Source organism: Pectinophora gossypiella, chromosome Z (genome assembly GCF_024362695.1).
Source record: "Pectinophora gossypiella chromosome Z, ilPecGoss1.1, whole genome shotgun sequence".
Taxonomy (NCBI): Eukaryota; Metazoa; Arthropoda; class Insecta; order Lepidoptera; family Gelechiidae; genus Pectinophora; species Pectinophora gossypiella.
In genome coordinates, this window is record NC_065433.1 from 13652054 (window position 1) to 13724142 (window position 72089).

General features: G+C 34.9%; 3 protein-coding genes across 4 annotated transcripts in view; 1 reads left to right on the top strand and 2 right to left on the bottom strand.

Annotated features, from left to right (window-relative positions):
* LOC126380692 (tryptophan 5-hydroxylase 1) overlaps positions 1 to 10362 on the bottom strand; it is a 10892-nt gene extending 530 nt beyond the window's left edge. The window contains exons 1-9 of the mRNA XM_050030269.1: positions 9958 to 10362; positions 9479 to 9632; positions 9034 to 9199; positions 8833 to 8883; positions 6580 to 6697; positions 5267 to 5430; positions 5035 to 5161; positions 3792 to 4024; positions 3323 to 3539 (exon numbers count right to left, since the gene is read on the bottom strand). Coding sequence (XP_049886226.1) covers positions 3323 to 3539; positions 3792 to 4024; positions 5035 to 5161; positions 5267 to 5430; positions 6580 to 6697; positions 8833 to 8883; positions 9034 to 9199; positions 9479 to 9632; positions 9958 to 10236 — 1509 coding nt within the window. The 5' untranslated portion in view covers positions 10237 to 10362. The remainder of the gene's footprint in view (positions 1 to 3322; positions 3540 to 3791; positions 4025 to 5034; positions 5162 to 5266; positions 5431 to 6579; positions 6698 to 8832; positions 8884 to 9033; positions 9200 to 9478; positions 9633 to 9957) is intronic.
* A 5302-nt stretch (positions 10363 to 15664) lies between these two features.
* Positions 15665 to 22373, top strand: LOC126380700 (JNK-interacting protein 1). The gene is made up of 8 exons (XM_050030293.1): positions 15665 to 15747; positions 15916 to 16154; positions 17209 to 17463; positions 17619 to 17819; positions 17899 to 18016; positions 19696 to 19858; positions 20129 to 20310; positions 20524 to 22373. The coding sequence occupies exons 1-8, from the start codon at positions 15665 to 15667 to the stop codon at positions 20594 to 20596; spliced, it is 1314 nt and encodes a 437-aa protein (XP_049886250.1). The 3' UTR covers positions 20597 to 22373.
* An 11128-nt stretch (positions 22374 to 33501) lies between these two features.
* LOC126380695 (gamma-aminobutyric acid receptor subunit beta-like) lies at positions 33502 to 57668 on the bottom strand. 2 transcript variants are annotated; one of them, XM_050030277.1, is made up of 10 exons: positions 57531 to 57668; positions 43698 to 43798; positions 39852 to 39919; positions 37436 to 37662; positions 37263 to 37345; positions 36757 to 36894; positions 36258 to 36542; positions 35326 to 35507; positions 34931 to 35080; positions 33502 to 34735 (listed from the first exon to the last, which is right to left on the bottom strand). In XM_050030277.1, the coding sequence occupies exons 1-10, from the start codon at positions 57617 to 57619 to the stop codon at positions 34571 to 34573; spliced, it is 1488 nt and encodes a 495-aa protein (XP_049886234.1). In that variant the 5' UTR covers positions 57620 to 57668; the 3' UTR covers positions 33502 to 34570. The 2 variants fall into 2 exon arrangements, with proteins under 2 accessions (XP_049886234.1, XP_049886235.1); XM_050030278.1 differs by lacking the exons at positions 39852 to 39919; positions 57531 to 57668 and having other exon boundaries at positions 43698 to 43767.
* Between the last annotated feature and the right edge of the window lie 14421 nt (positions 57669 to 72089).

Sequence of the window (72089 nt, forward strand, 5' to 3'; positions counted from 1 at the left end):
TACGATGCTACATACACCCCGTTCAAGTATACTGGTAGCCATACAAATAGGTATGGGTGTTAGTGACACCGTAACGAATACTGAGGGGGATAATTTAGACCATATTAATTTCTGAGATGATATCAAGTGGAATTTCCTGTGAAAATACATGAAAATTCTTGTGTTTTTTTAAATAATTTTCAGATCCATACTTTTGTACTGCGACGGAAAATTCCACTTGATATCAACTTAGAATCATGTTCTGAATCATCCCTCAAAGTATTCGTTACGATTTTACTAACACCCTGTATATTTCTTCAGATTTATCGTTTTCTCGAACATCCATGTATAATGTATATAATCTGTTCTAATATTATAAATGTGAAAGTAACCTTGTCTGATACTCCTTCGCGTTAAAACCGCTGGGCCGGTTTGGATGAAAATTAGTACATAGGTCAAAACTCAGAAACGTATGACATATCGCGATAGCCGCATTCCACGTGGGCATGCTCCCGGGACTGCACGAAGGTAAGCACATTATATCGATTACTTAAATAATTTAAGAGTCAACATTTTATTAAGAGACAACGTGTTGTAAGCTAACACACACAAGGTATTATTGCGTAAGTAGTTTAGCGGAAATTAATACATTCCGCAATGCGGTGGTGCGTTCGGAATAGGTTCCTACCTATTAGATTAGGTACTACCTACAATACAGTTTTGAAGCCTCTGCTTTTTAATTAAATTCGTTTGCATTGTATTATTGTAATGTAATGTAACCGAGTTAAGTTGCCAAGTTATGCAGTTAATATAGCGTGCCGTAGTGTTAGTTAGATCATTTGGTAGTTTTACTTGGAAAGTTTGCCGAGAGTTTTCAAAATTGGTGATTTTGTAGATTTCGGCATGCATTTACGAAATTTCAACTCTGTCACATTGTATCTTTGCCGCTAATTCGTATGGAGTATCCGGGATGTAACCACGTGCTCGGCGCGCCCACTCTTCGGTCGGTGGCGGCGACACCTCTGAGTGGGCAACATTATTCATTATAATGAAACTACTGGTACCCACCCATGCAGTGCACATCGATTCTGGGTTGGTATTTTGTCCAAATATGCAGTGTGTTAGTCACATCGTAACGAAAACTTTGAGGGATGTTTAAGACCATAATTCTGAGTAGTGGAATTTTCCGTCGCAAAAGTATGGAACTGAAAATATTTAAAAAAAAACTAAAATTTTCATGACTTTTCCGACACAAATTCCGTGAACGTCAGGACCGCCTATGTAGTATCACATAATATACCATATATGTTAATACAATATTCCATTAAGTGCCATTAATCCAATAAGTACTTCGGAAAGAGCATGTCAAGATCTCTAAATAACTCCCGAAAAACTTCTGCACAAACAGCTTACAATTGGAATTTTTTAACATGCTAAATTAGTTCACGTATTCGCAATTATTTACAACGTAAATGTGGCTAGATTACTAGAAGAATAACTTTCGTGATCGAATATTAAATACACGGCACATTGTCTGTGTCGTTGCGAATTAATTTATGATTGTTGGTGGCGGCGTCTACGTACAATTGTAATAAGTATCCACTTGTGGACGATGAAAGGAGTAGTTACTACTTACCAATAGGTCCTTGCTTGAAAGTTGACCGTTTGTATAAAAAGTCAGTAGGGCTACTTCTGCAATTACTGTCATTACCCAAGTACCTAATTATAAACACCAATTCCCAAAGATGGCTATTACCCCGCACAAATTCCACTATATCTACGTGCTAATCACGTACCGATTGACAGCTTGTTTGGGCTCTATTCTCATAAATTATGCATTGAATTCAGGCCAATTAATGGGAACAAATAGCTTTGATTAGACAAGGAAGCGGTGCATAGTAGGGAATGCAATCCCGATTCGAGATCGCAAATTCGAGACAACGTGGGATTGGAAATATCAATCCCGCGAGATCACCAAATTTCCGGAATCTAAATTTTGGATGGCTGAAGACGATGAAACAGACAGAACACTAAAATATAGTTGTTTGTGATAGTGAGGTTAATAAAAACAAAATATTTTTTTAAAGAAAACAAAAACCTTTACTCTTCAATATTACTAACTAAATAATTAAGTTTTCTTTGGAAATCAAAATGAAAAATATAACTCAAGGAGATTCGCCCAATCCCGCCAATCTCGAAAGGGATCTCGTCATATTATGGTTCGGGATTGATCCCGAAAAAATTGACGAGATATCGCGAGATGAAAAATCCCAAGTGATCGGGATTGCATTCCCTAGTGCATAGATAGTGTTCCAGTGTACACTTATTATTTACATCCTATTAGTGAACGATATTTATTACATTTATGTGCTTAGTTGCTTACCTACGTACCTACTAAAAACTATGCATTTTATAATATCGACTAAGATTTTATGTTTCTATGTTTTCAAAGTCGACTTGAAGTAATTTTACTGAAATCTCGAGTGTTGTATTTCATCATTACAGGATAGTACGCTATTACACGGCATATTTGAGTAGACATTATTGATCTTGCTCGGAATATTCCACTAAGCATAATCCTGAAAACCGTCTTTTAATATTACTGCTGGAAAGTTAATATAGCTATAGGTACATTAAAGCAGTGTCAGTATTTAACTAAAATGAAAATGGACTTTACACGATTTGCCATAGTTATTTTTTATTTATACGGTATGTGTAAGCAGCTCGATTCTTTTAAGTTTTGGGGTTTTCTTATACCTTTGTAGATTCTAAAAGAGTCTTTAGATAATGTTTGTACACTTTAGTGACGTAACTCTACTCGACGTGTCGTTTAATTGGTAGGACGCTTTCGCAATAGACATTTTTCTATGTCCAAGGAGCGATATCGCAGTGAGCACATGGCGGGTCAAGATAGGTATAGCTCCGCCCAATAATGTGGAAGCGCTTATAATTAGAGTTGCCTTGAATAGTAGTTAAGCCGAATAATCAAGTACCACGTTCTTTAAAACTATAGAGCAACTTGTGTATGAAGCATGGTCGACAAATCTTTTTTATTGACTACCAGATCCCTTTTAACAACAAAATATCGATCAAAAATGCATTTTTCAAGGCCGTCGTTTCAGCTACGCACATAGATTTAGTCTAGCGCGCAGGCCGACTAGTTTTTAGAACTATCTGGCTTGGAGACATAGAAGTTCTTAGAGGGGATAGGTATTTTCGACGAGATAATTCTGGTAAGTAAACATTTAGAATATTATATTTTAGTTTTCTGTCTGTCTGTTATGCAGTTACTTTAAGTTTCCATTACATAGGTACCTAGTAAAACAAATAAAAAAAAAAATACCTGCAATCCTGTATGCAACATGTTGGCAATGGATTCGACGTCAAGTGTGTTATCTTGGGCCGAAATCTTCTTGATAGCTGAAGATACAATGCAAATATCTCCTCTCAACTCCCTCACTAAAGCAGTGATTTTCTGGGCATTGCTCAAAACCTCCACGCTTTGTGTATATGGGTTATATCGAACGCCGAACGGACGCTGTATGCTATCTGCAAACGCTCTGTAACAAAATAGTTATCAGCGATTATGTAGATGTAACAAAATACCAAAATTTTGAAAATAGTATAAATCAGAATGGTATATTTATATTATTCTCGTAAGTGTGTATAGTACCTATTGAAAACTTAGATTAGTAGCATCAAGTAGACTGTTTTCTACCTTGGTCATAAACTATGTTTTACGCGGACGTTGTCCCGGCATCAGTTTGTGAGTCATGTTAAAAAATGTTTATTAATATGCTTGGGATGCTGACCTCATTTTCTCCTTAGCTTCTTCAAATGAATCCGTGTAGTAGTAAGCATTCTGGTACGATGTTATAATGCATTCCTCGTTCACAGTGACCTCAGGATCGAAACGTTTGATCTTCTCAGGTGTTGTGAGAGCGTGTTGAAGCTCAGCCACCGAAGACAGGAGACCAGCTCCGTATACGCGGAAGGAGCCATCAGGACGGCGGCACAACCCAAACTCGACGGTGAAGAAGTATAGCTAAGACATTGTTACTTTATTAAGCAATTTCTTCCAGTATTTACAAAGTTGTTTAGTTTTAAAATAAGCTGTTTAGTCCACGCAACCACTCATGACGTCACATAACACGAATCTTCAGCACGGTCTATATCCGCCGCGTAACTGTATCTACTGAATAGGTCGTGATGAAACTTTGATATGACCTATACATCAGAATAATGCACAGGCTATAATTTATAAATATATTGTGAAATAATACTTATAAGTATGTATGAGTTATAACGATAAATGTCAGGGAAGGGAACAAAATTTGCAATATGCGAGCTATTTTGGTGTGCGCTGCAGATACGAGAAGAATAAGATGGTGTACGGTGTAAATATTTATTTTAAATAGTTGTACAAGAAAGTCTGCGGGTAGCGCATGTTTATCTTTTATAATATGTAAGCCATTACTGTCAAAACAGTGAATGATAAATAGAAAAATAGCGATACTAAATCTCAAAGCGCACTTTGAAATTACATTGTTATAATTCTTATCAACATAAATGATTTTACTTTACGTAATTTGGACAAATATTTCAAAAGTTTCAAGAGCTCCCGGCGAATTTCAATTGATTGTAACTCGATAGTTACAAGTCGTATATCGAAAATAATTACACAGATGTTCACGGATTTAAACATCAAAAATCTCGTTGGTCTTCATTGTAGGAACCATGTTAAAAAAACTGAAATAAATGTGCGACAATATTGTACGCTAGCTAAGTTGACAAGTATGGACATTGGTGCGTGAAATCACCTGATTATCCAAAAATAAAATAATAAGTACCGTGCTTCGGCGGGCACGTTGATTAGTCCACCCCGGTTACTATTTACTTAAGAATATGGTTTACATGAGCCTTGTTTGGGGCCTTTGGGAGGTCAATAATAAGAGAAGAAGACTTATGTAGGTAAGACTATTTTACGTTTATAATAAATCATTATCCTGGTGAACAACCTAGAGAACCATAAAATTTTATGGATATTGCACTAACCGTTGCTAATTTGTCAATATCTTCATCAGACGCTCCGAGAGAAGCTAGTCCCAGCTCCTGGGAGAACTGTGCAAAACTTGGATTTGCGAGAAGTGGCATGTGTCCCAACAGCTCGTGACAGCAATCGCTGAAGGAAAACTGGATATTAATAAATCATTTTATAATATCGTGATAATAAATGAGCAGTGTATTTAAGAAAATTTGAAGTAAGTAAATACAAATAAAAACTTACGGTTCTGGAGTGTAGAAGGGATCGGAAGAATGACGAATGTACTGAGTGCAGTGAAACAATCGAAAAGCCAGTCCAGAGAGAAAGTCCCTTGGTGACAAATATCCAGCCACTGGACGCAGTTGAAATCCAGTCTTGCGTTTAAGAAACGCGCTAACGTCTTCCAGCTAGAATTATTTATTTAAACAACACATTTAACAGATACATAGATAGGTACTTACTTACAATTATTGTACAATGCAGTACATGCATCTAGTTCGCTTAAGATAAATTCGATTCTTGATTTATTTTATCTAGCCAGAATTCAACTAAAGAAAAACTGGTTCATTTCATTATCCAGTTTAGTTTCAGTTTAAGTACATCGATTGAAGCTATCTACACTCTTACCTCGTTTAACATTATTTACGCGGCAAATATAAGTACCTGCTACGTACCAACATAATCATAATAAAAAGTCACAGATTTTGTCAAAGTAATTTGACTTAAACTGTGACTTACAACTTACTGTGACGACAATTAACGTAATTATTGTGTAATAAAAATAAACTAATTTAATTACATGTTAAAAATTATTGTTCTGTTGTGAGTAATGTGTTCTTGCGGCTTATACGCTGGTCTGTTTAAATGTAGGTACCTTACTTATTGTTCCATAAATACTCGCAACACATGGTTCCTTTCATTTCTTTATTTTTCGCGCTTTTCATAATTTGCCTTCATTCTCTATATTGGTTCAAATTTGCAGCTTCACAATAAAAAAATAATAACAATGATTTTAAACATTTGGCAGAGAATGTTCACAACTTTTTCAATAGTATCGATCAGGAGAGTATTGATTACAAGCTAACAGCTTTAACTTTCACAATGACTTAAGGAAATTTTTATAAAAAAGGTCTTTAATAAAGTCTTTAAATAAACAAACGAGTATCATCTTTCAACAACAGCGATTATCGACGTAGTGGTCCCGTAGAGTTTAAACCTAATGATTGGAAAGCGTGCTACGGCGAACAACTTTAGCGAGCTGCTAAATGATTTCCCTAATTTCTTGCAAGTGCCAGATCTAAACGAGCCTTCAATACTGAAGAAATCTATAATATTATCTACTTAAATATGCTGACTTTAGATGTAAAACTGTTACAAACGTTATGCCTGGGACACTTCAAGTAATTGATTTTTCAATTGGATGTTCAAATCTAAGTCTATAACATAGTTTTAACCCACTGTGACTACTCCAACTAACATATACAGCACAACCGTGTTGAAACATTGACTACAGGCAACCGGAGTACCTGCAATAACAAACTTTGCTCATTTCCCACCTGAGGCAAGTTGTCCTCCCTGTAGCCACAATATTTGACGAGCTGAGGCCAGTTCTCCAAGTACTCTTCACATGCATGCTTCTGATAAAGTTTGTGGAGTTCACGGAAGACTATGCCCCTGGAAATTCAGTTATTAAGTCAATACGGTTGGGAGAGAACGCCTTAATAAGGCAAGAACTGAATGTGTTAAGTAACTTTATACTCTAATGCCTGCATCGCGGGATCGAGCTAAGCAAACGACAGCAGCGGAGAACAAAGACGCAGACTGCATTTATGAGTTTAAACACTAAAAGTTTATAGGTATAATAAATATTGCCTCCTCTTGATTATCTATAAAAAAAAATAAAAATATAAGGTGCAAAAGGTGTATCTGATTGAAATAAATGTCAGAACCACATTACTGCGTAATCTCTAGTCTACTTATAGACCATGCCACGAAGATGTCACGTGCATGTCCCGTCTATTTATATACGCTTGAAAGGGTTCTATTCTATTATAATAATGTTAAAAAGATAAAACACAATTTTACCACTACGGCAAAATGACAGATTGATCAGAATAAATTACGCTACTTTTGGTAATGAAATTTAAATCGTTCGTGACGTCCAAACCCCACTGTTTATTAGTAAAATAAAAAGTTAGTAAGAATATTTTGATGAATACCTATAATATTAGAATCTAAATTCTGGAGCCGGCGCATGTACGTACGCAAGTACGGAATGAATTGATACTCGTAACAACCTTTTTTAGAAAGTTGGTTGGTTGGTTAAATAACCAATAGTGGTAAGGTTGGTTAAGTTGGTTGGTTGGTTGGATAATAAGCAGATCATCGCCTTATAGTGAAAACCACTTAAGCGCCTTCATTTTTTCGTAAAGAACCTCGCGATACACATGCTTCTTTTAATCCAAGTAAAAATATGTAGTCTAAAAAACCTAAACGAACTAAGTAATTTAATAAAATCGAATTTATGTTAAAGAAAATCACATCCAAATGAAAGGCGCTAATTTGGTTTTTGCTATAAGGCGACGAGATACAAAGTTATATCGCCAATAATTATTGGAATGTAAATAATTACTGAACATTGGATAAGTTTCAATATAAAAACGTTGTTTCTTAGACCATTTTACAGTTAGATGCTCTGTTTAAATATCACACAATCAAAAAATCGTATAGGTACGATCTTTTGCTTATTACTCTAACCTCATCGAGACAGTGTTTAAGAACTATCAGGTTAGTAAATAACAAATGTGTGTAAATTAAACACAACAAAAATTTCGTGCAGTAGTGGTGTTAAGGTAGGGCGCGGTTGGGCGATCGACCAGGGCTTCGGATAAAAAAGGGCGCCGCAGCCAGCAAAAGAAATGATGAAAAGAGAGCTGATAGAAAGGCCAGAAAAGCAATTTTTTTTTCTAATCAATGGTTATTTTTTATAATAAACAATTATGTAAGTATTTAACATTTTTCCATTATATGCTTTCTCTTTTTTCGTATGGGTTTGAATTGCAGTTGGAGGGCGCCGTAGAAATCTCTCCCAGGGCGCTGGTAGAGTTAAAACCGGCACTGTATCTATGACTAGCTCAAATTGGGAATGTACTCGTGAGCTAATGTTTGGTTGTATGTTATGTTTAAACACCCTCCTTAAACAGCCTCCGTGGTCTAGTGGTTAGAGCGTTAGGCTCACGATCTGGAGGTCCGGGTTCGATTCCCGATGGGGACATTGTCGAAATCACTTTGTGAGACTTTCCTTTGTTTGGTAAGGACTTTTCAGGCTTGAATCACCTGATTGTCCGAAAAAGTAAGATGATTCCGTGCTTCGGAGGGCACGTTAAGCCGTTGGTCCCGGCTATTACCTAGCCGTAAAAACACCTCCACCAACCCGCATTGGAGCAGCGTGGTGGAGTATGCTCCATACCCCCTCCGGTTGATTGAGGGGAGGCCTGTGCCCAGCAGTGGGACGTATATAGGCTGTTTATGTTATGTTATGTTTATAGAAGAGAAATGCGTTGAATCAGTTGTTATGACTCGACACAGGTGGGACTGAAGCACTTCTATTTTTTCATTTCATAAAATAAATGATTCCCGTAATCTCGACTACTTATTTTTGCGTAATTAATAACTTCGCTACAGCAAGTCATTTCTTCATTCGCTGCCGTTAAAAATTCTAATACACCAAAAATAAATTCACAACAGATCAAAAGCCCGAAATAAAATATTTAGATTTTGTTAAAAAAAAAGTTGGAAAATTTACTCACCAAGTTTTAATTTCGGTCTCCGTATATTGCACTTTCGGTATTGGTTGACCGCTACAAAACAATAATTATGTTATGTTGTGCAATGTACTAATACATTTTAACATCTTGAATTAGTTAGGACAAATAATTATTATTTCAGTGATCATATTTTAATTAGGTACGTACTGCAACGATCCGTTACAAATTTTAAGAACTACTTACTATTTGAAGTTGTTAGCGATTGCGGCAAACTGCTCTCGTCTCTTGCGGTAAACTGGATCCTTGAAACCAGGGTGATCAGCATCTAGCTCAGACCCATACATCAGGACATTCTGAGCTCGATCTAGATCCGAAATCTTGCGAGGAAACCACGGCATTTCACCAAAATCTAAAATCGGAAAATGTAAATACAAGAATTCACGAAATTAATTCAAATGAATTCGAATCAAACAAATTCAAGTTAACATGAAAATAGAATACTTTGATCTCTTTTTTAATTAAGAACTCTTTTTTATTTTAAATTCGCAATGTAGTCATTATGTAGACAGTGAGATCACGAATTAATTAGGTTTTCCATTAGGTAATTGAAACCCTGATTTGTTTACGCACTTATAATCGTCATAATTAAATTATGTATAAATTATAATGTAATATTTAGTTATGTTACCGAAACTAGCCGCAGCTGACAAGGGCGTCGGAGGTGGAAATTCTTCCCCGGATTGAGACGGTACCACTTCAAAGTCCTGCACCTCACGTTTGAGCATCCGCTTGAGTTGTTCCATTCTTTGCGGGTCGCATTCCACATCCACAAGAATATCAGCCTACACATAAGTCCAATAAATACCTAAATAATAACAATTCTCCAGATAAGATAAATTTTACATAGGTAGTACGTGGGTTGTATCTACGTTTGTAAGCCCTAATGGGGTGCGCAGAGTACCTTGATATGAAGTCCTAAGATGGTATGCGAAATCATACGGTGATAGGTGATCCGCACATTCTCCATCTAGTCAGAAAATATACAAACCCTCTGTCGGTTTCTACGACATGCTCGGGAAGGTAAGCAGCTGAACGCGTTCTATATTTTAGTTCGTTTCCGACTAAGAATAAAAAAAAGAATGTAATGATTATATGTCTTCAACTTACAGATGATACTTCCGTTGCTGATTTTCTGGATTCAATGTGAAGGACATTGATACCCAAGTCTTGGAAAACGGAGAGAGCGCGTACCAGACCTCCTACTTGATTCTTCAAGGTAAACATCACTGAAATCCTTTCGCCTTCCAGGTGGTGCTGCTGCTGCTGAGCCGCCATGGTCTGGAGATCTGCTAGTTTTGGATGATGAGGAGCCTCATTTTTCACCTGCCAATCTGAACCATTTCTATATAACCACAACCCTAAAAGACCCTTCCCAGACCCACTCATTCTCTCTGTTTATAAGTTTAAAATTGTATGAAATGTGTGTTATATAAATCGCAAGCTCTTTATAAACAGATTGGAGTTAAATAGGTAAATTAGAGATGTTTTATAGTGCCGAGGATGCGTCGTTGCACGCTGGGACACACTGTGCCTTCCCGTGACTCCGCTCGCTTTATAAAGAGAAGAGGCGCGGGAGACTCGCCGGAGGGTGGGTATATTTGATTGGCTGAATCAAGTGTTCGGAGTTACTTGGAAAATGTTCTCTTTTCACACCATAAAGTCACGAACACACTTCAGAACACTTTATTTATTTTTAATACTTTGTTATTTTTAGACATTCGATTGGAAATTGTCGTTATAAGGAAAGGATTCGCAATTCCAGTTATTTTTGCAATGGTTGATTGAAACTCTCGAAGTTGTTTACATTGGAAATTGTATTTTTCATACTTATTCGTTTATTTGGTAATTGAGAGATAAAATTATTTTATTTCTATCACCATATAAGTAAAGATATGATAAAAAACTACTCAGAACTTCAGTTATATTTAATATAACACATTACTCAAGCTAAAGTTTCAGATAGAACATACTCCCGTAATCTGGCGTGATATACTTAATATTTAACACGAAAAAAATCGCATGTGCACATACCTCGAGGTAGTAGCCACCTTTCTCCTTGAGTCGCTGGGCGGTAAACGGGTCTAGTCACTGTATTTATTACCATTGTTTAGCGAAAAGAGCATTCCGTATCATTCATTATCTACTACTACCCCGCATTTATTTCGCCTTACCGTATAATATACCTCTACTAAGTATCGTATGTTTCGAGCTGAATATGTGTTTATTTACTCATATGATGTGATGTATATTAGACTAAAAACTTTGTTTTATTAATTTCCACATTTATCGGTGTATTTACAAAATAATGCGTCATTCAATAATATATTTTTCTGACAATATTGTAATAATAACGACCTTCGTATCTAAATACATAAATTCGGATATTAGACTGATCTCAACGTAACGACCCGTGAACAGGGAAAGATAGTGACGTCGGTAGAACAATCATGTATAATAGAGAAGCCCACATGAGGGTCGTATCAGCACGCTTTGTGTTCAACTAAAGCTGAAATAATGTATCATCTAATTATACTCGTCATATAAATAGAATATTAATAACGCTTCTAAATCTTATATTTCTAATATCTTTCATTTGTGACAAATATTTTCCATTTTAAATAAATTGTTTAATTACAGAGACAATTTGGACTGTAGTAGAATTAATAAATCTGCAATATTCGTGTTCATTTTGTAAATATAATTATGTTTACCTATAAATAACAAAAAATACAAATTGAATAACATTCGAACATAATCAACAACAAAATTATCTTTGGTTGAATACTGTTCATTATTGAACACCAATATGAAACATAATAAATAAGAATGCTCCATAATATACCTCATGGCACTGAACGAATATACGAGTAACAGATATCTGTTTGTAACAGTCCCGAGGTACTTTTAATTAAATTTCCTCTGAGACGCTTCCAAGTGCTTTTCAGATTTACTGCTTTATTCAACATTTATTATTATTTGCCAACTCTTTGTCCCCGATTTGCTGGTAACAATTTTGTTTGTATTCTTGTTTTCAATTGCATTTTAAGTGGATTATGATGTACTGTAGACAGCAAAATAGAAAATGTGTGGCTGAATCTATGATCAAATTCTACTTGTTATAAGATAAATTCCAACAAGGATTTCAGTTGTAGATACTATATTTACTTACTTTATAATTTGCTGTGAGTATACGGATCGTTAATTAGCGTCAAAGATCCATACTATTGTATGCTATTGCAGATAGTTTTCTCAGGTTGATTGTATGAAATGTAAAGTGCGAAGTATGCGAAGAAAATTAATATTTATTCATTTTAACCACTTTTTTAGATAAGTCAATAGACTTTAAGTAGGTAGTTCAAACGAAAACGGCTCTATTTTTAAATTTCCTTTATATCCACACAACGTTACGATTGTATACTTTTCACTGATCTAAGTTCTTAATGTGACAAGTGGCTTTCAAAGGCTCACCTCAAAGTGATGATAACCACAAAGGCTATTTGACTTGGCTCAACGTGTAACTATGAGGTGGGCATTTAGTCGGAACACAATGATAATTGTAAAGCCGTGGTAGCCCAGTTGGTAGAACGCTTGCCTCTCACTTTGAGTTCGCAGGTTCGAATACAGCACCTGCCTATACCAATAATTGGCGATTTTTTTTTCGAATTCATGTTTGGATCACAAATGATTATCACGTACTCAGCGGTGAAGGAAAACATTATGAGGAAACCCACATTCCCGAGAAAAGCATTTTCGGAGGTATGTTACCTAACCTGTATCGTATGTTTTTCCTTCGCAGGTTGGAAGGTCAGACAGGCAGTCGCTACTGTAAACAACCGGCCCTGTCAAATCTTCTGGTTAGGTAATCGGACCCTGTGAAAAACGGGATAATGCTAGGGAGATGATGACAATGATAATTGTAAAGCCATGGTAGCTCAGTTGAAAGATCGCTTCCTCTTTTTGTGAGGAAGGTTCATATAACAACACGAGCCTAAACCAAGGATTTAGAAATTCATGCTTGGATCACAAATTATTGTCACGTGGTCAACGGTGATGAAAAACACTGGAGGTATGTGACCTAACCTATAGTGGGTTGGTTTTCACTTCGCAGGTACGGAGGTGAGTCGCTTTTATAAAATACCGAACCTGCCATTTTTTCAGGTTAGGTAAGCGGTAAAACGGGAAAATATATTTGATTGGTATTTAGGAGTAGAACATTTTGTCCGTCTATTGCGAACAAAGAATCGACTGGAAATGCTAGCAGAGCGGCTTAGTGTGTTGACTTTGTTCTTGGAACGTGCGGCGACCGACCGCGTCCGGATAAGTAACCGCTTTGCAAACAGGGAATTCAAATTCTACGAAGACCACCATTGAATACAATTTATATAAGTAGCACTGTCCAACATTGAATGAACACAATGAAATATTATTTCAATTACATACTCACTGTACTAATTACATTACCTATTTTGATTTCCATAACCACGCATTGTAGAAAAATAAATAATAATAAAGAAATATTATGTATGTGAAATTTTAATTAAGTAAGTTGTTTACTTACTGAATTTCACATAGATTTCTTTATTATTATTTCTTTTTCTACAATTTTACAAAACAAATAAATTTGAATATAAGTTTTAAAATTACAGTGTTATTTTTATCCGACTGCGGTGAAGCAAAAAGGAGGATTATATATTTGACCTCTATGTAGGTATAAATATATGTATGGACGTCTGTTCCCACCGAACTTCTAAACCCCCTGTCAGAATTTAAAAAACGACGTGTCACAAGGAGAGTCATTATTGTTCGGTGGCTATGATATAACGTCACGATAAATTCAATGTGGCGCCCTCTAGCGGACATAAATTGTGTATTTTTTTTACCAGTGTTAATGTTGAGTATCAAATGAAAGGGCTTAATTACACATTTAAAATTTATACATAACTTAGTCTGCTTGTATTTAGTCAATAATTACGTTTAATTAAATATTACTTCTGCTCAGACAATGTCTTGCAAAATCTTGCATAATACGTACATCAATGAGGAGCTCGGTGGCGCAGCGGTAAACGCGCTCGGTCTGCGACTGTTGAAGTTAAGCAACTTTCGCAAAGGCCGGTCATAGGATGGGTGACCACAAAAAAAAAGTTTTCATTTCGAGTTCCTCCGTGCTTCGGAAGGCACGTTAAGTCATTGGTCCCGGTTGCATTAGAAGTCGTTAATAACCACCAATCCGCACTGGGCCCGCGTGGTGGTTTATGGCCCGATCTCCCTATCCATCCATAGGGAAGGCCCGTGCCCCAGCAGTGGGGACGTTAATGGGCTGGTGATGATGAAAACATATAATGGAAGCACGTTATCTTAACAAATAAGACCTCACAATAAAATTAATAAAAATGACACTATTCGGAAGATTTTATACTTTAAACCCGATTTTTCCGTAATCGGGTTCCGGCCAAGTAGGTAGTTAATGCCATCTGCGGCAAATCTACAATAAGTCATGTCAAAAAAAATCCAGTCGGGTTTCAGTTTTTAAACTTATATTTTTTTCTGTAAGTCGTAGTGTACCTACGTAATATTATAATGAAAAAAAACAGCAACGTAAGTTCTCCATCCTACTACTATATATTAGAAGGATCTAATATTACTCCCTACTAATTTAGGTAAATATAGGCCCCGATTCCTGCAGACGTCCTCTTAATTTTATTATAAGTTACTTATTGACAATAATCTGTCCCTTTCTTTTTCAGCGGATAAGAAAATGTCAGGTATAACATAAAATAAAATTAGATGGCGGCTGCAGGTTTTAGAACCATAGTGTGGGTAACCTGTTGTGTCCTTCTTCTCTTCTTCTATCGTGTGGGTTGTGAGGTGGAGTATCAACCTCATCCACCCTGGTGTCAGGGTTATTATTGAGCCGCCAAAAGCCCCTGACATGGCTCATGTAACGACTACATACTTACATCAGTAAGTAGTAACCGGGACCAACGGCTTAACGTGCCTTCCGAAGCACGGATCATCTTACTTTCGGATAATCTGGTGATCAGCCAGTCAGACCACAAAGTAATTTTTGTGATATGTCCCCACCGGGAATCAAACCCGGAACCTCCGGATCGTGAGGCCAACGCTCAACCACTGGACCACGGAGGTTGTTGTGTCCTGGCCTTGTAAATTTTCTAAAATAATACTTACACGACTTCAGCATGAGAAATTACTCGCGTCTAATTCGCAAAAATCATGTAAAAGTTCTAAAAAGTTAATTAGGGTATCCCTTAGAAAAACAATACCTATAGTGACACAATATGAATGTGTGCTGGCTAAATGAACATTACATATTTATATCAGATTTCATTGTACAGACTTATTTTTTTGTATACTTATATTAGTTGTTAATGTTATAATTTATTTGTTTGTATAACGTGGCCGGAAAGGATGGCGTGAAAGAGAGGAGGCCTCATTATATCTTGACACGTCAGAATATAAATGATACGTAAATAAAACTTATTTTTTATTGTGTAGTTGATATTCGTATTCGATTTTATCTCAATTACAGATGTTATTTATTAATTTACTTAAAAAGGAGATTTTGGTTTTTCCATTCATGCGTCACAGCTATCGTGGGTAACTTGTACTGTGATATATTGATGAGTTGTTTATAAAATGAACTTCGCATTCGTTCGCGCATGCGTAAATGAATAGTTGCGCACGCAAAGGGTAGCTGGCTGACAGCTCATTGGGGTGAATCAGCGGGGTCGATACAAATGCGGGGGCTGCAGCAACGCATGCGCCCTTCTCCACTTAACAATCAGGTGTAAGCGACATGGCTGACAGCGAATTCGAAGAATTTCGCCGAGTATTCGATAGATTACCACAACATATAAAAGCTCCAACGCCTTTTTACTCGTAAGTACATATTTTTATACGATTATTGGCACCGTCACGATTCAAGACCATCCCTTTTTTTTCATAGGCATCATGGTCGTCTCGTGAGCTGAAGTTAAGATGAAGGCGCAGTACTAATTTATTGACCGATTTTTAAGAAAGTATTTATATATTTATTTTTTTCTCCAGATTAGTGCCAAATGTGGGTTTGGAAGATGAATCACCGTCGTCGAAGAGTGAGGGTTCACCTGACGAGGATAGAGTATGCATGGGCGATGCGGAAATTACCCCAGTAGTTGCTGGCGCAGTGTCTCCAGTTCCACAACCGGAGGTACCATGTGAATCTCAACGCAGCCCTCGTCACCAGACCTTCGCAAACGGGGAACGAAGGAGAAGAAAACTACCGGAGATCCCTAAAAACAGAAAATGTAAGTAACTTATTCCTTGTTTTAACATTAATTCCATTCTATGAACGCTGGCGCCTGCATTCGTCTCTTTATTTATAAATACTGCAACTGCGTTTTGGCGACTTCTATTTCAATAACAGCACGGATTCATACTTCTTACCTATATATTTTCAATAACAGCTTTGCGATTTTACATATTTTAAAAGTTACTTACTAAGCTCTTCTAAGGATGATGAGAAGGGGGAGAGCATTTCTGTAGATATTTCCCCGATTGATAAGTAAATTATTGATAAACAAAATTAAAAGTGAGGTTCAGCAATAAATGAAAATTCTTTACTATTAGTTTAGACTTTAATATGTAACGCAAAAACTCAAGATTATTTTTCCAGTAGATTAAAACTAAATTACAAGATTTATGTTAGGTTCTGATTAAATATTGCAGTTTCATACAGATTAAGCAAATAAATGATAGGGACAAATGGGTCAATGTCAGACTACGAAAGCGTCGCCGATTCTGAGAAAGTTATTTTAGAATTCAAGCAGACGAGACATTTTGAGACTTCTAAAAGAAACGTTTCTCATTGGTAAATGTTTCATTTGATGAGTATATAGAAAGTCCGCCGTTATTTAAACCATGAGTATCGAAAAAATATTTAAGGCAGTCGTCATAAAAAATAAGCTAAGGTACCTATTTCTATCAGACTTGGTCAAACAAATAAATGGAGAATATTGAGGGCTCTCACACTGTAAAGAATTTAATAATGATCTAACACGCTTGCTACTTAGTGTATTGATCCGAAGCGTTTGTTGTCACGTGCTAATTGCCAACCTCTATGGCTAGATAAATCGGGATGCCGGAGCGTATGTTAATATGTACAATGTATCATATAGTTATTATGATATCTATACCGACCCCGTGCTCTAGATTTGTATACCGAATATAGACGTAATTATAGTCATGTACTTTGGAAACGAAAATCACTTATCTAGATTCAAATCTACAAATCTAATTCAAATTGTGAGTACTTACCTTTATTTTATAGGTACTTATATTAGCTTTATTTAATGTTTTCAGCTACGGTAATACCATGCGGCCAACCGGCTTCGCTGGCCGACGAATTAGGATCACTGTCTGGAATGGTTGTCAGGCCAGGATGCCAAGGTCGACCGCTGTTAGTGCTCAAATGCGGATATCTGCTAGACGAAGACTCGAGTCCAGATTCCGAACGCCTCCAGAGCCTGGGGGATGTAGACAGTGGTCACAGTACTGCGCATTCTCCGATCGATACGGGCCCTAAGAGTATATCGCCTACGCCGCTTCAACAAAATGGTACTTTTTATACTATATCTTATGTTTCAAACGATAGGTGGCGTTTTTTGTTTGAGGGATGATCTATGACAATATTTTTATATATAACAAGATAATTCATTTGTAATTATTAACAAATAATAAAGGATAAACAATTAAAATGCTCGCTTTCTCAGTGTCTCCATCATCGAGTTGTAGTATCAGTGGCATCAACTTCGTGGGAAATATAACTACAGTTCCTCACAATCAATTGGAAATGCTCGAAGCGACACACAGAGGCCTACACAAGTTTAATCCGAGACATCATGATGAAATCGAGGTCGAAATTGGAGACCCCATTTATGTACAGAAGGAGGCGGATGACTTGTGGTGTGAAGGTAAATTCTAAAACGAATAAATTCTATTAGACGTTTTGTGCCGTAATTAGTATCTAATAATTGTGTTTTAAAATTTAAGGGGTAAATCTACGGTCAGGGCAACAAGGTATCTTCCCCTCAGCCTATGCAGTTGACATGGATTACAATGACTTTGATCCAACAAATGCTAAAGTTAAGCGAGAAAGATATTTACTAGGGTAAGTAACACTTAAAACTATGACCAAATTTTATCGCTGCATCAGTATGTGGCATCGAGTTTGTGCCTGTCGTTACTGAGTTTTACATTTTTCAAGGTATAATTATTTAATAATATATCCTACTATGGTATCTATTTGCATACTGTGATATTTTTTTGGATATTAAAATTGCGTTCGACCATAGTATCCAACTGGCAACTTCGTGTCATAGTTTATAAGTTAATATGAAATAGTAGATAAATCGAAGTTAATGGCTGATTACCAAAGAGTGTGTCGTTTTAATCCGAGTGATACTCGTACATATAGTGCTATATACTACACTCACAAGGAAAATAAGTAACATTTTTGTACACCTAATTGTTTTACCACATAGAAAATTCATAGTAAATAGCAATACGGCGAGTCCCTTGTGATTCTCATTTCTAATAATTATTCTATTTTCTTTTTCTTTTTTTTTGGGTTCTGAACCTCCACTATGTTTTCCTTCCGTCTGTCTATTTGTCTGTCCAGACTCTTTTTTTAGGGAACGTATAAGGAATCATGTTGAAATTATCATCTAAAACTCAAACTTGTAAATTAACGTTGTGCAAAGATGCGTACATTTTATTTGCCTTATTTTCACACATTTCATAAGAGAATAAATACCTATGGGGGTAGAGAATGCAATACCGGGATACCAGAATACCGAAATACCGGGATCCCGCATGATTTTTGCGGGATCAGTCCCGCACGTAAATCAAACGGTATCCCGAGGGATTAGCGGGACTGCGCATCGGCAAACACCACGTGTTGTTCGGCGCGCAGAAGCACTTTACTAACAATTGTAACTACAAGCGTGGAAGCAAAGCAAAGAATTACCCAGAATCTTATATTTTGCGTCTAATACTTTTTCTTCATCTAAGCAATAATAACAACGTTTCATTCTTAAAATCTATCCAATTTCATTTACACTTAATAGTTTAACAATGGGATTCTGATTTTAAAGTAAATAGTCTAATCAATCACAAACAGTCTGCCAGATAAATCAAACAACACTTCTTGAAAATCAACCTCTTGCTCCTTGTACTACTATGTATTTTTTGTACCTTTAGATGACCGTTGATCCTTAAATTTTATCATATTACATAATATACATATACACATAACTCACATTTGCTTCGGTTTTGACATAACTCTGTTGGTTGGTCCACATTCATCAAACGTTTCATGCACACACGCCGGTTCAGAATAGATTGTACTAAACCTTTTCTAAGGACATTCAAAATTTGTTTAATGAATGTCCTTCCAGATCCTCATCTGCCAGCTCTACCGATAAACATCATCTTATATGATACCGCTTTCGTAATCCTATATATTATCCTACATGTATCGCTTTCATATCTTTCTTAACGTTCTACATGCCCAAAACAACTTAACATTCCTTTCTCAATCTTAGTCTATTCATCATCTTTTACAGTACATCTGTCTCTTAACACATTGTTACCTACTTTTTGTATTACTCAACTTATTTTAACTTTCATCCTTCTTTTGCTATACCCAACACTCACTATGGTACTTTAGCGTAGGGATTAGTAATGCATTCTGATCAGCCATCCTCACATTTTGCACAGTAGGTACATTTTTTTTCAAATTGATTACCAAATAATTATATTATTGCAAAACACATTTTTTTTCGTCAGGTATATGGGTTCGGTTGAGACATTAGCCCACAAAGGTACTGGAGTAGTATGCCAAGCGGTGAAGAAGATTGTAGGAGAGTGTAGCGGAGAACCTAGTGCGCAGCCCTGTATCCTAGAAGTTTCAGACCAAGGTCTTCGTATGGTTGACAGATCTAAACCTGATGTAAGTGCTATCATTGCCCCCTAACACCCTGCTAATAATCATTCTCAAGGTGGAATTTAGTACTCGCAGCCACACTTGGTATTGGAGGTCAAAAATAGAAAGTGATGAACCACTTATTACGATAGGCTACAAACGAAGGAAGGAAGGAAACAGCTCTATGCATTTTTATTTCTACTGCCTATTGTGATAGTATGTTGATATTAATACAACTTCTTTTGTTTTGAATTGTTTCAAGAAGTGGATTAATAATTTGTTTTATTTATTACACAGCGAACACGAAGCGGGCCCTGCATTGACTATTTCTATTCGTTGAAGAATGTTTCGTTCTGCGCATTTCACCCTCGTGACCATCGATATCTGGGTTTCATTACAAAACATCCAACTCTTCAACGCTTCGCATGCCACGTGTTCCGTGGGCAGGAGTCGACAAGACCTGTCGCTGAAGCTGTCGGGTAAGTCCCTCATAATTACAAAAAAATACTTCAACCATCGATCTCTAATTTATATGTTTCTTATATTTATCATAACAGATCACCGCATTATATATTTTTGTGTTTGACTTTAGTTTGATCTAGTCTACAAGATCCTACTGAGTAGTGGCCACCCCTGAATTTATGTTTAATATGGTTGTAATTTTAATTAACTCACTTAAGATTTTGTTTCAGACGAGCTTTCCAGAGGTTCTACCAGAAATTTATAGAAACAGCATATCCAATAGAGGATATTTACATAGAGTAAAATGCAACAACAATTATACTAAGTGTCAACTTTGTTATGTCACAGACTTAGTTTCCGTGTGTTATACATAATTATGAAATCATTTAAGAATGATGATTTATGATCTCCCAAGTATACCGGGTTACTTACGTTTTAAATATGAGTAAATGAATCAATATATCAACTGAGTTTTAAGCTTCGTTGTTACAATAAGTATATACCCTAGACTTTTGTTTCCATATACTGTTGATGTATCTAATGTCTGTGATATTTCAAAGCCAGTTTAAATTACGAGTTTAGATGTCGATTGTTGTATCCCTTCTCAAATAAAATTCCCACAAGTTTGTTACAATAAAATTGAACGCATTGAACCAGGTATGTTGTAAAATAAAGTAGTTACCATTCTGACTAAAAATTTAAAATTGTATAACTTGTAAAGTTTTCTAATGCTATATTCATTTGAATAGATAATAAATAAAATGAAGTTTGAGCAAAAGTGGGAAAGTCAAAATAATCGTGAAAACCATTAGTACATTACATATGCCTACTTACATAGTTATCAATAAGTAGCATGCGAGGATGTTAATGTAATGACATAGTATTACATTTTAATATACACAAATGTCTAATAACGGCTCTCACTGATTAGTAGTATACAATAGGTGACAATACATAGCTTAAAGTATTAAACTAAACAATTAAAATAAAATGATGGACCTAAAAAGTGTATTGCCCGATATAAAAAGAAAATACTTACCGCAGGATATCTTGTTGTAGCAGCTTGTAATAATTATACTAGAAACAGGTTAAGACGTCAGTAATGTTAAACGTAAGAGACTTTCTTGATGACCGTACTACTAGTTTCTAAAGAAATTCTATTCTTAAGATTCGAATAGTAAAGTTGCACTGCTTGCTTAATAAACAAATTGTAAAATCAATGCACAAAACTCGCATGTTGGAAACAACGACACCCCGCGCCACCACCGGTGCAGCTGCCATCGCCCTTTGCATGTTCAGTACAAATTTAACAAACAAGGTTTACACGTTGTTGCCTATATCGAATGAAACCAATTCGGGGAATGTTTGTGAGAGCTTTTATTAAACAACTACAACAGCAGGTGTATGGTGCTCTGACTCAAGATGTTTGAATGCTAAATATTACTAAACAATTTTGTATTGATATCTTAACGCTAACCACGGTAAAACAATCATAATAAATATTATCAAGAGAATCTCAAAAACTGTGATATGCAAACAGTTGATTTCAGGTGTGGGTGTAGATTGTTTTATACTAATTATGTAGCTGTAATAAATAAGGAAAACTTTGAAAAGAAAACTATTCTCATGTACCACACGACTATGTAATCTTCGGTATGCTTACTATCTGTAATTTATAATCATTCGTAGCTGTATGTATTCGAGGACTACAAAAATATATCCATTGTGTTGATTATTTTCTATTTCATAGAACTCCAAGGTACCAAACATAATGGGCCATCCACGTATCTGAATGCCGAAGATAGAGCCCACAACCAAAAACAATAAAAATAACAGTAGGCGTTATGAATGCACTGTGTCTTAAAATAATATTAAAAACGTATACTGGTATGTTTGTACATATTCAATCAAAATACACAGAAAATAAGCAAAATTCGGTTCTATATATAAATGTTGTTTAGATTGTATCCTACATCACGATAAAATTGCTGCTAATTGCATAATATGCATAATAATTTGTAAATAGATATTTAAACTGTAACTATAAGAGACGAGTATTCACGTTGTTAATATAGGTTGCATAATTTATAGGTTTCATTTTTCGAATAAAAGGTATGAATATCTTTACTATAATTATGATTTAACATTGTGATACTTAGATATTATTCACTAGTTTTCCGCTTGTGACTTCGTCCGCGTATTTGTTTCAAGTTTCATCGAAAGCGGTTTACGGTTTAACCGTGAAAAGGTAACGAACAGATAGACAAACAGATACAGGTCTTCCCGCGTTCGAGTCGCATATTTGGTTTTCCGATCTCGCACGTTTTAAGCCACTAGACCCAACAACGTATTCAGCAGCCCATTTACTTTCTCCTCATCGCCGTAACATTTGTCCAAATTGCCTAATATAAAACACAAATATCAACTATATAATTATACTACTATTAAAAACAAAAGCGATAAATGTAATTGCCCTTCCTTCCATTGCGTTTCTACAAAATGTGATTGGAATTAGCATCCAATTGTATTATAGGTACATGTGATTCAATATTTTGTTTAAATAATGGCTTCTATTCAAAATATAGATTTCTGTTGTCGCTTACATTTTTACTTTTTTCGACTTCCTAAACACTTATTGTTATACTTTGCTCAATTTGTTATTTATTTCATATATTTTTGGTAAATTATAGCATAAATATTATACTGATGAGTCAAAATCTGTTAAGTAGTTTTTGCGTGAAAGAAATACTCACAAACTTTCGCGTTTATAATATTAGGTAGGTAGGATCATAAACAAATATGTTCAGCGTGAATACTGGTCGAATTTTGTAAATATAGTACTTTAAAATGACAGCGGCTAATATAATCAACAAAGCTATATAGAGCTGTGACTCAAATATAACTGAATATTATTTATTTTTCCAGTACTGTCAAATAGTATATTCAACATAATATAGTGTAAGGCATTTAATAAATAATATAAATATTATGTGGGACTGACATGTGAAAGTTTTATTTTTTCACTTACACAGAGCGTGACTTCTACGTGAAAGTATGCTGAACTTTAAAGCTTGTTGCATACAGAGGTGGCATATTATAAAGTATATTATTTACCATTATGTGCCAGTGCAACACCGACCCTATGGAATAGCCATAAGCACCTACATTACTATGTATCATGTAGTACACACTATGCCACACTCCCGAACCAATCACATTCACATACAAGACGCTCTTCACACATTCAAATTACAATAAACTTAGTCTATTTATAGTGTAAATACAAAAGTTGGAATGAAGATGGGGCACGAAAAAGCACGAAAAAACGTTAAAAGGAAAGATTGATTCTGAGGAAGCCGGCTCTGATAATTCGGCAGACTGTAACTCAGTGAATTCACCTTGCTATAAAACCTTTGAAAGATAAATATGAAATCTACAAGATTCCTGACTATGTTCGGTACTATCCTGAAGATGGCGGCAACTTGCAATATGATGTCTTCAAGGGAAGCTTGATAAGCCTGAGCCCCTGGGAGCTCGAGACATGATGTCCGTCGCGAACTCTCTAAAAATATATATTATATCAAAGGCGTCAAGCAGTTACTTACAGAGCATTACTAAATTTAAAATTAGAGACATATGTGTAGCGGCCGGCCTCGTGAACGCTGCTTTGATAAAGAAGATTTTTTTGAATTCATATAATCATAATCTAAAAGAGAAAGATAATAAATAGGTATTATAAAATGTAGGCGTGTCTCATGAGAGCTTCGATAGGGTAGTATTGCTAGTTACTTATATAAAAAATACCTGTGTTAGTACAAATTAAAAAATTTGGTTGTTGCCACTTAATAATTTGAAATATTTTAATGGTACCAACAGCGACGATGGTCTGTTACGCTTGAATTTCAACATTCAACGAGTTCCAGGGGTCAGCGGCGATTACAGGTCGTCAATCGTTTTGAACGGACGCCATCCTGCAGTCCGTCTTATTATGCGTCACTACCATGAAAAGCCGGCCATGCCAATCAAAAGTTAATTTTGAACGAGATCAAAGAACGTTTCTACATTTTAGAGTGCACACATGCTATAAAGGCCGCAGCGCGGGAATGTTTTTGGTGTAGAAGACGCAAGAATTTGCCATACTTTCCTTGAATGGGTGACTTGTCATGGGAACGTCTTCATCTTGGTACCTCTCATATTGTAAGTAGATTTATATTAACCACTTAGGCGTAGATAAATATATCACTAATTTGCGACTACAATATAATTACATTCATATTAAGACAATATGTGATAAAGTATGGCATTATGCTATGGTCGATTGATATGGTATATTATGATATGGTAGATAAGGTCGATTGCAATTGTTTGCAATACGCACCGAGTAATCGGCTTAGCCTGAGTGCATTGTCTCCATGCTTTACTACTGCATACGGTTGTTACATTATACCATCGTATCTCGATAGATGGCACCATTCGTTCGCAAATTATCAGAAAACAGGCTCCTGAAATTTTTGTAGGTACACTATAACTTCTGTTAACTACTTGTTAGTCAAACTAAATAGGTGCTAACAGATGGCGCTTTTCTGAGAAGAAATATACGGTTCTGTACAAAGATTTCCGAGATGGGATACCAAACGTTAATATAGTTGCCAGATGTGTTTTATCAAGAAGAGCCTGAGGCATTAAAATAAAAAATCCTCTCCCTCCCTTGCCCACCCACTGGGGGGAATCTCATGGTAAACGGACTAAATCAGTTCAAAATACCCCGTTCTCTCGTTTTATGTTCGCGGTTGGCTGTGTTTCAAAAATACAGAATGGTGCACCTAAGATCTCCTACTTTTTAGGGTCATTTATTTGTTTTCACTTTTTCGAAAACGGATAGAAATTCAGAAAAGTGTATAATGACAAACTTGTAGAAAATTTTATGAGCTTTCATTCAATGAAGGACTTTTTTCTCTAGGACGCGTTGTTGGGATTCCCTTCCCCCTCCCCCCACTCCGGCTCGCGTCCTAGACGTGTGGGGACTTTTAGTATGCTAACCCCTTAAACACACTCTACAACCCCTTTATTGACCGGACTATACCTACCTTTTAACCCGGATGATCCAGACTCATGTACAAAAGGTTAGTGTATGGCAATGGAATTAATTTTTGATAGTACCTATAATATGATAGTACATTTTCGCGTATAAAAAATGTCTTATTATATTTTATTTTTATATTACATGTTATGCATGGATATTGAGAGTATTAAAAAATAAGTTACTAGATGCATCAAAAATAAAATTGCCCCCTCGGAACTTACTTTGACGTGACATATTGTAGGTTTGCCTCATTGATTAAATCCGAGTACTTTACTTACCCTTGCCGGACGAATTTGGTCAGTGTCACGACATTAAATAAATCGTAAAATGGAACATGAAACACATAATGCTAAACGGTGCACGACAAAGTTTAATAGATTTGGCTTTAGATGTTTACGAATCAAACAACAGTGTTGGTCTAACAGAATGCTGGGTGAAGCCTGGGTACTTAGTACATCTTGTGAGATCAATGTACTTACCTCTAACCACCCCATTGGGATATATTCGTGAACTTATGTTACGGACTAAAATATTTATTATTTAATTAACTGCGTAAACTAATTTTAAATATGAAAGATGATGAATTTCGTTATGTATATTAAATAAAACTAAAGAATAAAAAAAATAAGTGTTGTACGCTGACATTATTGAGTAGACGTTAGCCATCCGTCTCATAACCCACACAGTAAAAGAAGTGAGAAAAAAACACGATTCGATTGAAGAAGAATACTTTTTTGAATTGTTTGGTGGCCCTGTGGTGGTGGCATAAACCGTCGATTCGCTTGCCTGACTCGCATGTTGTATCGCACATGGCCAGTTTTTCCACATTCTGCCTAATCGATATCTAGGTATAATGTCATATTTATTACAAAATGAAACAACGACACAGATCATATAATTTATTGGATCACAGAACTAAATTTCGTACATTGTAACTACATGTTTTAAAGTTATTCAGTTTGAGCAACATCCTTAATCCACACCAATACCATATAGTTTTGCATCAAGGAAGATCAGGAAACGAGGTATAACTTAATTAATACTTTATAAATATTCCAATAAATTTAACCAAATTACAATACACAACTGACTTACATATTAATACAACATTTTACTTATAGGTACTTGCAATTAAATAGAAACATATCGAAACATTGAGTAACATCAGTCTCAAAACCATATATAACATAGAAGCTTGATTTAGAATTGTTTATTGCTAATGTTCAGTTTGGGAAGAACGTTGTGTACATTACATATCAATCATACTCGAGGAAGCAAAGCACTGCAAACAGCACGATGGTGACAATGGTGATAGAACCTACTATTACAGTCTAAAAAAAGTAATTTAAATTTGAATTGCTTACAATAATAACTATACTATAAAATGTTCATATAAATCCAAGTACCATCGCAACTTTCACAAATTCTGATTTCAGATACGCTCGTTTGAAGTAAGATAGTTTACAAGTTAGGTTACTAAGTTATCACTTTGTGAGTGACATTTATAAACGGACGGTGTAATGTAAAGCTACAATATTACTTCACACAACCACAATAAATATTATTACTATTGATTATGATGTCCCTTTGTATCTTTCTTCAGAATGTAAATAAATTTCGTACTATTTACATTGTCACTACATTAAAAATCATGCGCCGAGCGAAACCTTACAATTAGTCGCAGTAGCAAATATAATCCCAGGCACAGACTGCGACGACGATTGAAGTAAATCGCATTACATTACACTGTCGCTATAAATTGTACAAGTCGAAATCAAAGACACGTACAAGCGCTGAAGAGTGAATAACGAAATAAGAATATCTAATACAGGGTGTTAGTGACATCGTAACGAATACTCAGAGGGATGATTCAGACCATGATTCTGAGTTAATATCAAGTGGAATTTTCCGTCGCAAAATTCATGTTATTTTTTCAGTTTTTTTAAATTATTTTCAATTCTATACTTTTGCGATGGAAAATTCCACTTGATATTAACTCAGAATAATCAGCTGAATCATCCCTCTCAGTATTCGTTACGATGTCACTTACACCCCATACAAGTACATACAGTAGCCATACAAGTAGGTATGGGTGTTAGTGACACTGTAACGAATACTGAGGGGGATGATTCAGACCATGATTCTGAGTCGATATCAAGTGGAATTTCCTGTCGGAGAAGTCATGAAAATTTTAGAGATTATTTAAATTTTTTCCCGTTCCATACTTTTGCGACGGAAAATTCCACTTGATATCAACTCAGAATCATGGCCTGAATCATCCCTCAAAGTTTTCGTTACGATGTCACTAACACCCTGTATAAAAACATTTCGTTACATTGTTTATCAATAAACAAAATCCGGTGAATTGTGATCACTGAAAAACATTTATATTCAAGAAACACATAAGACATATATTCAGAAATCTATTTCATTGATACTGAACGGAATTCTTATACTACGTGCTATAAAAATAGATAAATTTATTTCATAACACTGCGGTTAAAATCATAAATAAAATATATGCCTTATAATGTTAACTGATTAACTTCGCTACTTTTTCCAATATAATATTAATACAAGTTTCCATCACGACTTCCATTGAACTTTTGGTTGTTTTTATAATTATTTACGTTTATTACATTTACACGCGACCCAGCTAGTAATTGATATAAATAACAATAGAAGCAAATATAAAATTTAACAGCCCGTGTTTGGCACTTTTATTATAGTAGTAACCTAGCCTTCGATGAGCAGATGTTGATTTAAGATCTACTCCCACTTGGATAACGGTGGTGTACTCGCGTCTTAGCGTGAAATATAGTCTCGAATAAAAGTGTGGTAACTAGTATAATGTAATATAATAATCTAGAAACTTATACCTCTATCGATACTCTGTATTTGTAAATACACGTAGGTATTTAAATCGTGTGTGCTTTTTGCAGGCCAAAACTTCAATGTGTAGCAAAATAACAATTTGAATTTATTTTTTAGAATACACTAAAGGCATCTGAAAGGTACATAGGTATTGTATCGGCATCTATAAATCGACAGTTCGTAACACCATTTTTTGTTAGTATCAATTTCAATAAAATGTATGGTATACGATTATTTTTTCTTGTTTTCTCTTGATTCTTAACCAAATTCAACTGTATCTCGTCTAATTTCTTTAAATACTTTATTTATTTAGGTAGTACATTTCCATAATATTGAAAATGCGACAAACTATTTCTCTTGATGTCAGCTAATAAACGACCCAATCTAAATTTGAAACGTGATATTGTATTTTCATTGAACTTTATCTGATACCTAATTTTATCTTAGTGTTTCTAAAGTTTACTCCCTCGATATAATTTGTTCAATTATTCTAAATTTTATTTAATGTGATTTAGAATTTGGTTTCGCACGCAAGTTACGCAGGCGAGTCACGCACGACGTGTCTTGTGGATCGCAGGCCACACTCAGTCGCTGCCTCCGATCCTCCGGATATTTTATCCCAGTCCAAGCTACTATTCGCGTTCTACCCTCCAAAATCTGGTAAGAATTACCATTTAAACTCATTTATAAACAAAATAGGCACACAATCGCCGCACGCGTCTCGCCCGCCGCCCCACGAGCTAGTCTACGCTACGTACTTACCATCTAGGTGCAATATAACGCGAATTTACGTCTTAAATAATTATTTTCTTTTCATATTGTACATATTTATCTATATGTAGTTCATTAGAAGTTTTCATAGTAAATTATTATTATTAAAGTTACGCTTATCAATTTGGCTGATTACTACTAATCGTAAGATAACAATAATTATATTTTTACTAAGTACCAAACACAACATGATTATTTGATAGTGAGTTATTTAGTAATCCTTACGTGGTTGAAACAGATTTTTACCAAACAGGATATTTATTATGTTCTAGTTATTACAACATAATTTGTGTCAGTCATAAAAATCGGGACTAGTGCATCGTATTTTTTTTTTCTAATTTTGATATAATCGAGAGAACTATAGATTATTAATAAAAATGTTCATACAACAGTTCAAGGAACTGAAACAACAGTGACTCAGTCTTCATTAAATTGTTAGCGAAAATTAAAATTATAATTCGCTACTTATTGTTATCATAATTATTATGATTCCGCAGTGCATATCGTGTTATGGAATAGAGTAGTCAATATAAGTAATGCCCAAATAAAGGAATAACTTACATTAATAGCTAACCTTAAAGTACAGTCCCAGTATGTATAAAGTAGGAGGCTAATAATTATTTTCAAATATCCTTACCTACTCTATTTATTACAATTTATAGCAGAATTGATGCACACCCCCTTAGCATAATTATTCTTTTAAACGACATTGAGCAAATTCAGAAAAAACTTGATGTTCCCAAAGAGTGGCTTGTAATATCAACGAATTTTTGCATTCGTTTTAAAATTTTCGAACCATCTAGATTACACAGGGACACCAATATTGAGATACAAACCGAATTCTAGACAGAGTGGTTTATTACGTACCAAAATTCTCTCGTCTGTGTTCAGCGATGATTTACGGTGATATACTTTAGATATTGTTACGATTTCGTTCATAATTAATGCATTTTGGTTTGAAACTATAGAAAAATATCCCGGAAATAGGACAAAAAAGTACTAAAGTATGATTCTGTTGAAAATTGATTATGTTCCTGCAATTTTGTCTATGAATAAAAATTATGATGACTACCTACCTACGTAGTTTGGAAGATACGCGGGTATGTCTGGTAAAAAAGGGGTTTGGGCCCCGGAAGTAATTTCAAAAACAGCTCTTATCAAAAACGAAAAACACTTTAGTGAAAGAATAAAAAAAAGAAATAAGTAGAGGAAACAAAATTTAGGGTACAAAATCTCGAAGAAAGAACGTACAAAAATGAGTAAATATCATCTTAAAACGTCATAATCGTTGATGATAGAAGCCCCTGTCTAATTGTTCGTTAGCGACCTCAACTTTTGGGCAACCCTGTAAAATGCGTTTAGTCTTTTCAAGTTCAAATTCAACAATGCAATTTACTAAGTACTTCGTAAGGAAAACTTTTTTCTAAATTCTGAATTCACTTTACAATAATTGCAACAATAAATAAAATTAAAATGTATTTCAAAGACGTAACGATATGTCTTATTGTAATTAATTTATTAATTATTAAAATCTAATTCAACGTATATTGGATATGAAAAAAGTTTGTATGTGCACTCAAATCTTATCAACTTATTGACTTAGAGCTTCAGCGCAGCTCCAGAAATAAAATAGTACCCAAGTAATGAAAAATAAGTAGGTAAGCAATAGGTATAAACTGAAACAAAATACTATTTAAAATTAACTCACTGCGTTTAGGTTAAGTAAACAATTGGAAAATTTTCTTTCTTTCTTTCTTTCTTACGATTATAAAAATAAAACGGACTTAACAAATCGCTCGTTCGTTCGTTGTAAACTACAAGCCACCGAAGACTGTTAGTTAACTATTATACTAACAAAATTTATTCTCAAGAATTTTTAAGTTCAGTTTTACTGAATCCGTACTTACTTAATTATCACGCAAATTCAACAACGTAACTTAACAAATTAATCACAATCATTTCAATTTTTATCATAAATGATTCAACATGCTTCGATAACGGCGTTCATTATCTTATTCCTGGAAACTTAACAATTATTTCATTTTAGTAAATATTATTTCAAACCCTCTTGGTAAGTGTAATTATTGACTTTTGTATGCATATTATCATCCTCTATTAATTTACCATTTTTGTTAAGTAATATCTAATTTAACACATACTGTGTGATGCAAAAGTTCTGTGTTATTTAAACGTTTTCAATCCCAAGGAAAAATACTTATTTAATTTGTTAGTTTTTCTTAGTTGACTGTTTTATATTTTATTTAGACAAGTAAAGATTCATAAATATATCATCGCTTTTATACTACGTAAAAAGGTGTTCTGTGCACTAGAATTAATATTTGAAGTGTAATACCGGTGTATAATGATAAATTGAACCAAAATTATATTAACTAGGGCAATCACACGCCTAAGTTGTAGCCTAATCATATAAATTTATATAACTTTATACATTTTATATAATTCCTATTTTTACTGCGTTTTTTTTAAGTCATCTCATATTTTTGGAGAAACCTGTTTCCTCTTCTATTAATAAATTATAGATAACAGGCATGAACATTTTAGTAGGTACTTCTCTATAATGAAAATTATTTTTAAATTAAATTAAAGCGCATGGAGCAAAAAAATACAAAATGATCGTTAAAAATGTACCAATAGAAACGATAGTTCTAGCCAACTGTTAAAGGAGTAACCACTATTTTCTACGATCAGTCCTGCTTCGTCCATGAGCTTGCCAAGGTACTCAGACGCTTTTGTAAAGACTCTTAATTCGGTAACACTGCAAATGAAGCAATAATTATTCCAACCTTGAGGTAAACATCCTAATAAAATGTATTGAAAAATTAAAAACACATACTACTATAGTTATTATACGTGTGTCCAGGATATCAAAGTTGAACATAGCATTACTTATAACGGTAGACATCGTCAGATATATAAACTATTACAACTTCCAACATCAATTCGTTATCATCCATAGGTACACGCCGTATGCGATTAACAATTATTGTTACTGACAGTTTAAGGGCACAGACGGCTGCACTTATCGTGAGAACAATAGACAATCGCTGGACAATAATTTTTAGCAACATTCAGCAAAGTAAATATTTTCATTAAAGCTGTTATATAATCATAAATTTATGGAGACATTCATGCGCAACGCCATGATGTTAGTTAACGTTACATTCATAAAGTATAATGATTCCTAAAACTTTTATTTTAACCAGTTTCCATCATACTGTTGACCAAAACCATTTCTGTCAGAACTACACCCAGAAACTATCACAAGTATAATTCTAAAATTCCTTCCCAGTGTTAATCGGAATAACCTTACATCCCACTACCTTAAAAAGCAGTCATACTGTCGATAGTCCTATCGATTTTGAAAGTCAATATGGAAAAGAATTAGATAAGTATAAAAAGGTTTTATAGGTACTTATCCAAATTCGCATAAAATACAAGTAGCGATGGTGGTGATGCTTTAATGAGGGACTTTTGAGGCCACGTTCCCCGAAAAAAATATAGATGACGCTGTTTAGATTTTACGTGATAATTACCTATTTTCTCATTGTTCGAGGTACCTACATAAATATTCAAATATATAAAATAATGGCAGAAGCATAAATATAAATAATTGCTGATTGATATTTGGATCAGTTACGTTGCTACTTACTTTCTTCTCTTTATTTTGCTCAGAATAACAAGGGCCATCATTTATACCCAAAAACAAAGATAGAAGATGCATAATATATGTCTGTAATCCATGAAATTAAAAGGTTAAACGAATGCAAATATGTGCAGCGCCATGTGTATTTTTTGGTAACATCGCTTTGAAAGTATCTTTGTATCTTTATTTAACTCTGTAGTAGTTACGTTAAGAGAGGCTATGAAAGATAAAGATCTCCATATAAACCTAAAAAACAAACTTTTTAACACCTGCATACTACCTGTCCTTACGTACGGATGTCAGTCATGGTCCTTAAATCAGGTCATCTTTAACAAACTAGCAACTTGCCAGTATGCAATGGAAAGGAGCATGCTAAATATCAAAAAGTCCGACAGAGTTAAAAATATCGTCATTAGAAACAAAACAAAAACTACCGATGTAATACACAAAATTAAAAGACTCAAATGGCGATGGGCAGGTCACCTGGTTAGAGGACAAGATAAATGGAGCAAAAGGGTGACATGGTGGTACCCAAGGGAAGGTAAAAGAAAAAGAGGCCGACCACAGAAAAGGTAGGACGACGACGTTAGACGAGTGGCGGGAGTCACATGGAACAGAGTGGCTCAAGAAAGAAAGGAATGGAAAAGGTTGGAGGAGGCCTTTGCCGACTGGCAAACAGATCTAGGAAAGATAACCAAGCAACAAATATTAATCTAATTTCATTCATACTTAATAAGTCTAAGTTTTTAATGTTAGTTGTTTAAATAAGTTTAAAAATCCATTGTATCAAGCGATCTGAATAAAAGGCTATATTATTATTATAGTAGTTACACAAAGATACAAATTAACAAATAACGCGCGCGCCTTTGCGAGATTGCCATTTTCTTGTAATCTTTTTTAATATGTACAACTAAAAGGAATTTCTTATATAAAAATTATCCTTGTAGGTTCACTATTAGCACTATAGCTAGGGAATATACGATACCCAACTCAAACAACTCCCTCGTTAGCCACTTCATCGCTTAGTAAAAAAATACTTTTATCATTCACGAAATATCCTAGAGATACAGTGTAATTAATACATAGCTCTTTTTAATAAACAATTATCTTTGGTTTACATAAGTTGTTTTTAGTTTAATTTTTCAGATGCTATGGAAGTTTTTTGTACATTTCGATGAACATTGATACCATTATTCAGTGCCCCTAACCGACCCCTCAACCAGCCGACCGCCATTGCAACTTTATGACCTATGAAATTATCAAAGTATTATCAAAGCTTAGTAAAGATAGGCCTGTCCATAGCATGACTGATTTTCATGGCAACTAATATGGTATTTATCACAATACTATCGATAGACTATTCCTTCTAGGATGACTGAGTTAGTTTAACCTGAACGAACTTTATTGTCTAGATTATAATAAATTATATTATTTAAATTATGTACTTATAAAAAAATCTGGTTTTGATCAGCAACATATCGAATCATTGAAATGCTGATAGATAGGGTAGACTAAAAGATAGGTCTCATAGACAGGCAATAATCTAAAGAATGTTCATAGTACCCATCATAACTATAAGTTTCACATAATTATTATGGTTACATCAGGTCGTGATCTATAAAACAAATCATTGTCAAATTTTGCAAACATTTTGTATAATAAGAACTTTTTTTAGACTCCTATATGAGTATTAGAACATCAGTGCCGTTTATATTAAAATTACATATTTGTGTATATTACTATTTCGATAAGAATAGTGCTAGGTAGGGGATTATTGCAAAAATCTAAATTTAGAAAGCACTTTTCATAAATGAGATGGAGGGTCGATGATGAGCACCCAAAGGTTTTATCCAGTGCCGATATCATAATATTAATATTATGGAATTTAATTCTCTTCGCCAAGTAATACTAAGTCATCGGCTACTACGTCAGATACGTGTAGATATATAATCCAGTACATTAGGTTAAAACAGACGAAGCACACAGGGAACACGATGCGTGAATACTTGTCGATATCGGAAGGAGTGGTGCCCAGAAGTTTGTTGATGCCCTGTAAATATTGTTCGGCTCATTTTAACTGCTTATCTTTATTTCATCGCTTTATTATAATTATCGTTAGTAAAATTATTGTTTTATCGCACAGCAGGTTCTTACAATCGCTTGCTATGGACAACATTCGCCTTTCGCAAATATAGCAGACGCGTGATACATTATAAACGCTACATTTAGTATTTGGTGTACGTACCTTAGAAGCGGGAATAAGGTGAGGAATAGCGGCTTCTTCGTCAGGTGGAGGTCCAGGAGGTGGAGGTGGGCCACGTGCGCCATTTATAGTGTTTTCTAAGGTGCCACCCTTAGAGTACGCTTTAGGATCGTGCACCTTGAATCGTACTTCCTGCGAAAGAAAAGCATCTTGCATATTTATGATAGTAACCAGGAACGATCGCCGGAGAAAAATAAAATAACGTGCTAAGATGCTTCGAATGAGATATGTCTGAAATTTGTTGGTTGATAGTAAGAGTTAAAAAAAAAAACAAAATCTTTAAAGTTATACTGCTTATTTTGAAACCCTTATTTTTTATATGTCTTCTTTGACCAGACGCGACTTCTCTAGATTTCATTGTATTATTAATAAATTACCGAAGATCTGCTAGGTGGCGGAGGGCGGGGTAGTGTACTCGTTCGCGGTGGAGGTAAGGGTTCAGATGTTCCTGGTGGCCCGTCGATTTGCATTTTCTTTTCAGCGGCCATTTTTTGAACAGCAGTAAATCTTTGTTTTCTCATCTGTATTCGTTTTGCCATATATCCAACTGTCGCGTATTCTGAAATAATATATCATCGATATGTAAGTAATTTAATTACTTTTAATATCTTTATTTAAGCAAGAAACACAACCACGGCAAGCGAACTTTTTTCACCAACGTTTTATATTAAGCGAAATAGCGCGAAAATAATTACTTATGCAGACAAATATCTGTGAAATGTAAATTTGGAAAATCCATTATTGCTAGAGCCCCCAATCTATGAACTATACAGGGTGTTAGTAACATCGTCACGAAAACTTTGAGGGATGATTGAAACCATGATTCTGAGTGAAACATTACATATCAAGTGGAATTGTTTGCCGCAAGTATGGAATTGAAAATAATTAAAAAAACAATGTTCATTAATTTTCCGACAGGAATTTCCACTTAATATCAACATAGTATCATGCTGTGTTCGGTATTCGTTACGGTCTCACTAACACCCATACGTACTCGAATGGCTACCTGTACGTACTTGTACGGGGTGTAAGTGACATCGTAACGAATAATGTGAGGGATTAAGCTCATTATTCTGAGTTAATATCAAGTGGAATTGTTCATCGCAAAAGTATAGAAATGAAAATAAATTTAAAAACAAAATTACTTAATATGAATTTTGGGACGGAAAATTCCACTGGATATTAACTCAAATCAGAGATTCATTACGATGTAACAGCCTGTATATACTACAAAACATATAATTACGAAACGTTTAGCCGTTTGATTGCATAAATTAATTTATATTCTTGTTTCATTAAACTAAGTTACCTAATAGACTGGCGAAAACCATCACGAAGCAGGTGCCCAGGTAGACATCAATAGATTTAACATAGGAGATCTTGGGTAGAGCAGCATTAGTCGACGACATCAGAGTGGTCATCGTCAAGACAGTAGTAACACCCAGAGACACGCGAGCTGGTGTCGCATTACGATTTAACCAAAATGATACCCAAGATATAATGACGATTAAACCAGAGGGAATATAAATCTGGATTAAATAGTAGCCCATAGATCGTACGAATTGAATCTCGCATGCTAGCCTTGAGTAATTTCCTGAAAAAAACACTTACGTTAGTCACCTTCATTACTTAGTGAAAATTATACTATTTAAGTATATAATATATCAAGTTCATATTCAGAATGAAAATTTGTCAATGCAAATTCAAGTAACATGCAAATGTAGTATCACTTAGATACATGAAGTAATGAGGGTAAATTGATGTTTGGGGTCAGGCTATGCTAAGCTGTTTGCGCTCGTGCTTGGTACCTGTGGTAAGAGAGATCTCCATGGCCCGCTGGCGATGGCCGAGCACCTTGAACTGCGGCAGCGACACCTCGCTCGACACGCCCACAGAGTTGGGGCCCTCGTTCCACTTGTATCGGATGTCTCGCATGGTGTAGCCAACTGTACCATGCAGAGATATGGAACGATAAAATATGCACCCATCGCACTGGGTTTTTTAGTTTCTTGTAGAGGTGAATAAACTAAAAATCCATGTAACTACCGAAATATCAACAAGTGTCTTGTAACTGCGGCTTTAAAATATAACAATAGTATGCATGTTAAAATAAAAAAGCTTGTCCAAGTTATTGGAAATATTGATGAGTTTTGTCTACAAAGTTAATAAAGCTTAGGTTGGTAACAGGTTTACAAAATGTTTAATTGAAACTTGTATTGTCGTCCAGATAGTCTGTTTTAGATGAGAAATAAATGAAAATGTTATATATAAGTACGTAAATTAAGCTATGTATCTAAAAATCTAATCTACTCACAACTCTCGATTTCTATATTGCATAATTGACGATCCATGGGAAAATATTGCAAATCCATTGGACAAGAAGCAGTGATAGTCAGTCTGGAACAAAAATAATATTTTAAAAGATGCTGTCAAGTATTTAATTTGTCAGTGCCTTAATTTGATATCCTTGGTAATCAATTGAGATACCTTATACTTCGAGTGATAGATCCAGAATGGTGAATGCGGATGAATTCGTTGCTCGTGGTTGCAATGTGGAAATAAGACTGTTTCTCATTTACAAAGAAAGTGTCTGGTACCCATATGTTTCTAATAAATTCGGAACCGACAGAAAGTGTCTCTACGCCCGGCCTCTTTTTATATGCAAGTCGTGGGTCTGTCCAGAACTGCCTGAAGTAGAAGTCCAGCGTAAAGTCCTGAAACATTATCATTGTAACATGAGACAATGACTCTTGATTGAGCTATAACCGTATTCAATGGATGTCGTTCGGAGTGTCGTACACTGCTTACCCAAAATATAAACTGCTGTTGGATTTTTAATACATCGCGAAGTCTAATAACATTCTGCATTATATTTTTTAACAGGTATATATTTCTACGAACAATGAGTTGGTATAGTCGACAATAATAATGATTTCTTGTTAGTTTAAAAGGAACTTAATAATTATTTTCAAATCATGAAATTGATTATCTAAGATGTTTTAAGGCAAATTCTTGGAAATTTAAGGTTTGGAGAATTTGATCAGGCTTGATTTGTTTGTAAAGTGTTAGTTTTAAAATATACTTATTTTTAAAATTACTCGAATCGTTGCTATACAAGATCTTCAATGGAATATTATTTATAGTAGTATTGGTGCAAAATTATTATTTATCTACATAAAGGGGATCTTGTATTGTATTTCGACAACATCCGAATAATGTGCTGAGCATTTTTTTTTTAATTAGGTCAAACAACAAAGTAACTCTTTGTTGTTTCACTGGTTTATCTAAAAAGCACACGTAAAAGTAATCGAAACAAATGTACTTCTTACTATATATCCTTCAAAACATTGGTGTTTTTATTTTTTAAGTATAAAATATAGCCAATTAAGTCAATCAAGCTATAAAAGCAAACGTAAGTACTGTAGGTTTTAAGTGGGTAACAACTTAGTAAGTACTAGTGCGAATAGTGAACATCAATTAATTTGCTAAGTATCTCCATATTTATTAAGCGGCTCAGACTCTATTGGTAGGTAGTAAAGGTGTAAAAATAAATTTCATAGTAAGCATTTATGAGTAGGTCAGTAGATAGGATTTCTGATAAATGTTTAATATTTAAGCATAGGAATCGAAACAGAAATATTGATTCATGTATACAGGGATATTTCTATAACAATATTAACATATTCCGATGCTATTGAATACTTTTACGTATGCTTTATTCGGCAAGTTTAGCTAGGTTCTATAACAAAATATCCGGTTAATGGTCACGTCCTGAAGTGACTTTAACAGTCCCCTTGATTTGGTTTCCACTAGGGGTCACACACCCTGATCTTTATGTTGGCTTGGTTCGATGAAACCGTTATCAAGGGCCTCAATTTATAAAAAAATAAGTCACGTGTTAACATCATTTGACGGTCCTTCGCATATTGGTTGAGCGTTTTTCTGAAATAGCGTCGCCTTATCATAAAACACTCTGTATGTATATATTAGCAGCAAGATAAAAATATTTTATTGCTGCTAGTATGCAAATTATTATTTTTTATAATCAAAATTTCCTTTAGTAATCGGAACTAAAATGATTAAAGAAACCCAAATATTATCGAAATTTCCACGTCCAACCGGAACTCACTGGACAACGGAACAAACATGAAATACATTCATAGCATGACTACATAAAGGAAGACATTTTAAGGCATGTGGCAATTCTAGAGTGTTGAACGCCAATTAGAGAGACAAAAGTAAGAAATCACAGTCACAACAAATACCTACTCAAGAACATAAAAAGCTGAAATTAAAAAAAATAATAAACGAAAATGGAGTAAAGTTACGACAGTGTTTGCTTGGAGGGATGCTTTGTAACAAAGTACATTTTAGTATGTCTTTGATTTGATAGAGACACACCCGGATGAGCACACCACTGCCATCCATAGAGCTGATTTTAAACAGCAATGTAGGAAAACTTAGGATGTATAATTAGCTAGTGGTGCACCGCGGTCCGGGCGATCGGCTCCATAGCGCCGGCATGCTCGCAGCCTCGTGTCTGGGGCTGCTCGGTCCCGCGACCAACGACGGTTAGACCGAGTCAAGCGTGATCTGACAGGGGCGAGTACCATGAGCACTTCGGAGACGGAGCTGATAGAGAGCACATACATGGTGACGCCCACCTCCACTGGCGGACCTGCAATCAAGCCCAATCGTGAGTCGCGCGCGCGCCTCGCGCCGTGAAAACCAAACCAGAGGACGGTGACGTGACGCCCGGAGCCCCTCGACCGAACGTTCACTGCCCTTCGTCTTGAAATGTTACGAAACCACAGTCAGCCGCTCGACCGAGGGTTGTTAACCTAGCCGCTTTGCCCACTTTAAAGTGACCATCTACATAAAAGTAGGTTACAGTATTAAATACCATTTTCACTTCAGATAAGGAGCTGATGGAGAGCACGTACATGGTGACTCCCACATCCACTGGCGGTCCTGAAATGTTACATTCATTACATTACCTGCTTCCGTTTACAAATTTTAACATGTTTTACCTTTTTAAAATATACCTTTTTGGTACTAGGTATTTAGTAAGTTTAATATTGGCTTAAAATAATCCTGTGAAAATATAATTTTTGTTTTTAGGTTTATTATTCCTCTTTATGTCTTTTTTCCCATCACATTTGATATATGCGTGTGGTATGAGGACTACTTTGTTAAAACTCTTTAAAAATGTGCTTAGGATCTAGTGAACATTCCCAGAGAATTGTGAGGCCGTGCGCTAACCCATACAACTAGCCAGATCTAATCCGCGCGGCCAAAGTTGCGCGAACCTGCGGCATAGAATAAGGAATTAATACTACATATAAAACGTCAATTCTCCTTTCCCCACCAGCGTCTGAGCTAGGTTTACCTCACCCCCCTCGGTCATACTTTAGTCTTGAGTCATGAAGGCTGCGCGCGGACCGTTGTTTTTACTTTTTTTCAGTTTACTTTATACGTTCAAAGTAAGCGCCTATAAATATTATTTTTTCATGGTGATTGTTCATCATGACACGCAAATAATATGTAATAAAATTGAACCTAGGCTAAGTGCTTAATGTAAGACGTTTAAGGTAAATGTAGTATGTGTGTAAAACAGGATTGTTTGTATGAAGTGTGCGGGTGTGCCAGCGGAGAGAGCCGTTCGGTGCAGAGCCGCCAACAGCTGCGCGTGTGAATACCTGCTACAAGCACCCGCGTTTGTAGCGCTGCTCATAATTATTTTTCGAAACAGACACGCAGGCACAGATTAGTTAATAGGTTACTCTTTATTCTATGGGGAAGTCCGTGTTGCTCTATGATCGTACTAGATAGTTACGACGAGCGTGCACCGCGCTAGGTTAAGCGCTCAACCTGAATTTGTTAATCAGATTTTGAGAAAACAGAAATATAAACTTGTTGAAGGTCAATTTAACATTTTTGATTATACGTAATTTCGCAAGGTGTTATGGCTGAGGAAAAGAAATGACAAGAAACTGCAACAGCTATACATATTTTAAATCAATGTAGGTAGGTACTTATACATTACAAATTATTAAATAACTACAGGTACACATTTAATACCAGCATTTTTATTATTTAGGTAATCATTCATCTCATAATAATCGTTTTTACATAAAGTAAACTTCACATGAGCAAATTCAAAATATTATCTGGTATTTGATTGTAAAAAAAGTACACATAACCTCAAAAAAGATGAATTTAATTTTAATCTAGAATTTTGAATTGCGATTTTATTTTTATTCCTTTTATTGTAAGTATGCCTTTCACAGTTTCTCGGAAGGAGAGATACATTTTTTCGTACATACACAATGTTTTATACATATATTGACTTGCGACTGCTATCTTTCTTTCTTTCTTTAAAAAGAAAGGCAAATAAGCTAGTGGACTGGAGAAATAAAATACCTAAGATGATGGAGTATAAAAATTGGGCCCTCAGATCTCATCTATACCGGAAGATGTATGAACACTATAGAAAGAGACTTCACACTTAATGATTAATAGGTATAGTTTTGTTGAAACACTTTTACAGGGATTTATTTACACAACAATGCGTTAAAGGTTACTGCGAATCAAACACAATTTACATTATTACCACTCCAATCAGATATGTTTTTACACGACTGCCGCGAAACTAATGAAGCTTTGTTCTCTTTGGGGATCGAGTGCTTGGAAAACGCAATTTGTTTTGAAAGTTACTTGTGTTTCTAACGTAGCAGAGTCAACTACGAAATACATTTAGTATTTGCATTTGATTTAAACGGTAGATACTGGTAAGTAAGTATTGTCTGTAGGGTATACCAAACATGTTGAGAATAAAAATTAAAGGTGTTTAACTGAAGGCGTGGCAAGTGCCTGTCATCTTTCACTGAATTTCGAATGCTATGACGAAATTATAGATAAATATTTTATACTTGGAATCGTTTTCACAATTTTTTAAGGTGCAAAATAGAATTTCAAACAATAGTTATAAGTTAATGGTTTGATTTTATTTGCGTAATAAACTTTTACGTGTGTGAGAATTGAGGACCCATACCTATTAAATGAAGATATTCGAAGTAGGAGGAGTTCGGTGGCGCAGCGGTAAACGCGCTCGGTCTGCGATTGTTGAAGTTAAGCAACTTTCGCAAAGGCCGGTAATAGGATGGGTGACCACAAAAAAAGTTTTCATCTCGAGCTCCTCCGTGCTTCGGAAGGCACGTTAAGCCGTTGGTCCCGGCTGCATTAGCAGTCGTTAATAACCATCAATCCGCACTGGGCCCGCGTGGTGGTTTAAGGCCCGATCTCCCTATCCATCCATAGGGAATGCCCGTGCCCCAGCAGTGGGGACGTTTATGGGCTGATGATGATGATTCGAAGTAGGACAGCCTTTTGGGATAATATCTGATTTCACAAATTTTGTGTGCTATGAAATAGCATAGATTTTGGCGTAGTTTTTTCTCTAGTGTCTATTCTTTAACTGGTATAGGTGGGCCCTCAAACCTCTAAGTGAGAACTGAGTAGAATCTGATTCCAACTTTCACTATTCGTCGGGAATATTCACTAAATCCTGAGCACGTATTCAAAGAGTTTTAACAAAGTGAAGCTTACACCACACACATATGTATACTTGGTTATATCGGTTGTTTAAGTAACTACCTACCTGTCAATTAAGAATTCTTAGGATAACATAAGTACTTACGTTGACTTTTTAGAAAATATTTATTGCGGTTTTATGTAGCATAGCGCAAGTATATGAAACGAATAAACAAAAAACGGAGAAGTATGTCTTGATCGAAGCAATTTAGACGTTATTTTATGCTTGTACGAGTATTGTATTCATTTCAATTAAATATTGCAAGTTTTTAAAAGATTCAGACCTCTGATACTCGTTACTTCACAGGGATTTTCAGTACTTTTGAGGTAAATATTTTCGTCAATGTCCTCGAGTAATTACTTTTGTGACTAGTAAATTCAAGTTCTTGTATCTTGTTGGTAGCTTCATTAAACGGCAGAGCGACAAAGCCAGTGGTTGCCAGATCATTGTTATTCCAGCAACTATGATCCAAACTTCATAGTTCGATCGTTGCCTACCGGAGTTAAGGATTACTCCAGAGAAACTCAGTTTTAAAGGTAACAAAGGTCTGGATGGCAGTCGCTGATTCTCGATTCTTGGTTTATATCTAAAAATTGTTTCATTTTGTAGGTACAAATGTTTTTTATACACTATGTTCTATCTTTTTAACCATAGGCCTCATAAATGTTACTTTTTTTCCACCACAATTTGACCTAGGTTTGTAAACAATACGACACTTATGATAATACTTTATTTGATACGATCCTGGTGCTGATTCCTGTAGATACTATCAATACGTAATTTCATTTTAAGTTATACCTTTCATTTTATACCTGCCGAATAGGAAAGGAATTGCAGGAACCGGAGCCAACAATGTTCACTCTAAACTAAAACAAGAAATAATAAAAAACTTACGTATGTTTACTGATAAATGTATGTTTAAATCCAATATATTTTTATTCACATTTCCTATTAGGCACATCATTTAGAACATGAAGCAGTAACTATTTTTATTTAGTGGACACGCGATTAAAATTTCAGAACTTATGATTAGGTATGATTATAAAGCTTAATTACAAACTGCGAAAGTTAGCTTTTTTGCAAAAGTTAGTTAGCTTAGCAAGAGAACAAAAAATTTATAACGGAAAATGTCTCTGTAAAAATATTGTTACCAACCTCCATAATTGGGTCTCACTCTCTTGTCGTAACTCACACTTAGTGAGTCCAATATGGCTGAGATATTGACGTCACCAAACATTCCCCCTCCGCCCGCTCCCCTGCAAGAGAAATCAAAAAATGTTGAATAAAACAACTGCAAATTTCCGTCGGACTTTCTTAAAGAAATTCATCCCATTCAAGAAATCATAATATTACGGAATACATAAAATCGATTAAATTTTTGTGAGATAACTTGAAGTGACAAAACACAGAAAAGCTACGCTGCTGGATACAGGTACAACACAAATTAGAGGGGACCAATCAATACCTGTGGGACAGGCAATCATGACGTTGCTAGAGATATGAGCTCCGCAATAGGAAACGGATAGTTGACCGACGACGTCAATTACATAAACCGATAAGTTATTGGATCGGACTGGACTTGGCCGTGATGTATTAACGATACTTGTAAAGTGCTAACAGAATTGCAAAATGTGAAATCCAAACACGATATGTGGGTCATGTTGGCATTCACATTACTTATATCTACTACACTTAGCAGTTCACTGCACTAGCATGAATAGGTAAATGAAAGTTATGAACTATACGAATTTATGACAGTTCAGTGAATATAGAAATCGTTGTTTAATTAACCTAAGTTCTGGATCATAATTTAATGTCCGTATAATAAACAGCGTATCGTCGTTGCCAATTTAAAATCTATTACTTATATGCAATCGGGTGAATTTTACAGAAATTAAAAATTGTACTGTATGTTTTAGGAGCAAAATATTTAATTCGATCCTGACAAAAAATGGTGAGGGCAACACATAAGAGCTTTTAAATTGGCAACGATGGTATGGTACCGTGTGTACAGCGTATGTACATCGTTTTTATAATATCTTATGGATGCACTACCATCAGGAGAGGTAGTCTGAACTCCCAAGGCGCTGATTTGTTGAAGTTAGTGTTAACCTACCATTGGGTACAGATAATCTTTCAGTCCTTCAGAGGTGCTGCGTGACTGCGCGTCAATATAACACGCACAGTTATTTGCAAAATACTTTTTGAATTTATTCTAATAAGGCAGGTTCTCACGACTACGTTTTACGTCACACTTAAACAGGACTTTTTTATATTAAAATATTTTTTGATCCACGATTTTCTTTTCTTGGCGCGCTATAAAATATTGAAAATTAGTCATTGTAAATTAGCCGATCGTCGTGGAGATCCTAGGGGAAGGCCTATGCCTGCTGCTAATGATGATGATGAGTCATAGCCCACACTGTTCGGAGAACGCGTGACTAGACTATCATCGTACTGTCACGGGTTCGAATCCCGGCTCTGACTCTAAACCCGACTTCGATTTTTTGAGATTCAATTCATGTGTGGATTTGTGCCCGTTTAATGGCAATACAGTGGCCCCCTATTATATGGGACTGAAATATAGCTGGCAAATAGTGAGTGTATATACTATTCACCTCTGCCTAGTCCTTCGGAAATGCAGGCGAATAAAATGCTATGTTAAATTAATATTGCATAATATCTTCAAAACTAAGTAGGTACCTAGGTCCGGCCAAGTAGTTAATGCCATCTGCGGCAGATCTACAATAAGTCACGTCAAAAGTAACAAAAATGTACCTAGGGTAAAATGCTCGGCCCAGGAGTGCGTGGTCCGTAAGAGTACATTGGCCCATACCCATCAACCATGATTCTGAACTTATTGAAATAATGTTTCGTTTCTTCAGTGTAAATTCAGTAAGGAGCTTGACAACATGTAATTATGACAACCATATTTTCACAGATTGCTTAACTGAATATATTTTAGATATTATATTTTAAATTTTAACGTAAAATTGCGCACGCTCATTATTGATTTTCTAACGAATTCTCCGTTTAAGAGACAATATGAGGAAGAGTAAGAAAATAAAGAAAAATAAGATTCATTGCGAAAATAACGCCGAGAGGACAAAGTTAAAATGGCAAAGTAGTTCTCAACGTATGTACATCATGGACTCCCCTAATGAGTATATTTTTAAATAAAACAAAAGTAGCTGCTAATTAATTATCTTCTGAGGACTTGTCTCTTTTACACACCCCGTAAGAAACGACTAATTGTACCTACCTGTATATTATTTTTGAGGTAATAGGTGGACTAATAAAACAAACAGGGGGGTTAAAATGGCCACATCGAAGAAATTCATCTAAGAAAGCAATATTGCTATTTGACATTTGTTTGCATTGCGCACTTACTTTTGTATCCGCAAAAATGTCAAATTGCAACATTGCTTTCTTAGATTAATTGCTTTGATATGGCCATTTTAACCCCCCAGTTGGGCATATAATGGACCAGTTGAGACTCCAAATAGGAAAACTAACATAAAATAAGTATCATCATTGGGATAAAGCTGTTTTTTGTTTGATTAAACACTCCTTCGTAAGGACACTCCAGGAGTGGTTTTTATAAGAATTTAAAAGGACGGTATGAGAGGGTTAATCATGAGCTCAAGCGCTCTCGATTTTGAGACTCGCAAAGGGTACTAGAGTGAAGCGACTCGGTCGTTCGTTTTTCAACGGCCACTTCGCGATGTTTTTTTACGTTTTCTTATCTTGACTTTCATTATATGAATAAAGAAGCATTACATCTATACTTATAATAAATCTGTAGAGAGGTCAATTCTGTACATTAAATATTTTTTCAAAATAACTATCAGGGGGTGATAAGTGATCGATACTGATGCCAAAAATGCAATCAGTAAAATTTTTGTCTGTCTGTCTGTCTGTCTGTCTGTCTGTCTGTCTGTATGTTCCTTATAGAAACAAAAACTACTGGACGGATTTTAATGAAACTTGGTACAATTATTCTTCACACTCCTGGACAGGTCATAGTATACTTTTCATCACGCTTCAATCAATAGGAGCAGAGTAGTGAAGGGAAATTCTTTTGTATGAAAAATCTAAACCACTCAAGTTAGACGTTTGAAATTTGGCATGCAGGTACCTTAGATACCGTAGAGGTGCACTAAGAAAGGAATTCCCGAAATTCCTACGGGAACGGGAATTAGCGGGAAAATCCTTTTGTATGAAAAATCTAAACCACTCAAGTTAGACTTTTGAAATTTGGCATGCAGGTACCTTAGATAACGTAGAGGTGCACTAAGAAAGGAATTCCCGAAATTCCCACGGGAACGGGAATTAGCGGAAAAATATTTTTGTATGAAAAATCTAAACCATTCAAGTTAGATGTTTGAAATTTGTCATGCAGGTACCTTAGATACCGTAGAGGTGTACTAAGAAAGGAATTCCCGAAATTCCTACGGGAACGGGAATTAGCGGGAAAATCCTTTTGTATGAAAAATCTAAACCACTCAAGTTAGACGTTTGAAATTTGGCATGCAGGTACCATAGGTACCGTAGAGGTGCACTAAGAAAGGAATTCCCAAAATTCTCACGGGAACGGGAATTAGCGGGAAATACCTTTTGTATGAAAAATCTAAACCACTCAAGTTAGACATTTGAAATTTAGCATGCAGATACCTTAGGTACCGTGGAGGTGCACTAAGAAAGGAATTCCCGAAATTCTCACGAGAACGGGAATTAGCGGGAAAATCCTTTTGTATGAAAAATCTAAACCATTCAAGTTAGACGTTTGAAATTTGTCATGCAGGTACCTTAGGTACCGTGGAGGTGCACTAAGAAAGGAATTCCCGAAATTCCCACGGGAACGGGAATTAACGGGAAAATCCTTTTGTATGAAAAATCTAAACCATTCAAGTAAGATGTTTAAAATTTGGCACGCAGGTACCTTAGACACCGTAGAGGTGTACTAAGAAAGGAATTCCCGAAATTCCCACGGGAACGGGAATTAGCGGGAAAATCCTTTTGTATGAAAAATCTAAACCACTCAAGTTAGACGTTTGAAATTTGGCATGCAGGTACTTTAGTAAACTTAAAGCTTAGTTGCAACAGGATATTACAAAATTCCCACGGGAACGGTAGTTAGCGGGAAAAAACATTTGTATGAAAAAATCAAATCTAAATAAAAGGAGAAACTGACTGACTCAGTGACTGACATATCAACGCATAGCCTGAACGGCTAAATGTAGGCATTTGAAATTTGGAAGGGACATAGCTTAGGTACCGTAGAGGTGCACTAAGAAAGGAATTCCCGGAATTCCCACGGGAACGGAAATTAGCGGGAAAATCCTTTTGTATGAAAAATTTAAACCGCTTAAGTTAGACGCTTGAAATTTGGCATGCAGGTACCTTAGTTAACTTAAACCTTAGTTGCAACAGGATATTGCAAAATTCCCACGGAAACGGGAGTTAGCGGGAAAAAAACATTTGTATGAAAAAATCGAAACCGCGTAAGATAGATGTTTTCAATTCAATTCAATTAAATTATTTATTGCATTCCATGTAGTACAATGGGGTGTTACATAGGCATAGGAACTAAAACATGGACCCTGTAGGGCACAGCAACGTTGAAGGGAAGAGAGGAAGTGTGTATTAAAATTAAAACTCAATGAACAATCAATTAAAAAAAAATCAATTCAATCAATTGATTCAATCTAGCATGCATGCATACCTTAGTAAATATAAAGTTTATTTTTGGCTGTATTTTGAAAAATGGGAGTTATTGGGAAAAAAATTGTATGAAAAAATCTAAACTGCATAAGTTAGATGCTTGAAATTTGATATGCACTCCCACACACACAAAGATCTCTCTCTTATATAACACGCCACGCGGACGAAGTCGCGGGCAAAAGCTAGTTAGAAATAAATATGGATAAAGTTAAACTACAAATGATATAAAATTATATAATTATGGTTATAGTTATTACGCTCTAATACCAAAAACTAATACCATTTGGTATACCATTTGGTATTAGTTTATTTTCGCATTTAATCATCATCATATAAGTCGATTGTCTGTGATATTTTATACTCGAAGATAGCTCTATACCTTTTACATACTAGGTAAGAATCACAGTTAATAAGTACTGAAAATGGCTACTATTTGATTGTTTGTACATAGGTAGGAAATATTATAATTTTTTGGGTTTGGAATGGTAACAGTTAATTATCTGATATCTCTTAATCTCTAAAAATGACGAATTAGATGAAAAATATGAATATCAAACCCTAATACATATTAATTAAACATTACTTTAAGTCACAACTCAAAGTATTTTAATTTTACTGAACCTGACTGTACCTAATTCCTTCAAACTTGTTTTGGTATTGGTTTTAAAAATTGGTACTCGTTCGGAATGGAAAATAAATTCGGAAATTTGGTATTAGAACGGAACAAATCTGCTTATCGGAGGGATTGGCCAGAGATCGCGCAAAGTCGAAAGGAGTGGAAAAATCTTGATTCTTGATTTTTCACTGCTGGTAGTGGGACCGAATAGTCTAAATAAGATAAGATACAAATTATAATCTTAAACGAGCGGACTTTGTGCTTGTTTTCAGTGAGGCAGAAACATTCTTTAAGAAAGGGTAATGTTGTACTTTAATGTTTTCTAGCGGAACAATATGAAAAAAGCCGTATACTTGATGCTAGGCTTAGCACACGTTATTCAATTAAGCATAAAATATTCACATACAGTAAATTAGTCCTTGTTTTGTCTACTTGTGTCCTTGTTAAAGAATACAAGTGCGGTTCTTAATCTGTAGTGTTTGGGCTCAGTTCCCGGTTGGGACACGTCAATATTCAATTAATTAGACTCTCCCAGGCTTGGTTAAGATTTGATTTATTAAATCTTTTTCTTCTATCGTGTGGGTTGGGAGGTAAATTACCATCCTCATCAAACCTGGTGTCAGGGTTACAATTGAGTCGCCAAAGGCCCCTGACATGTCTCTTGTAACCTTATTATATTACTCACTTACATCAGTAACTAAGTAGTAACCGGGATCAACGGCTTAACGTGCCTTCCCAAGCACGGATCAAACTAGGGATCACAAAGTGATTTGTGTGATATGTCCTCACCGGTATTTGAACCCGGGACCTCCGGAGCCCAACGTTCAAACCACTGGACCACGGAGGCCGTTAATTAAATATCGTAATTTAAAGTAATTTAAATGAGGTATCCTGTAATTGAACTAAATTACAAAGTGGGCTAGGTAACCGGGCCCGGAATAAAAATGGGACAAACACTACAGATATAGTAGGTAACATCAGATCAATAATTCGGTGTTCGAACAAATTGGTTTGCGAGAATGTAGGTGTTTATGCAATATTCATTGACCTCCATTGGCCTCAGGGAGAGCAACTATATCTATGTATATACATACTTAAGTATATTAAAGAAGAAACTGATGGCTTGTCTGCTCCTATCTACTACAGTGCTACTATCGAAAAACTTACAGCCGAAACCTTAAACCGTACCCGAAAGCATGAAATTTCTTCTAACAAGGGATGTGCAGTATGAAGGAATGTATTCCCGAAAAAAAGAATGCTTAGATTACTTGCCACAGAATAGATAAGCTCGATGGTCGCTTTTCTTCTTTTTTTACGGTACTCGCTATCTTCTTGCATTAGTTACGACACAATTTTTCATGAATGTGTCACTCTGTACTAAAATTAACACTTTCTTTTTTGATGACCCATTCCAACCGTGACTAGTGAATAGTGAGTGCAAATCAAAGAAGAAGTAATTTGGCTATAACTTTTCATCATACAACTACGTCAACAACAACCTTAATCTTTACATTGCGTGCAGTGACCGAGCACAACGAATAATTAAGCTTAGAAGTGAGTTTACAGTTTTTTACTACAAACAGTCCTTAAAACTGATCTGAAGACACATTGTAATTTACTTTGTAAAAAGGCTTCACTAACATAGTTTAATATCACACACAGACAAACCTGTCGTGTAACCCTTGGCATTTGGAAGATTAAAAAGGGGTGACGAGGCTGTAAGCAACTAATCAAGAAAGTGCATCGTAGCACATAAGCTGCAAGTAGACGCAGTTTAACTTATATAATATTACGTTTAACAAGATTTGCTCTACATTTTAACTTCTCGTGTATTAATTTATTGTAGGTACGAACACAATTTAAACCTAAATTTATTTTCGTTTTCGTATCGGTAAAGAAGGTACAGATTACACTTAAATTAAATAAATGATAAAAATAACAACACCCATACTTAAAATTCATAAAAGACTTGCTATAACGTCAATTGACATAATGATTAGAAAGTATAATATATGAAATCGTATACCATTACTTGCCATAATTATGATCCATAATTTTATAAACCTTAATTGGAAAAACCCATAATTAGAATATTAGTATCTAAAGATAACTATTGCGATAAAGGTGCGAGCGGAACGAGCTCGGAACTCCCCGGCACCCCGACGCTGTTGATAAAGGTTACGAAGGCTGTATGGCCGAGTAGGTTAGGTTGCTTGTGACCATTGAGGGCTGAATGGCCAAGAGGCGACGGTGCAGACTTGCTTTTATATAAATTTAAATTAAGAGAAAATACAAATTAGGTGAACAATATTAGATGAATTGAAAAATTACATAAATGAATTGTTAGTTTTAATGAAATTATAATAAAAAGCCATTACGACAAGCATAGTTTTAAAAGTATGTGTCCTATTAATTTAATGTTTTCAATCTTTATGCGTATTTATATTAATTCTATTTATTTTATACATTTTAATATTATAGATTTGAAAGATTATGGATTTTTCGGTATTTTTAGTTAGCTGTACAGATTTGTTATATATAGACCTCAAATTCTTAGGTATGTCACTTGCAAAAGATTTCGTCGACATAAACTCGAACTATAAAATGGACGCCAGGGTCAAGTAATGACAATCATCAAAAAATATAAAAACACAAATATCCACGAATCCTACCGAGAGATTATGCGAGTTTTTGATCTCGAGAAAAGTTTATAATCTTAATGCTGAGGCAACACGCCTCTAAACAACGCAGAGTGCAAACATAACGAGGGCAACTTTATCAGAGTGACCAAGTTGAGCAGATGCAATGCTCAAATGGTACTGTTACCCTGAAACAGTTGTGTGAAGAAATTAAGAAAGTACTTTTCGTTTGCCGAGTTAAGCGATGAATTAAGGTTTTCCGAGGCCAAAACATTTACTATTACAATTTAATTATCTATTACAATAAGTAGAACTGGTCTCCATTTGACTTACATTTCGCTGTCATACAGCTACGATATATGGGTTCCCAGTAACGCATTGTATGACATAATCCAAGGCACAAGTCAAACTTGGAAGTTGTCAAGGATAATCTCCCGCTGGGCCGAGGCTCAATAAGAACACTTTCTCATAGAGCAAGAAGACCGACAATTTTGATCTTGTCTGTTGGCTTCCAAAATACCGACAAAGAGTCCTAACACCTCGCAGTGATTTGAAGATTAAAGTCACCTCAACTGGCTAGTTGAGAGAAACTTGCAAATCAATAATAGATTAATATAACAGGCAGTCCGATATGCTCTAGAATGAATATCATGTGCGGAAAGAATTGAAGGTCAAGTCAGCTACTGAACTTGAAAGAGGTTAGGTACCTCACTTCTCCCAATGTATCAAATAATGGTGACAAATAATATTGCTATTATCACATCTGAGCTGTGATTTGATTCAATAACTATTATTAACACTCGTAAGGGTTGTATGAAAATGAGCACAGTTTTAGATAGAAACGTGGATCTTGGAAGGCTTGCCTTATAAACTCTACCCTACGATATATTGGGAGCAGAAAATGCTGGATTTAGCTGAGGGTACATGAGGCCTTTTTTAAAGTGGATATCACAAAGAAAAAACTAAATGCACGGTGTATGTCAAGATTATATAAATAATTATGGTTGACTGGTTTAATCCTTATCGATTAAGTTTGAGCATTTACTTATATTATTATTGCCTATGCATCGGATTCCGTCTCGATAATATTTGTAAAAAGTGACATATTGATTTATTTTTAGATAAGAATATTCCATTCTACATAATGTACGTATAGAATAATGCAACAATATGAATTCATATTCATACCAACCTTTAAAGTTCATTGCCACGTTTATTTATTTTTTATTTTTTTTTTATTTATTATTATTAAGCCTTAAGTATAACATTAGTTTAAATGCAATGTCCTGCAAAATTGCATAAGCAATTTGTTACAATCAATTCCTCTTAGGTATGGAGATCTATGACATTTTATTTCAATTCCACATGACCTGATTCTACACTCAGGTCCATAGCACAGACACGAAATAAGTCACATCTTATCACTAAATTTTGAAAGAGTTCCTCTAATCAGATTTCGTCGAATGTTTGCATACACCTATAGTATAATTCTAATGACTATGCAAATATGCAATGCCCAATATGAACCAAATGATATTTTTTTGAAAACTGCTTTTACTTGGGTACTTACTAAAATTCATATAGCCAGTTTCAATATTTGATTTGATTTATTTTGATTGAGCCATTGCTCTTGTGTACAAAGACTCCTTTTACTTTGACGTTTCTATCGATAACTATCTACAAACAAACCACTATGACTCGATGAAAGTGATAACTACGATCTCCGTGACAACTAGAAACAATCGATTGACTTATCAGTATATTGTGTGAAGCATTTTGATTAACAAATCCGTAAGCAACAACCGGCTATAAATAAACTTACTTATTAAATTTTACATGAAGTAAATAGTAATGATGTAATATAAAGTAACTAACATAACACAAGTATGAAAGTCAACGTCACATTTTGTAAAGTTAACGATAAAGACTCCATTTTGCAGTAGAATAAGAATAAGTTAGATATTTTTCAAGGGCGTCGTTTCAGCTACGCATACGGCTAAATTCAGTGTAGTGCGCAAGCCGCCTGCGACTAGTTTTTATAGAACGTCCTGTCATACATAGACATTTTTTTTTGACGTGACTTATTGTAGATTCGCCGCAGGTGGCATTAACTACTTGGCCGGAGAACACATAGACATATGTCACAAGGCAGTAAAATAGACCAAACTTGTTATTTTGCAGAAACATCGGGCTCGGGTTTTTTTTTGCTTTTTGATGTATGTTTCATTTATATTAAATTAGAAAAACTTTAAGGGGCACATAAATATTTCCATCATATTTATTTTTACATGATACTTCCTTATAAGACACGACGTTCACCTTCTCTTTAATCTGTTCTGTTCCATGTAAGATCTTCTTGGTCTTCCCTTTCCTTTCTTTGCTTTCTTTCTTCTCTTTCCTAGCTTTCCTTTTATGATGATTTTTATAAATTCATTGTGTGTTATTAAGTGTCCCATCATCTTGCCTCATCTGTCTTCAACAAGTCTCAATATTTGCCTCTTTTCCCTTACTCTTACCAGAATTTCATTTTTTACATGATACACAATAAATATTTTTTTAAGCTTTAAATGTTAACTAAAACATGTTTATGGCTCTGTAAAGGAACGGCGTTTCCTTAATTAACCTTACAATCTTATGTTTTAAAGCTATAGACAGAAACGCCACTAATTGCATGCCTGAATTGCTTTTACCTGTATACTTATTATGGTATGGTACGTTATCAAATTGCACGTTATGAGCAATACCCAGGCCAGTTGTAATAAATAAACAATCGTCATGGGATTTGATATCATGGCATATTTATATAATATAGTTAAAAAGCAAGCCCCTAAATAATCAAGCCATTTAGTGGTATGTAGACATGCTACTTGTGGCTTGCTGTAGCTCTGTAGCCTAACTGTATTTGTATTCGTCCGTTTGTCTATCAGAGAGTCTTAAAGTAGCATCTTACTTAAAGGGCTGTATCGGTTCATATCATGTCAAATGTCTAGTTGAAATTTACACAATAATTGCGCGTCACCAATCAAAATGAATCATGCAAACGTTGTCTTTTTAAACTAACAAATAATGAATACCTTTCAAAAAGCAATATTGGTTGGTTAGACCTGACCGTGAATGATATGAGAGCTTACATTCAAAGCGAATGCCAATAGACGAGGCTTCAATATAGCTAGAAATACATTTTAGCACTGGCATTGAAATAGATACCCGTATTGGTTCATTGCAATTTCATATCAACCAATCTTCTCTTCACCCAGACTGTCTAAATTAAAAATGCAGTAGTGTTTAGGTAGGTAGGTTTTTAGGTACCTGAGGCAGAACTGAAATTGTATACACTGATCCCAAATCTTCGGATTCTGGTTCTTAAACTATTTTAACAGTGCAGTAACGGTTACCGTGGTTCGTTGCTTCAGTGTTTATACCCATAATAACAATTAATTGTAGAAGTTATATAAGTTTTCGCCGAAAACTATTACTTCTTTTACATTCTTCTATGTTCAGGCGCGCAAGATGGAACAAAAAAAACTCAAAAATAAAAATGTATCAAAAATGGCAATCCTAAGAACATATTTATTTATAATCAAATTAGTTTTAGATAATAAGACGAGCTATCTTCCACTTAGGCACCATTTACGAAACACCCTGTATGTATTTCTTTACTACCTGTCAACCTATGTGTGCCCATTTAAAGGTCTTCTCAATGGCACTTTTAACAACGTTAAAAAGAAGCGGCTACAATGTACGAATATGACAATTTTTCCTTCAAATCTGCCTGTCTTGATTGATTAGGTATGAAGTAAAATAAAATAATTATAAAGAAATAATGATTTCTGACGTATAGTACAAAATCTTTAAAAAGGTACAAATATCTCCTAAACCGTAAATAATCGCCGAACGTACGTGGAGGTGTTTCTGGTAGCCGATGAGCCCCGCTATCTAATTTTTCATTTTGAACGTGAACCCTGTATCTGAAAACGCAAATACTATTCAGTAATAGTATATACGTTTTTACGTCGAGACAAGTGTTATAATAATTAACTTATAACTTTACGTCATACCATAAAATCTCAAAATTTTCAAGAACCCGTAACTCAAATATACTTAAAGTCATTGTTATTTAAATTCACGTATGTATATGGGATTTATCTTAGATTAGCATCGTTAGCAAATCGGCTAGGTTAGTGTACTGATAACAACAGCGACACGAATCCTACCAATTTCAAACATGATTACTATCAACTTTATAGGTACGGTTTAATCTTTATATATATACGTATATATATATATATATATATATATATTTCCATTATCAATATTAATGACATACTTACTTTTTAAATTTTAAAGGAACTTTGGGATTCTTCTCCGAAAAATACTTAAATGTGTTCTGATTATTTTTTCTTTCACGGCTATAAATAGTGTTTTAATGTATTTAATGCAGAAACAAAAAAATAAAAAAGAGTGCGGTTTTTAGACAACAACAAACTTTGACAGCGATAGACACATGCCATTTTAAGTATGATCATCATTATCAGGCCTTTTACGTCTTTCTCAGACAATTTAAACAGTCTTTAAGAGGCACTTTACAATTGGAAGCAAATAGTTCTACTGGTTTTCCGAAATGTCACAAGGTATTCGATAATCCTGGCCCGGCTTTAAATTATTCCATCTCAGAGCTAGAGACGCGAAACGGGAAATATCTACTTTATATTTGCTTTTACCCCGTATAGTCACATTAAATCTTTGATTTCTGAAAGAAATAGCCAAGCAAATATACGAAATAATACATCACAATGAGGAACTTTCCAGGCTACATTCTCCATAAACAATATAGATGGCGCTGTACAAAGTTGCCTACAATTAACCTTCTAATTTCATGGATAACAAACACTATGTATCTTTTATCTTTGTTCGGCTATAAATGATGACCCTTATTACTCGTATTATACCCAGGTATTAACACATCTTCCACTCTTCATTGTATTTCTGAACTAAATAAAGAGAAGCAGTATAGGTAGCCACATAATTCTATACATAATCTGATCCAAATATCAAGCAACAATTATTTTTATATATGCCTCTGCCATTACATTATAATTTTGAATAAATTTTGTACCCGAGCAATGAGAAAATAGATAAATATCACGTTAAATCTGTACAGCGCCACCTATATTTTTTTGAGAAACGTAGCCTGGAAAGTCCCTCATATAAGAAAGTACTATTTTTACTTACAGCCTTCATCTACCCATAACAATATACACAAACAATAATATGATTACTTGATAATTGAAGGTCAAAGGTTATGCTTGGTAGATATTACAATCCCACTATAAGTGGTAATTATTTCAGTACATATTTTATTCCGGATTCATTCAATTGTCACGGTTAAAAGGTCATAGTCGGTAGTTTATCTATTTATAGATTGTAGGTTGTATCAATTACACATGAAAATGTTAAGTATTTCACTGTCTAATTAAACTTAGGTAAGTACTACTTTTAGTTACCTTTTTATCTAATGACTAGACGAAATACATGCGTGATTGCTTACTCCTTCCGATTCCGATGTTATCGCTTTTTATTTGAGGTAGTAGGTAGGTACGATTTTCAATTCTAAATTTAATTTAACCTCGAGATCTTTTTGTTCTTCGTTTTCACTTAACTTTCCTCATAACACAAAGAACCGTTTCAAAATCTTAAAGCTAAGAAGATATGAAATATCAGGAAACCGTTTGAATGAAACCGGAGATACAGCCTACGCAAGTAATCAGTTCAGCTAAGAAATAAATTTTACGTGATCTCTACATAGCATCTTAGTGTTCATGAAGGGTTCAGAGGCATGTTATAAACAAATCAAGCGCGTTGTATATTGTGAACGTTGGGTTTTGCGAGGTTTACACGCACGATATGGCTTCTCGACTGTGTGAAGCGCGCGCGATCGTAGCGCGGCGCGTGCCGACACGCACAGCAATCGATGAGAGGGAAGCTGGCAATGAATATGAGGATACTTACGCGGCGTGGTCGGCGTGCGGCAACCATGCGATCGCGAGAGCCAGCACGAGTGCGACTCTGTACACGCCGCGGGGACGGCTCGTCTGCATGTTGTGCGCGTCCCGAGCGCCCGGCGGACGCTGGCTGCCGGCAGCCGCGTTTCAGCCTGCCGGCGGACTGGCGTGTTCTCCCAGCCCCTTCGTTTGCGGAGGGCGCCTGCGCTCAACTACCTATCGACCGCGGCCCGGCTGCCTCCTTCCGCTCGCTACGACGACGCTCAGATTCCCACTGAGAACCTTATTGAGCGACAAACACTATATCGCTCTATCTCGAGAACGAAACACATCAACTTTTTACCAAATTTACTAAGATTGCTTTATTTAAAGCACAATCTAAGTAATTTCAATTCTGAACAAACTATTTCGCTCTCATAATTATGATATTGAATAAAGATATAATAAGAATATTATATATAATAAAATACACTGTTTCGTATAATTTTTCGTAATTGTAGAAATACGAGTAAAAAGTATTTATTCTTACGAATCAAGCGCATTTTGTTGTTATTTTCAAATAATGGAGAAAGCACCTCCTGATGGTTGAGATTGAGATACTTATAAAGATCGTTTTGTCATACGTGAAAATAATAGACAAGCAGGATCAAAACATAAAAGCTATAACATAATATGTTATACGGCAACTTTGCATCTACATCCACGGCTTTAGCAGTGTTCACTATTATCACATTTACCTACGTACATATATATATAGCATCAATTACAGGAACATTTTATGTATTATACTTTATATTCTCTAAAATTAATAATGATATATGGGCTCAAAGTAGCGCTCAGTGACCTCTATGATCTGAATAGGAACATCGTATGACAAAAATAAGACAACTCAGTAAATTCGTTCTAAAGGGATCGTACAGATGGCAGCATCAGCAGTCACTTTCTATCGCAACTTCTATGTCTGTAAGTATCTTCACTGCTATTATACTTTCCCGTCTGGCTAACAGGCGTCTCTCATATCATTACATTACTAATAAAATATACTATATCACGAGTCAATATTTTTTTATTTCGTAGGGGAGGACCGATTTGTGATGATTTTCATTATTTTTGAAACGTATTATTTTACATTACTTAAATATTTCAAATCGGATACATTTTGGGTGGGACACATATTTCCGTAATATAAAAATCTGATTTTAACATTAAAAGGTATCTAAAGTAATTTTAATGATTCTGTACAGGGACATCTTCAATATACCTATAGAGTTTTTGTATCTGGCCGATTGTCTATTAGATAGTCTTATGATCCCAATCCCAAGTTATTTGACAGTAGGACTATCTCTAGTATATATGCAATTATACATATAAACATAATAACGCATTTATAAGTTGTTTTCTTTGTATCAACTAAAAAATTAATAATAAATAAAATTATTTTGACCTTAATGGAAATTGACCAAAAGTAATGCAAAAGTCCATCACTAACAAGATCTATTTACCGAAATAAGTCACTGAATATTGAATAATAAATAACAAATCGCAGTCAAAAAGTTAAAGTCAAATGAAAAAAACGTGTCTGTTTAACCTTTGTATGGAGAAATATTGTTATATCCAGAATCTGAAGATAGAGTCGGATGGTAGTCAAATGAACTCTGTTAAACAACCACGCAACCTTATCGAGTTTGGAAACGTTTAATTCATATGAGCATTCTGGCATTTGGGCAAGCAACATAATATCCGCGGTTTGAAGATGTAGCCAGATGGTCAAAGGAACTAAGGAATTCTGTTATAAAGCCACGCAACCTTATCGAGTTTGTGCTCGGTTAATTCATCTGGGCAATCACACTGGGCTGGCTACTTCCCTTAGGAGAGTGTCATCTCCGTCATATTGACAAATAAATGTATGAATCTTTTTCTTACCACAAAATATTTGAAATGAAATACATTAATACACTGATCTAGATTTATTATGTGTTATCATTGTAAAATGAAATGAAGTAATACAATAAAACATACTAACAAAACAGGTAAAACATTAAAAAGCAATAAGATTTCTAAAACTTAATTTTGCAATTGCTGAACATCTACCACTTCTGACAACCTGGCCTTCCAACTACTCGCGTCGAAAATACGCGTCATTGAAGCTTCAGATGGCATTGAAGCTAAAGACATCTCAGACTTCAGATTATCTGCGCTCTTCGGAGCATACAAAATTATTCCATGGTTGCATTCAAACATGTCCTGAAATTAAAATTATACTTATTATTGTAAATACTAGATAAATACCTTTAATAATAAGGACACTGGCTCCTTTTACTAGTTTTTTTTTTACACATACTTAAGTACTGATCAAAGTAATTCACCAGATTTGCTGTCGGACAGATTCTGTATTCGACAAATTGACTGCTAGACAGAATCGTACAACATATAGTTCGGTCAACAAATGCCTCAAAAGGGGTTTGTAGAATGCGTGAGAGGGATCCTAAGGTTTTTCTTCAGAAATGTGTTTAGGGCGTTCACGTTTAGGGGGCGAGCCGGAGTGGGGGAGAGGGGAATGGTCCCATTTTGGAGTGTTTCGCTTTATAGGTATCTCAAAAACGATTCATCCAAGAGAAAAAAGTTCTTCCATTGAATGAATTATACACTTCTATCAATTCCCACCAGTTTTCGAGCTACGGGCTTCGGAAAAGTAACCCCTAAAAGTAGGAAATTTTAGATCCACCATCTCTTATTTTGAAACAAAGCCAACCGCTTGGAATAGGTGTTTTTAGGATATTTTAAACTGATTTAGTCCGGTTGCCCGCAGGTAGACAGGGGAGGGGGAGGATTTATTTTTCAAAGCCTCACGCTGTGCTTGATATCTTCTACGTCTAGCAACTGTATCAAATTGGTCTCATCATCGTATAATTCAGCATAAGTCCGCTACGAAATCAAAAGACGTGTGGCAAAATTTGCAAGCTCAGTACGCAGACAGAAAACTATAAGTACCTAGAAGACTCTTCAAACAAAGTAGTCAACGTTCGGAAATATGGTGACGCAAATATTATGAATGCTAAAAGATATATAGGAACAACGGCAAGAAATCGACTCGCGACTGGAAGACGAGTCTTGCTGGATTACCGGACAAATTCTTAAGTCACATCATACTATGTGGTTTGAAACGTTTTAACAATAAAAATGTATTTTTAATAAATAAACAATACACTACTATTGGTCCTACTTTATTCTTCTCATGCTCAGTTACCAGTTGTATGCATGACCGGACTACTTACAGACTGTCGACTATGTAATCAAACAAAACAATAGGTTTTTCCTCACATCAAAGGTTCGAAAAGAGTTCCTAATTGGAAATTACTGGAAAGAAGTTTACCATGATCCGATTGATCAAACTATCTTAGAGCCTCAAAAAATTCAATTATTCAAAGCAACTGGAAAAAAGTAACGTAGTCCGTAAACTATTCGGTCAAACCACACAGTAAGGAGCAAAAAAGTTCTCCCAGGTTCACGTAGTTCAAATCCATACTTGAACCAGGACGAGATCACCCGGTTTGATCCATCAAAACATAAGGAATTCCAAGTTTTAAAACTGACTATCGACTCATATGGCTATTAAATCTCATTACATAATCTATTTTAAACTATGTCTACTTACTGATCCATAGTAAAAATTACGAAAGGGAAGATATAGTAAATATTAGCTAAAATAATATTGAACGTACATCTAAAGAAATACATTCATGTGGACATTTTTGAATATTTAAAGCTTCGTTGAATTTCCTTCTTCTTTTCCGTTCCTCTGCTTCAGGTGGTCCGTATTTTTTACTAGCTTTCAATATAGCCCCCAATTTCTAAAACAACAATTAGATCAATGGGGTCAGTATAAGAAATTATACCTTCGTCCCTTCGCAGTGGAGGTGAGTGGGGTTTGGTGCCTCGAGGCCAGAAGCTTTGTGCGAGAGTTGGGACGACGCCTCATAAATAGTGGTGCGGATCCGCGCACAAAATTGTACCTGGTGCAACGCATATCGCTGGCAATTCAACGCGGAAACGCGGCCTGCATTATGAATAACTAATGTAACTTGTAACTATATTTGCGCCAGGTGCGATGCAAGGCGGGCTTTTTAACTTTAGTTTACTTAATCGTTAATTGTAAGTAAATAATATGTTTGGTTGGTTTTTAGTTTTGTTTAGTTAAATTTTTTAATTATTATGTTTCATACTGTCTTGTTTATAGTGTAAATAAATTTTAATAAGTTATTAAATCAATAATTGTATCTAATAAAGTAGGTATCATATAAATAATAGTCTTTTTTATCAACTTGCAAGAAAGGTGTTGTATTTGTATTATTACCTACGTATATTGTCGGGTTTGATCATGATCATTACCTCCATCTGTGGAAGAACCCTCATATTAGGACGTACCAACTTAGACTAACTGGTCCTGGGTTCAACACAGGTTTTTAAGAGTGTCGTTTGTTAGGTTAGGACATTGCAGGCTGAAAGTAAGTTGATTATTCCGTGCTTCGGAAGGCACGTACTTAAGGTAATATGTAATCGTCAAACGAACAACTTCAGGAGTCTTTAACGCTTCCACGTTGACCCTGACACCATGGTTGATGTGATTGGCCATCGACCCATAAGTAACATTTGTAATTTCAAAGAAAGAATACCTACATACAGACAATTTCCGTGTTATTATGAAACGAAGACTAAAAATAAACTAGGTTTAAAATCCGAATCCGCACCACGAAAGAAGACAACGGATTGTAATGGAACTAATTGACAAGTTAATTATTATAATTCCATGCAGAATCTGCGATACTAGCGCCGTTAATAAAAAATAATAAATGAATGAATGCGAATGTTACGCGAAATTTTACAGACCGGCCATTTATCCACAATGCTATAAAAATAGAGTTCCTAGTAACACATAATAAGTTGGAAGGTGTGCCTAGGCTGTGGATAATCACTTTATTTTATAATAATTCAACATAACAACCGAAAATTCCATAAAACTATTCCTTTGAAGATAAATTAAGGAGTCGCAATTATACATTTTAAAATATTTATAATTAGGTAGGTATACCTATTTATTTTCGTGGTTATATTTCTATCAGAAAAATACTAACATTAGCTGCAACATGTTTCCAAATTGTCCTGAACGTAAGAAAGAAAAAGAAAAGCAGGGATAAGGTCACCCAAGCTCGCCAAATAATTTCCGGGCGAGGGGTGAGTGGATTGGGACGCTCATATAATTCTTTTATAAATTGTGGGTCAAAAATTTCAAGACCAATTCTTACTACGAAAATCTGAAATAGAAAAAAAGGGTAACTCAGAGTGCACTGTGCATAATTTACTTATTCTAGTACCTACATCAAAAAACTAAAATATTGAGATAGTGGAGTGGTCGTGGCCAGATCTTAGAATTGATCATTTCATGATATGGTCATATTTAATGATATAGCAAACTTAAGTTTACCATATCGTTGAAATGTCAACCTATGATATTTCAATCAAATTGTTAATGTAGGCGATGTTCGTAGTGTAAGTAATTTGCGAATAGTCGATTAATTTCTTAGGTTCAAAATGATTTATCTAATCGATACTATCGATGTGGAAAATTGTACTTACAATAACACTGATTCATCGATTATAATATCAATCAAGTTTTAAATGTAATCGACACCAGCGCCACTACCGGGGGATAATGTTACTAATTTTACGATATGATTGCCAACATTTGGCCATATCATGAAGTAATCATGCATTTTAGTTGCTCATATCGTTAAACGTTTTGTGTTCATAGATCTGGCCAAACTACATCATGATATAGCCTAATATGACCATTTCATGAAATGATCGAACTCATCATGAAATGATCAATTCTATTATCTGGCCACGACAGAATCATTAAAGGGTTTGACTTCTTATTAGCCAGGGACAAGTTCGATGCTGATGGTCAAAATCGGTCTTGTCCGTGGCAAAAAAGCAGTCCTATTATATTAGGAAGCTTCTGCTTTATTGACTCTACTAAGAACACTTACAAGTAATAAAGGCGGCTGTAATGACCAAGCGACAATCCAAATAGCTGTGGGCTTATAACCAAGCCAAAAACTTATATCAGTTGCAAATCTTCGAACACCGTACAGATACATAATAATAGTTATTTTTAGAAATCCCATTATTAGCATGGTTTTAAATAATCCTATTTGAAAACCATCTCTAACGACGACCATCAACTTTAAAAAAGCATAACAAAATTATTAGCAATTGAAATAATTTATGTACCTACTAAGAATTAAAGCGCTTTCAACAACTAACAATTGAAAAATTAAATGTCATGTTATCTGAAATAAAAAATATTCGATGGATAAATTTCACTATCTGTGGACAACTTACGTTGTTGACGCAATTAGTAGTTTGAATAAATAATAAGTCAGGAAGAGTAACAACGCTCACAATTTGACGCCACTAAAAGGTACACTGAGTAGGCGGGGCTTAAAAAGACTACTCGCACCTACTTCAGTCTGCCGCGCGCTGTCTCAGTGACGTATGTCGTAAGGATGTATGGTCGATTTACGGTCTATTTAAAAAAATGTCGTCATGTGTAGTGAGTTGGTGTAGGAAACGAAAAGAGTGCAGCAAAAAGTTAACTGGAATAACTTATCACCGGTAAATATAACATTTTGTTCTTGTAAACACATTGTACTTTGGTCCGCATTATTCAAGAAGTTCCTAACTTAATTCAGATAAATTATAATTTGTAATACTGTATAGTCAAGAACTAACAATTTCCAGTAAATAGGTTTTTCTGTTATTTGGTCTTATCAAAATTTCCTTTATTTCGAGTCCCCAAAAATAAAAACCGACTACAAAAATGGATAAAAGTAGTTCGCTATGAAAGAAGAGAGGATGATTAGCTTCCATCCAATTCCAGTAGGGTGTGTTCGATACATTTTAACCCTACTGACATATATACATCGAGGACTGGGAACCGGATGTTAAAAAAATCTGCTGTGCCTGTTTGTACGGTTAGCATTACTATACTTAAACATATTTCATATTTGTAGAGGGGCTCATTTCTGTACATTGAAAATAATTTAAAAATGATACAAAAATATGATTTTTCAAATTTTTGTCTGTAGTTGTCTGTCTGTTTGTTTGTTGTGCGCCTTTCACACAAAAACTACTGGACGAATTTTAATGAAACTTTTTTGTTATACAGCTATTTTAGTCCTCGCTAACATAGACTATATTTTTTGGAAATACTCCCTCTAAGGGAGTAAAAAATGGGGGCGTTTTGCATGATAGACCATCAATTCTGAATCAAAAGCGACAAAAAATAGTATACGGGTTACTCTGTCAATTTTGAAGCTAAAATATGCATAAAAATTGGTAAGGCTTTCAGTAGGCCGTGTAACGTGTAACAAATGGTGTGCTATAATTTTTGTTTACTAAAAACAAAAAAAAACGTGGCGAATTTGTTTTTAATTTATTTTGTTTAAGGTAGAGAGCAGATAAAATATTGTATGAAACAGCAGATAATTAGACATTATATGACAGTTCCATAAACTACTTTTTTTTCAGATGGTTGGCAACAATAGTTACCATGAACAGGAACAATTTGTAAATAAAGGACCTTCTATAGTTCAGGACGAACAAGAACAGATGGTAAATATCAAAATGAACCTATTTATTAGATTTGTTGGCCTATAGTATGCTGGTAAACTCTCTGCCTATCTTGATAGATGAGGGAAACAGGCACGATAATTAATATAAATAAGTGTATTTTTTTTTCTGATTCAGATGTTTAGCAACAATAGTTGCCACGAACAGAAACAATCTGCAAACAAAAAAAATTCTCCAGTTCAGGATGAACGAAAACAGATGGTAAATGTCAAAATGAACCTATGTATTAAATTTGTTGAACTATAGTGTGCTGGTAAACGCTCTATCTATCTCGATAGGTGACGGAAATAGACGCGACAAAATCAGCAAATAGAAATATTTCAAGTAGACTGCTTTTATGAACGTGTTCAGTAGTTGTAGTTGAAATAATAGAATTCCACTTTTTAGATTAACCAATCAAAATCAAATGTGCAGAATATGACTGGAACTCCTGGAACAAGTGAAAATCAGACAGTAGGTGAAATGTATACAGCAATCACGCAAACAGGTAACCGAATACAGGTAAGCAATTTCTTTGAGGGTTCCAGAGCCAAATGTCAAGAAACGAAACCCTTAAACCTATGGTGATATGAAAAAGGACAAACAAGCAAAGGAAGACACTTTCGCATTTATAATTTCGCATTTTTTTGACTTTAGAATGAAAAATAGTTTGAAATGGGGCCTTATAAAAATAAATAATGACATGCGTTTTCTAATTTTCTTGTATTTAAATTACTCCAAAAACTAGACGTATAATAATTATAAATATACATGACTTTTCAGGAACAAAGTTCAAGTTATGATCTTAAGGAAAAAAATGCATTGGGAAACAACATTATAAACATTAATCATGAGGATAGTCACAATTTGGAGAACAATAGGAAGTTGTGTGGAACCCCCATAAATATTCCTTCTTCTGAAGTAGAATGCGCTTTCAACACCCCTAAAACTTATATGTTAAAACAATAATTAAAAAAGAAAAACTACTAGCAGACAAAAGGTTATCAAAAATAAAAACATTGCAACGCAAAAACAATAGATTATCAATGAGATATATTTCAATTAAAAAAATTGGAGGGTGAATTTTATGATAAAATTTTTTATTGCTTTGAAGAAAAAGCAATCAAAGAAGGGAAAAGGCATAACAAACTATACACCAGCTATAAAAAAAATTGCACTCACATTGAATTATTACTCACCGGCTGGTTACAAATTTGTAAGAAGACAAATGCTTAATGCTAATACTACCTCATAAATACGCATATGTATTAATGGCGCACTTCACATAAATACTACCTCATCCGTCAACATTGACTAAATGGTACCAAACAGTTGATGGAAAACCAGGTTTTACCGAAAAAACATTTAAGGCGTTACAATAAAAAAATTCCACAGTGAAAAACGGCATGTCTGTCTTATCGTTGATGAAATGGCAATAAGACAACAAAAAATATTCAATGGAGATACTATTGACGGGCTCGTAACTTTCGAACCATCAGACGAAATAGCCACTCAAGTATACGTAATGATGCTTGTTGCCTTATATGATGCCTATAAGTTGCCAGTTGGTAATTACTTAATCAACGGGATTTCAGCAAAGAAAAGAGCGAACGTCATTAACATGTGTTTAGTAAAATGTCACGACATCGGCGCTATAGTGGTTAGTTTAACCTTTAATGGATGCGCTTCCAACATGGCTACTACCAAGGCTTTGGGATGTAACTTTGACGATCCAAATAATTTGAAAACTTATTTTGATCATCCAACTACCGGCGAGCCCGTCGTTGTGATTTTAGATCCATGTCACATATTAAAACTTGTGCGTACTACGTTTGAGGCTGAAAAAACATTGATAGATCAAGAAGGCGAAAAAGTTCAATGGGCGCATTTGCAAAACTTAAAAAAGGTTCAGGATAGTATTACACTACATTTTGGCAATAAATTATCAAAAAGGCATTAGGTAAGAATTCAGAAACAACATCATGAATGTCAAGTTGGTAACCCAGACCCTCAGTAACAGTGTTGCTGCAGCGTTAAAACTATGCTCAAAATAATGAAATATCAGAGTCAGGACACGAACGGTACAGTAAATTTCATTGAAATTTTTAATAATCTTTTTGACATTTTGAATGCCAGATCACTCTCCGGCCAAGGCTTCAAACACTCTTTTTCTTTAGATGAAAAAGAAATACTATTCAAATTTTTAGATGTCGCTAAAAGTTACATACAGGAACTTAAACTTGACGTAGTAACTAAGAAACAAAGAAAAATAAACGGACAAAAAGTTACAGAATTTACGACCATTCAAAAACCGGGGATTAAAACTCAAACAAAGAGTGGCTTTTTGGGCTTACTTATATGTATTTCCAGCTTCAAAATTTTGTTCAAAAGACTGATTGAAGAGAAAAAAATTCTCATATTTATTTTGTCATATAAATTCAGCCAGAACCATTTAGAACTGTTTTTCGGAGTAATTCGCAACCATGGCCGGTGTAATAACAACCCTAATGCCAAACAGTTTATGGGTATTTACACAAAAACATTGCTGAACTTAGAACTGCGTTCTAATTTTACCGGTAATTGTATCCCACTTAACGAAATTCTAATTTTGAATTGCAGTTCGGCAATTAATAAATCGACTCCCGGATATAGACACAAATTGCAAGAATGCGAAAGGCCCTAATGAAAATACGGAGACAGATAATTGCAATTTACTATCACAAAGCTTAGATGGCGATCGGCTGCTCCCAGAGACCGTTGAACAGATAATTGGCTACATTAGTGGATTTATAGCAAAAAAATTTCAGACCAAATTAGAATGCCAAAAATGTCTAGAGTTGTTACAGGCGAAAGAAAAATTATATTTTCATAAATTAATTTCCCTCAAGATTTTAGAGGGCTACAATATTAAAATCATTTCAGTTCAGGTTCTGAGACTTTGCTACGACAAATATTAAAAATATGTAACAATCAAAGCAGTTTGACCAAATCAAGCAATCTTTCCGTCCTGGCGCATCAATGTTTTGTTAAAGTTGTGGAAAGGCGTGACATTGTCATGACATTAAGACACAGTCATGGCAATAATAGTTGTCACGATGTACTGATACTAAAAGCTAAATTGAAGAGTTTTTGAAAATTCACCTGAACTATATCGCTAAAACCGAATCATTATTGAATTCTAGCTGCCAAAAACTAAATAAACTTATAAGTTTCCGTGGCATGTAACTCAAATGTAAATAAAACATGATTGTTTTCATTACTTTCTAATTATAATTTGCATTGTTTTCATATTTTATTTAGAATAAGTATTCAAATGTAAATACTTAAACTAATTTATATCCTCTTTGATTTTATTTTAATTAGAATTAAAATAAAGGTTCCTTAAGGTACCTTAGAATAAGTTTATCCTGTAAATATTTTGTGAATTTGTGTGCAATAAAGTGTTTAATTATTATTATTATAAAAGGTTCAAAACAACAACTCAATATCCTCTCCACTAAAATAAGCCACATTGTAATTATATTTATATATCACCCAAGTAAAAAAAATAAATATTGAATAGTTGTTTTACTAAATACCAATTAATTCAAAACACAAAATTATATATTTATTGTATATGCATTGCATAACAACGTCCTTGATTTGAGAAACTCGGAAACACCAACCTCTGTTAGGATGACTGTTGATAACCAATCACAGCGCTTGTCGCAATGAAGCGCGTCACGGAATCGCTACTGATTGGTTTTATGGATTTACGATCTTTTAGAATGCCGTGGGGCCACAATATTTCGCCGGCGTTTGTTCATAATTACTCTTCCTGACTTATTATTTATTCGTATTTTGTTTCCTATGTCTTCTTCAGTCATTTTGAAAGAATCGAATTCACTAAACTAAGTTATAAACTAATGGACCAAAGAAAAAAAAACATATATATACAGGTTGTTAGTGACATAGTAACGAATACTGAGGGTTAACATGTTAGTTATATCATTTGGAATTATCCGTCGCAAATTTTTATTTATTCAATTCTATACTTTTTCGATGGAAAAATCCACTTAATATTAACTCAGAATAATGAACTAAATCAACCTCCTCAATATTCGTTACGGTGTCACTTACGTTGTCACCCTGTACATACTTTTACAGCACCCTGTTTATCAAAATTTACAAGGCTTGTATTACAAGAAAATTTTCATTATTACAAGAATGGGTGTATCAAAACTACACATGTAAATTCGCCTCGCCATTCCGTCTTACAAGTTAACAAGCGATACAGCGAATTTAAATTTGATATTATTTTTGAAAAAAAATAAATGTTATCGTTACTACTCGTGTACTACTCGTCAAGTGACGAAGAAATCATTAGAATTACTGAACCCAGAATGTATAAAGCAAGGATTGACTACGGTTTCTTGGAATCGACCTATCGATTTAACAAACGATTTAGACTTTCGGTGGGTAAGTATATTAGAAAACCTAATTAACCTTTTGGGGAGCCATTTGGTACGGAATACTAAAAGAAATAATGTCTTTTCAAGTAAGTAAATTACAGTAGCAAATTGCTCTACATTGCTTGGGAACCGAATTTCAATACGATGCTGTTTCTGACATGCATGGTGTAACAAAAGGCAGCAATACAGTCCACAGTATTGTAGCAGCCGTCAATAGGTTTGATGACTACGTTAAATGGCCGAATAATATCCTGTATATACTATAGTACAAACAGAAATAACAGAACTAAGGTAGAACAGAAATATCATACGTTGAAAGGAATGCCACTAATTTGTGGCTATCTAATAAAAATTGACGCCCCACACCAACATGAAGAAGTATTCAACGCGGAAATCACTTTATTAACTGTTTGATTATGTGCGATCCTGATAAGCAGTTATATTATTCCTATGGTAATTGGATTGGAAACACCCATTACAGTACAGTTTTAAGAAATAGTCCGTTGTATGAACTATTTGAGAATGGTTGGAGACATATTGCACAAGGGGTTCTTCTTAGCGACTCTGCGTACCCACTGAAGGAATGTCTCGTTACTCCTATAGTAATAGATGGTAATAATCAAGCATACATCCGCTTTCTTAACGTTCATAAATATCTGATTGTAGAAAATGCTATTGGCAACTCAGACTTTCCGTGTTAAAATTATTTACGCGTTCAACCCTACTTAGATGTTTTTAATTGCTGGATGACATTGTGCAATTTTATTAGGGAAAACGACGACGGAGATGTTGTCTCGAATAACGAAAACAGGTCTGATTCTTGGATTACAAAAATGGCGGGGACATAATGCGGCACAGGTTTTTGATTTTAGAATCTACAAGTACCATCTACAAGAGTATAATTTTACTAGCCCTGTATTTTGTTTTCATATTAAACGTAATTTACACGTACTTGTGTACTCACAAGTACGTGACACAACAAGCGACACGCGACAAGCTACTGCTTGTCGCTTATGAACGTGTAGACTTCTAAGTTTTGATAAACACGGTACAGGTAGCCATACAAGTACGTATATAGGTGTTAGTGACACAATACCGAAATACCGAGGGGGATGATTCAGACCATGATTCTAAGTTGATCTCAAGTGGAATTTCCTGTCGAAAAATTCATGATAATTTTAGTGTTTTCTTTAATTATATTCAGTTCCATACTTTTGAGACGGAAATTTTCACTGCATATCAACTAAGAATCATGGTCTAAACCATCCCTTAAGTTTTCGTTACGATGACACTAACCCTGTATACAACAAACGCATAATTATTATAGTTTAAAATATACTCACAGGTAACACACCAATGCAAAAAACAAGCCCAAGGAAACTTAATATCCCTGATATATATACAATTTTTATTCCATGAAATTCGGAATGAAGCATTTTAGAAATAGTATATATGAATGCAGCCTGAAAGTGAAATAATAATTTAGTCACCATAATTACTACACAATGAGTAAGAATACCAATTAGTAACCCAAAAATCATTAACTGACCGTCTAACAATGGAGTTTGGATTTTAAAAGGTTCGGCCTTAAGACTATAATAAAATTAAAGTTATAAAATTTTACAGCCTTCAAATTATGTTAGCATGTAATATAAAGTTTCACTTACGATGTGTGTAAAGAGTGAGGCTATCAGATATACAAATACATAAAATGCCATTAACCTTGAGCATTTGTAAAAATTTGAATATACCGGTATTATAGCATTGAGAAGATAATGGTAATTCCTTTTTGAAGGCATCTTAAGGCATGGGATTCCTATAAGAATAATCATCTCTGTAAACATTGACCTCGTTAGTGCCATGACAATAAAATACATTTGGAACAAAATAACAGCATTGTCAGTTACAGTAAAGGGCGACATAGTTCCAAAATCATAAACACCCACAAGTCCAATACCAGAAACATATATAACGTGATTCAAAACATCCTCCTGAAACAAAATATGATCTATAAAATTGTAAGTAACCGTCCAGTTTAATATAGATTACATTTACTCGTAATGTGGATATGGACAAAATATCCATTCAATAACATTATTAAAAAAATATATATCAAAGGACTGGTATTGTATCATAACTATTTTTAACTCAATAAAACAAAGAACACCAATATCATCATATTACAGGACCTAAATAGTAAAATAGGGACCTTTTTCTAAAGATATCTTGATTTTTTTTTTAAATCATTTAGTAAGTTGTTTGTGCGTTTGAGTGGATTTAGATTTACAATTACAACGCCTACATGGTTTACAAGTACTTACTATTTTATTCTCGAAGTTTGGAAAACGTAATACTTGTTGAACCGCATCCCCCCAAATTTCCGTTACAGATATTGTAATGTAAAACGTAATAGTTAGCGTTGTTACAATTTGAATTATAACCGA

Bases quoted from the DNA above. Each gene is read 5' to 3' on its own strand.
- LOC126380700 (XM_050030293.1), top strand. From the start codon at position 15,665: ATGGCTGACAGCGAATTCGAAGAATTTCGCCGAGTATTCGATAGATTA. The intron at 16,155-17,208 runs GTAAGTAACTTA...TAATGTTTTCAG, and splicing joins GATCCCTAAAAACAGAAAAT to CTACGGTAATACCATGCGGC. The intron at 20,311-20,523 runs GTAAGTCCCTCA...ATTTTGTTTCAG, and splicing joins CCTGTCGCTGAAGCTGTCGG to ACGAGCTTTCCAGAGGTTCT.
- LOC126380695 (XM_050030277.1), bottom strand. From the start codon at position 57,619: ATGCAGACGAGCCGTCCCCGCGGCGTGTACAGAGTCGCACTCGTGCTG. The intron at 36,895-37,262 runs GTGAGTAGATTA...TGCATGGTACAG, and splicing joins CAATATAGAAATCGAGAGTT to TTGGCTACACCATGCGAGAC. The intron at 35,081-35,325 runs GTAATTTATTAA...TTTCTTTCGCAG, and splicing joins CGCCACCTAGCAGATCTTCG to GAAGTACGATTCAAGGTGCA.